Source organism: Oryza brachyantha, chromosome 1, assembly GCF_000231095.2.
Source record: "Oryza brachyantha chromosome 1, ObraRS2, whole genome shotgun sequence".
Taxonomy (NCBI): domain Eukaryota; kingdom Viridiplantae; phylum Streptophyta; class Magnoliopsida; order Poales; family Poaceae; genus Oryza; species Oryza brachyantha.
The window spans coordinates 8315407-8385651 of NC_023163.2; the positions used below are offsets into that span (position 1 = coordinate 8315407).

The window sequence follows — 70245 nt, forward strand, 5'->3', positions numbered from 1 at the left end:
ACCAAGGAAGTGGAACAAGAGAGAGTTAATTCATAAATAGGGACGTGGGGAAGGATGAAAGGAAAAACAAGAAAATAGGTAGGCGGAAGTGCTAGATGCATGTTTTTTAAATTACAGTGTAAAAAAGCGTATTATTTAGCATGACGTTAAAGTTTTACTCAGATATTTTTATCACCCACTAGTGCTTATACAATGGGAATGCTTGTAAGAGAATGTCACATGGAGTATATTTTTATCCATATCCTCGGTGACTATACTATAAGTATTCTATACTAAATATGTTTTTGTTGGTGGTGGTGAATGTTAGACCCCCTAAGTCTCAAAGGGTGGATTATTGGAGTAGACTATAATTATTTTATTTAATTGCGTGTTAGTCAGGATAACTCGAGACTTTTGGCTCTAATAACCATGTTAAGTTGCATACATGCACCAACCGGTTGCACCTAAAAATCTAATCTAATAAGAAAAGACGGACAATTCACTTTATACACTCTAACAATAAATGACACCGCCTTCACCTACAACTATCTTCTTAAGTCATTGAGCTTTATTTTGACGAGAGTAGCATGACAAATTGTAAGTTGTATATTAAAACAATAATAAAAGGATTTATAGGATATAAGATATCAAATTCCAAAAGGGATATAAAGTTTTCTAACTAACAGTTGAAATGGTAATTATATGGTTATTTCTTTTAACCCTATTTCCCTTTAGAACTTTAGATAGATTTCGTTATCATGTCGCGCCATCGACATCCCATGATCTGTCATTCTGATTAACGTGGAGAGGCTGCTCTAGAGTGTCCAATTAGTATATTTATATATCACATATAATAGAGTAAACAATTAATTATTATTCCCTTGCATTATTACACTGTCGCGACGAGTGGAACTTAACATGGAAATTAACGAGCCACCCAACCATCAATCTGAGCCGTGGGTGCGATCGATGGATAGAGTGTACGTTGGACACTAGCACACAAGAGCCTCACGTACGCACGCCGGCGGCGGCCGGCGGCCATCAAACCGTCGGGTAGAATGGCGAGGTGGCGAGGCCACAGGTGCCCTGCGGCCACCACACGTCCTTGGCGAGGTAGACGTAGCCCTGGTCGCCCCAGTCGTTGCTCCACGAGTTCTTGGCGATCCAGTACTTGTCGCCGCCGATGTTCTCGCAGTAGCCGACGATGGTGACGGCGTGGTTCACCGCCGACGCGTCGGCGGAGCAGGGCCCCTTGTAGACGCCGCCCTTGTAGAACATGAAGTCGCGCGCGCTGGCGTCGATGTACGCCGTCACCGGCTGCCGCGCCACCGCCAGCGCCAGCTGCTGCTCGTCGTTGGGCGGCACGGCGCTGAAGCCCGACAGCGACGCCGAGTGGCCGGACAGCAGCTTGCCCACATCGCAGGCGCCCCTGACGCTGGTGTAGGGGTAATTCTCCTCCGACGCGATGCCCCCGCGGGAGGCCACCAGGTTGAGGGCCGTGTCCGAGCGCCCGCCGCTGCACCCGTTGCTCCCGCCGTCGCAGTCCAGCATCACCTGCTCGGACAGCGACACCAGCTCGCCGGTCTTGATCTTGTGAAGGCCTTCGATCGCCGCCGCCGCCGCGAACGCCCAGCACGACGCTGCCCATTGATTCGCACCAAATCATGTCAGCAAGCTTGGGACGAGCTAACGGACATATATAAGAGCATGTCGATCTAGCTAGCTTACCGCAGTTGCCTTGGTGCTTGACGCCGGTGACGGCGCCGCTGGACCGCCAGTCGACGCAGCCCGGCTGCCACGAGTGCGGCGAGATGTGGCTGGGCGTAGGCCGGCGGAACCCGGTGGCGTTGAACCCGGTGAACTGCTGCACGAACTCGCCGGAGGTGAGGTCGCCGAACCTGTTCATGCCGACGAAGGAGTCGGTGATGGTCTGCGGCGCGAACGCGCCGACGCCGGAGCTGATGTCGGTCTGGCTGCGGAAGGCGCCGATGAAGTTGGTGTTGTCCTTCCACACCTGGTACCGCTTCTCCTGCTCCTCCGGGCACGAGTAGTGCTTGGCGTACTTGGCCCTCCACTGCGAGAACAGGAACCTCAGCTCATGGTCGGACTTCTCGCACGACGGCGGGTGCGCCGCCGCTGGTAGCAGTAGGACCTGCAAGAGGCAAGTGATGGAGAAGAGAAGCCCGAGGTAGCAAGCCGGCTTGCAAGAAGCCATATTTCAGGTTAATTAGTTTATGTTATCTCGTGTACTTAGTGCATGCAATGATGCAACTGAGCTTATGCTTTATCTGTTCTTGTATGTCACATGCATCAGAGCAAAGGTTTATATAGACCTCTAGATCACCATGTACTAATGCATGCAGGGTTGTTAATTAGTAGGATAATGACTTGGCACTTGGGAGTGGTTGTGTGTATAGATGTTAAGTGTGTGTGTGAGATGAGGATAGACAGTTGGTCGGTAGGAAGTATGTTTCAATCAATGTAGGACTATATGCTGATTATTTGTTGTACTAAGAAGAACGATCTGTGTGTTGGTATCCGTCAGTGTTACCTTTTCGAGCTAGTTTGATCCCCTTCTTAGAATAAATGGCATGGTTTCTTGGTTGGAAAAAGTGATCTCTTTCACCCTTTTCTCTCTCCATTTTTTCTGGATTTTTCCTATGGATATCCTTGTACTGATTGAACAGCTCATTCAATATAAAATCCTACTGAAGGATTCAACAACTACCATTTAGTTAATTAGGTTTGTAATGTATAACGAACTGAAGGATGAACATGTGTTCAGAATATGTTATGGATTGACTAGAGAGTCCAGAGCATATATCGTTTAATTCACACGAAACTATGTGCTAGCTCGAGGCTTAGGGATACGAAAACAGGTTACCAGAATCTGTTTTATCTCGACAGTAGCATTTCCACCGTGTGTGACTTGGACTAAGTTCTCAATTGTCATCGTAATATTACTACCCCTCTTGCTTTCTATAAGGCATATTTAAATTTTCAAAAAGTCTCTCAGATTAAATTTTGGGGTTGTCTATTTATAAGTTGTCTGATCTTGTGCTGAGTTTTAGTAACATTTGGACGGCTAGGATTGCTCCAAGATTCATGCACTGAGCATTTTTTCTATTCTTGATGAGGTACCATAAGATAGTTTTCAATGTAAAATTTAGTACCTTCTAGTATCCAAGGTATTAAGATATACCAAATTTTACCTAAAAAATAGTGGTAATTCATGTTACCTTCTTAAGGATGGTAAAATTGCTCTCATGCACGAGTTATAAATCTTATCTCGTCTCATCCCAAACCAGATCGATCAACTGCTCCATTAATTGTATGCACGTCGCACCACCGCACTCCGCCGTCCATTGCCTCAAACGCCGCCGCCCGCCGGCGCCGGTGAAGCCCTGCATGCCCTCTCAGGCTAGCTCCTTCGACACCTGTTTACCCTGTTGTAGGGTAGAGGCCTTTGAATCTCAATCCAATTACCAGAGTCACCTGATGCATAGCAAGGCTGTTGATTTCAATTTTTTTTTCTTTTCCCCATTATGTTTTTGTACAAATATATTCTCAACGGATGTAAATTAAATTGGTATTCTGTGAAAACACTTTTAAAATATGAATCTATTGGTGTAACTTTTATATGCTAACTATACTTTTCCTTATGACTAACTAGCTAATCAAAGATTCAAAATCTACATATCAGGTATGGCTTTTTAAAATCACAATATGCCTTATAAAAATTCAATTCAATGGAGTAGGTAATTAATCGACATTATCAATTTTAATTTGCCCTACTAAAAATATATACTCCCTCCCTCCGTAGTTTAAAAGATTATATAGTTGACTTTTTGAAGCATTCATTTTAGTTAAAAACTTTACGTAACTATTAATTATTTTGTTATGATTAGATTTATTATTAAATATACCTTAACTACAACTTAACTTTTCACATATTTGCAAAAAAAAATTAAAATAAGTTATATGGTCAAACATATATAAAAAATTCATATAATTGTGTGCATCAACGCAGGGCCAGCATGAATTGATCTGCCTGTACGTGCAAGTGTATATTAGCACTTAACCTCCATCTTGCCACTACGGAAGTACTGAAGTAGGTTCCATTTGGTATTTGTTATTTTCTTAATATGGTATAACTACCTGTAAATGAAGCATCTTTTTTTGGGCAGTCGCAAGCCAAACATACGTAGTACACGTGAGCGTAGTAGTATTATTAATTCCACCTGGTCGCATATAGTACGTACGTTTCACTACCATCTTCTGTTACGTTGTTCCCATCATCAACTAGTCGAACAACCATATACACACGCCGAAAGTATTTTCATTGCTCGATGGGATATTTATGTTATCTAAATTATTAGCAAAAAAATTTAAAAAAATTAATTAGAAATATTAATATAAGATATATCACTACACCAACACTTAATTTTAAATTCGATTATTTAAACTTGTGACAAAAATAACAAATTCATTTAACCAAGAATATGCGTGTACTGGTTTCAATTTAATTTATTATTTTATTGTAACTTGTGAAAGTTGAATTTAAACTTTCATATTTGTGAATTAATATTATATCATATTACTCCAGCTTATTAATTGTTTTAAAGTTTTTGATGATTATCTAGGTGACGTACATGAAAGGAGTGGATGTCAAACCGAGGTGTGAAAATCAATCTCCTTTACAGCTGGGATTATTATTTGGCCGATGACTGACCTGCAACGAAGTCGATGGACTACGTAAGCATTTCGACTTAAATTGCTAATTGCTACGTACCAAACCCCGTAGATATATTAATTCAAACTACAGTTGTCGACGACGATGTCAACGTTTGTCTACAACAAAGTATAGCTGCCAGAGTTGCTACCTGGTCAGGCTTGTGTAACTAATCAAACGATTAGAACAATTGCATTAATTATTTGCTAGCTACCGAGATCGATCGATGATTCGAAAGTTGAAACCATTCATACGAAAGTCAATCATATGCATATGTCCTTGAACGATAGAGCATATGCGCTTGTCTGATAGAGCATATGTGTCCTTGAACGATTTGGTCTTCTCGTGCCCTTTTTTGTCATCAAATGCAAACCTACTCGACTGATCGTTATCCAATGGACTAAGTAATGCAACTTAATTACTTATGTAATGCAAGCAGAGTGTGCAGTGCTTATGTATTCCCAACATTTAGAGACAAAAGCATCGAGCGTACGTCTGCGTGTGTGACAGTGTAACTAATAGTGAAAAGGACTTGCAGATTTGCTGCAAATTAAGAATGCTGAGCTAGCTGAAGAAGAGAAACTGTGGACGACTAGTCTCATGATATGATCAGGCTGGCCAGACGAGACTAGCTCGATCTTGTGCTTTAATTTCATCTTGATCAAGCATATAATTCACTTCAGGGATAAGCTAGCTAGGTCGTTGGAACGTACATGTCAAAGAATCAATATGTTTATGAAGTGTTGCCAGTATTATCATTAGATACTTAAACATCATGGTCGGATCTCTGCCTGCAGCCTGGTCAAGTTCGAATCAAACTTCTTCGTCCATGCGGACGTTTCATTTCCCATCTATAACAACTACTGATCGATACGCTTGTGTAAACAATTCAGACCAGCAACAAAACTAACTTCTAGCTAACAACTGCAAGTACAAGCTGACACTGAAATACACACCTTGTCGATACTAACCTACTCAGATCGATCACTGTCGTTGCAGGTAGTAGCTAGCCATTCCTAACACAAAACCCCATGCTCCATCGGAAGCTTATATAAAGCCCGGTTCTTTCGCAACACTTCATCACAATCTCGATACACACACCAGCAGCAGCTAGCTTAATTAGAGGGATATTAAACTTGACCAAGGGAAATACAGTTAATGTTAGGTGTGTAGATCGGTCGAATTAAGTGATAAAAAGTTAAAACTAATTAACCGTCGATGGCTAGCGGTGCAGTCCTCCTGGTGGTGTGCACGTTGTTGGCATTGCAGGCAATGGCGGCGGACGCCAACTCCAACGTCACCGACGACGGCGTGACGATGCAGGTGTTCGAGGAGTGGATGGCCAAGTTCGGCAAGGCGTACCCGTGCCACGGCGAGAAGGAGCACCGCTTCGCCGTCTTCCGCGAGAACGTCCACTTCATCCGGAGCTACAAGCCGGAGGTGAGCTACGACACCGCCCTGCGCATCAACCAGTTCGCCGACCTCACCAACGAGGAGTTCGTGGCGACGTACACCGGCGCCAAGCCGCCGCACCCGAAGCAGGCGGCCCGGTCCGTGGATCCCATCTGGATGCCCAGCTGCATCGACTGGAGGTTCAGGGGCGCCGTCACCGGCGTCAAGGATCAGGGCGCCTGCAGTAAGTTGCTCGCCGCCGGCCCGCGCTCTCTTGCTCGATCGATCACCGTCGTGACCGCGCGGCTGCCGGTTTTCTTGCGTGCGTGCGTTGCAGAATCTTGCTGGGCGTTCGCGGCTGTGGCGGCGATCGAGGGGCTGGCCCAGATCAGGACGGGGCAGCTGACGCCGCTGTCGGAGCAGGAGCTGGTGGACTGCGACACCGACAGCAACGGGTGCGGCGGCGGGCACACGGACCGCGCGTTCGACCTCGTCGTCGCCAAGCGCGGCATCACGGCGGAGAGCGAGTACCGGTACGAGGGGTTCCAGGGCAAGTGCCGCGTGGACGACTTGCTGTTCAACCACGCGGCGCGCATCCGCGGGTACGGCGCCGTGCCGCCCAACGACGAGCGGCAGCTGGCGATGGCCGTGGCGCGGCAGCCCGTGGCGGTGTACATCGACGCGAGCGGGCCGGCGTTCCAGTTCTACGGCTCCGGCGTGTTCCCGGGCCCCTGCGGGACGGCGGAGTCGAACCACGCCGTGACGCTGGTGGGCTACTGCCAGGTCGATGCGACGGGGAAGAAGTACTGGGTGGCCAAGAACTCGTGGGGCAAGACCTGGGGCCAGCAGGGGTACATCCTGCTCGAGAAGGACGTCGCGAATCCGCATGGCACCTGCGGCCTCGCCGTCTCGCCACTCTACCCCACCGTCTAGCCGCTGATCACCTCACCACGTACGGTCGCCGGCCGGCCGGCTCGCCGGCGTCCTTCCTCTTCGTATCTCCTTTCGTTAATTACAAGTACCGAATTACGCGTGGAATAATGAATAAGTATCGAATTACGAGGGATTAATGCATGGATGCTTCTGTTTGCTTCGTGTGATGATCTATGTGCACGGAGGCTGAATTTCTACTCGTGATTTTTTTTATACGATCATCATCTTCTTCCACGAGCTAATTATTGCCTGAGCTAAAATGACAGCACAATTAAGACCTATTTGGGGGCTAACTCTAGTGCATTTTACTTGCAGTGGAATTTAGTCCACACAGTTGATCTATTTTTATCGAACGACTGTGATTAAATTATACTACCAACAACATTACATGCAATAGAAATTTGAAAGGATAATATCATCCTTGCCAAAAAAACGAAATTAGAAAATAGTCTAATCAATTAATTAACAAAGTATTAAAATATATTTTTAAATCAACGGATGAGATTAGTTTTAACCGGTAAAATACACCGAAGAGAAACTGTGGAGGGTTTTAAGACTCTGACAAACAACAGACGAAAAGACGGCTAGCGAGAGTATGGAAAAGCTGATTTTTATACTTCTAGCCTTTATTTCATTTTCTACATATTATAACTACAAAGTCTCAAAATCTAACTGTTGTTTGGTGAGCTTCTGATCGCTATAAATTATGTGAGAAACTGCAGCTACCGGAACCTCAACTAAACAAGATCTAATACCTATTGGTATGTTGTACTAGTGTTTTAAAATTAAATATTTTAAAATAGTAATAATTAAAGTTTTTAAAGGTTTTACCGTACTTTTACGTAAAACAATAAGAATTATGAAAATAAATCCTAGTGAGTAGTACGGAAATATTCTCAAGATGAAGGAACAGATGTCGTTGGATCAGTGAAGTTAATAATCGCGATTATAAGTTCGGTCCTTGGTGTTTAAAGACCGAACACCCTGACCCAGGCCTAGGCCCAGACATGTCAGACCGTCACTTAAAGTGGGCCTCGAGAATCGATGGTGAAAATCCAATTTGGGCCGTGTGGTCAAGACGTGTCATTACTACCATCTAGGGCAACAATATGGTCCAGCTGCTGCACACATCGCAGCCGCTCGATCCCTGAACAAACTACACCGCCAACCCAAGAAACAGCGTTCAATGGAGAACATGCAGAGCCAGACTACATACATAAACCTGATTTAGATACAAGATTACATTAGCCTGCTCGAGAACTACTATAAATGCACTTGGTACACCGTGCAGTGGCATTTACGATAGAGTTTTTTTTTTACCATTCTTAAAAAAAATACCTCAATATACCATATTTTTTATATATTATACTTTGAGTTATCAAAAAATTATAATAAAATTCTTGGTATCTTTAAGGTACTTTTTAAGGACGATAAAAGTATTATTTGCAATAACCTTGATTTATTCCACTACAGCAAACATTGCCTACATAGTTAATACGCGGGGATAATATAAGAATTAAGCCACCAGTTTTTCCCCCTCACAATGGACCAGTACACGGCGTAGCAAGCCAGATGGAGTAATGCAATGCAGAAATACCTGCATTGGTTCAAAATTTCAGAAGGATCAAGCATAATCCGCTTGCATCCAAAAAAAATGCTGAAACTTTTGGAATGCAATTTTGCGCAGATGTGTAATGATGCCAGATCAGTTGACGTACCATAGCGGTGCCCATGGTGCTGCAGGGTTAAGGAACGGGTACGGCCACCTGCATGCACACGTTTCAAACTTCATAGAAATATTTTTTAAAAAGTATCTTTGAGGTAAAAAAATTTAGTAAAATTTTGGGGTATCTTAAGATACATTGTTTCTGAAAGTACTAAATTTTTATATTAAAAAATATGGTACTTTAAGATAGTTTTTTTTTTGGACTTTAAGATATTTTTCGATGATAGAAAAAAAACTCTAATAATATTGTAGTACTGTAGACAGACTGATAGTGAGAGATTGTTTGTCAAAACTGAGAAGAAGATGCACTAACTGAAAGTAATCTTGGACTTTTAACACATTCCTTTTTGCTAAATATAATCAAGAGTTGTAATTGTTGTTGATCGATCTCACCATGTCAAGCCGCAACCATGTGCGATCCATTGGATGATCACATAGGAGCATGTCCAAAGAACGAAATACGTCAGTCTGAACCATGGGAACTCCTGGGAAGGCAGCAGAGAAGAACAAAAATATGTTATTCTGAAGGAAAATGCTTGGGCAATTAGTTCGTTTATCTTGACTCTGACCATACCAGGTTGTTAAGAGTAGTCTCTATCAGCAGAAACACAATGTTGAAAGAATGAGTGCAGCCCATCACCTGCAAATTGAGGAGGATTAGTTTCAGTAATCCTAAACTTCAGAGAATGATTTAGCTGAATGTGGTGAGCAGATGAAAATATGGGTGTGATTTTTTGTCATCTTAATGGTGAAATTAGTTTCTATGGTTAGTCCTAGTCAAGTCCTTGTTTTTAAGTATTGAGGAACGCTTCGGTGCATATTACTTATAGTATAATACTGCTTGTAGAACTAATCTCGTCCATTGATTTAAAAGGGTATTTTCATGTTTTGATTAATATTAGATTTATATTTATTATTTTTTAATCACATTATGCACGGATAAAAAAAACCAGCCCACTTACTGTCATAGTAAAAAGACAATATTATCCTCTCAGAATTCTACTGCTCCTAAAATTATTGGTAGTATAATTTAATCGCAACCGTCCAACAAAATTAGATCAACGGTCTCAATTAAATTATACTACAAGTAATCTGCACCGAAGTCAGCCTCTTAAGTATTTCCTGCACATCTCCTCATGTATAAAGTGACAGGGAACACTGTTTATTAACCATCACTCACTGCATTGAGGCTGAGACGGGATGAGTACATGAAGGGCGCTATCAGAGCCCAGAAGACCACATCCGTCAGCACAACCGCGCCGCCAAGCACCTGCATGTAGAGACTCGAAACGCCGGAGATGTCATGTCATTCTGAAGCCGAAGGATCGAGCAGCAAATTAACTGCAAACCTGGTACACGATCTGCATGAATCGCCCCAGCTGGTACAGCACAGCTCGAGCTCCTCCCTTCTGATCGTCGCCATGGTTGATCTCCACAAGGCTGTTGCTCAGGACACTTTCGTCGTGGCTCTGTCTCACGGGCAGGATAGTGACACGAACACGACGGTTGTTGCTGGATGAGTAGATGAAGCATCCGTATGCAGAGAAGAGTGTGGCTATCTGCGTGAATGTTTGAAGCATGTATTTGCATTGAGTAATTGAGTCCTGAAACCTTGGAATGTTCATCGCTTTTCCTTTCTTTTTGCTGAAACAGCGGGGGGGGGGGGGGGGGGGGGGGGAAGTACCGTAAAATAGACGATCTCTAGCACGATGGTCCACCTGCGAGGATTTAATCGATGGCACGAAATCAGTCGTTGTTAGTGCTTCAGTTTTGTTGTCGAGATCGAAGTAGAAAAGATTCAGAATCTGTCGATCACACACGTACTCCGTGTAGTACATCATTATGGCGATGCCGTAGGTCACCGCGTCCCACAGCAGCACGGCGGCGAGCGCGACCACGGCGGCGGCTCTGGACGCGAGCAGTAGCCACGCGGCGGCGGCGGCCGGGTGAGCCGCGCCGCTCCACACCGCGGGGGTGGAACCGGTGAACTCGTCGTGCGGCGGTACACACGACGACGACGATGCGGCGGCCGGCGGAAGCCTGCGGCGGAGCAACGTCGCCCAGAGGGACGCGGCGACGGAGCCGGCGACGATCGCGAAGCAGAGGACGTCGCCGACGCCGAGGCCCGCCGCCATCGCTAGCTTAGTTAGCTGGGGTTGCACCGTCGATGAAGCGAGCATGGAGTGCACAAGTGACTGGCACTAGTTGTTGCTGCCTTGTTTGTGAGTGATCTGATCGAGTTTCCAATTTGACCGGCAGTTGTCGTTGATTTTCTCGGTTCGGTTCGGACCGGTCGCTGCCATTGCAGCCAACGATCCGTTGCTGACTGATGATGATGAGCAACGCGATGGAACGGTGCGCCATCTCGGGCCGTGCGTGTGCGCTGCAGCAGCCCACAGGTCCAACCCAGCAGCCATTATTGTTTATCGTGTTATGATTTGAACTGGCCCGCGCAGATTGCAGCTAGCGAAATTTCTTATAATATCAAATATAGATTCATATTATATTATAAAATATAAATATTAAAGTGACAATATAGTTTTAAACTTGGATTTAACTTAGATCAAACTTTTACATTCACTTTTTTTCTCCTTGCCCAATTCAGATTAAAAAATCTAATCCTTCCAAAAAAATCGACGTTCTTTTTTATCCAAAAATCATGTTTTTTTCTCTTTTTTTGATTCAGATTATAAAAAATGCAATCCTTCCCAAAAAAAAATCCACATTCTTTTCATCCAAAAAATCATGTTCTTTTTTATCCAAAAAATCACGTTTTTTCTCCTAAAAAACCTCCTTGTCCAATCCAGATTTAAAAAAAAATCCGCGTTCTTTTTTATATCCAAAAATCACGCTATTTTTTATCCAAAAATCAAGTTCTTTTTATTCTAAAAATCATGCTCTTTTTAATAAAAAAAATCATGTTTTCCCTTGTCCGATCCAGGTCAAAAAAAATCCACGCTCTTTTTTTATCCAAAAAATCACTTTTTTTCTCCTAAAAAACATTTTTATCTCCTTGTCCGATCCATATTAAAAAAATTCAATTCTTCCAAAAAAAATCCACATTCTATTTTTATCCAAAAAAATAATGTTCTTTTTTCTATAAAAAATCACGTATGTTTCCTTCTTGTCCGATCCATATTAAAAAAAGATCCAATCTTTCCAAAAAAATCCACGTTCAATTTTATCCAAAAAAATCAAGTTCTTTTTTCTCTAAAAAAACTCCTTCTTTTTCCTTTTTATGTGATTTATCTACACCGTTATAATCTGGACCCACCATAATCTAACGGTGCATATTTTTTCTTTTTTATCTGATTTATCTACACCGTTATAATCTGGACCCACCGTGATCTAACGGTTCATATTTTTTTTATTTTTCTTCGATTTATCTACACCGTTATAATCTGGACTCACCGTGATCAAATGGTTCATATTTTTTTCTTCAATTAACGTGGTAATTTCTAGCCGTGAGAGCGAACGTAGAGCCTTCTTTTTCTATTACTTTAGATATATAATAGATTGCTACCAAATATATTTTAGTTATAATTTACCGTTTTCGTATAAAATTTTCAAATTAGAAGGATGGTTAAAGTGTACTGAAACATGGATGGTGCCACTAAAACGTGGTCGTAATATTGTCATAGTCTGACTATGGTTGCCTGCTTGCCTGTTTGGTGAGGGGTTAGAAATTCACAAAAAAATCACCATGCTTTCGCGCGATCCTTTTATTCTGGTTGCATTGTTACGGTTAAAATTGACTTCGTTAGAATGTTTGCTGTAATTTACCAGGCGTATACCCGCGGCTCTTCATGCATATTTTATTAGCAATTTTACGATTTTAAGAAATTACTGTAAGTTATTGTATTTTCCATAATAAAATTTAGTGTCTTCGGGTATTCCATATAAATTATAATTAGCTAAAGATATTTTTTTAAAAATAGTAATACTGTCCATATTTTACATTGCAGCCATACAACTTCAGGTCAGCCTTGTCCACTTCCGAGTTATACTTGTGAGTTGTGACGATCAAGTACGCAGGTAAACAACATTATAAGCTGCACCATAAATTATTCCTTATCACTATGATCAACATATGATGAGTTGAAACGAGCCAATCAAAGTCAATGGCTCAAAAGCGCCGTCGCGCGGTCGCGGAAACTCCCCACCCTTGCGTTGTGGTCAAACAACGCGGCTCCCGCTGTTTTGCGGTCATACCGTTACCGTGCAAAAGCAGAGACTTCTCCCTCCGGCTACTCTGCTCCCTGATTTTCCTGTCGGAATTGCATGAAATCCGCTACAGAAACTACGGACTTTTGGCTTTTGCTTAGATCACTTATAAGCTAAAGTTTAAATTTTTAAACTTTTATTCCGATTTGATTTTAAGGTTTTTCCATCCTTGATTTTTAGTTTGGCTTTTTTCCTTTGAAAAGCCAAAAGATGACCCAAAACAAGACTAAAAAATCAATACGACAAGCAATCTAGTTAAGAGCAATTTGGTACTCTACTCTCTAGTACGAGTATTTTTTTTATTCTTGAGAAGATAGCATGAGATACCGCTGTTTTCTAAATTTAGTATTTTTTAAGTACATTTCTAAGAATGATAAAATTGTTATACTACCTAAGGTATCAAGGGTACTAAGAAGAGATACTAAAATTTACATAGAAAAAATAAATAATACTTCTAGTAGCTGAGAAGGACAGTAATATTACTCCTAATTAAAACTCTAATCAAGTAGTCCTATTTAAGTAAACTGTCAACATATATGGAAACGAACATGGCTATTCAGTAACTGCAAATAACAAGATGACAATTTCTGTACTGCAAATTTTCACTAAAGGGCAGGGTAACAATACATGAACGGGTGAACCCGATGAATATATATGTACATCAAAGATGGCGCCAAAAGAAGAAACGACTTGCTACAAAATTGCTGGCTGTGTAAGAACAGCCATCAGGGTATTTACAGAGCAGGAGCAAAAAACCTGCCCATCATCATCATCATCATCATCATCATCTACTCATCAGGTTCCAGCCATTTCTTCAGGTTGCAGAGGGCCTCCGAAGACAGGCTCTTGCAACATCTAACCCTCCTGATCGGCGCCTGCTCTGAAGACGGTGAGCCACCCCCGAGCTCAGACCCAAAGCAAACGACGATCACAGTAAGGTTGTCAAAGGTTTGGAGCCTCTTCGCCTCCATGGCGAGCTCCCTCGCGCACCTCTCAGGGTCATCGTGTCGTCGGAGCCCCTTGCGGACTATGGTCACCGCGTGCTGGCTGGTCATGACGTCCCATATGCCGTCGCAACCTATAATGAGGAATTCATCGTCCTCAGTAAGTGTGGCTTGCTGGAACTCCGGCTCGGCGATGAGAGGTGACCGCGAGCCCTGAGGCATTTTCATGTCCCAATCCCCCAATGCCCTGGTCACAGACAGTACTCCATTGAGGTAGCCATCTTCAATGTACCCTCCACACTCAGCAATCCTTTGGTGCTCTGCGTCGTATGTTGGCCTGTGATCGCGAGACATCTCCACAGCTACACCTTTCCTACATAGGACTGCACGGCAATCCCCGGCGTTCGCAACCAACAACTTCCTGCAGATATGATGGAAACAAAAGATGAGCATACATACAAGACTATTGGACGATGATCTGCAGCCTGCAGAGATATGTATTGCATGGTTGCCTTACCTTCCAAATATCAAAGCTGTAAGAGCTGTTGTTCCTGAAGATCGGCTGATGGCCAAATCATCGGCAAGAGCAAGGTCAGCACTCAAGAATGCTTGACGGATTGAGTTCTCTACTAACTCTGAAAATGTTTCATCTTCTTCTAATGCCTGTGGGAACCCAGAATCCTCAAATAAGAGCCTTATAGCATGCCTTTTCATGTAGGCTGCTGCATCTGGACCCCCATGGCCATCAAAAACCTAAATTACAACAGCGCAATCAGTTTAATTGGTGTTACTGTGTACAGAGAATATGGTAAATACCGGCTTCTTAGCCTCTTACATACCCCATAGAAGGCATTCGGTGCTGGGCACATCAACAGTGAGCCAAGATGACCAGAAAGATCATCAATTCGGATGTGTTCATCTTCCATGTACCGCCTAGGTCCAATATCAGCAAAACTACCAGATCGAATGTTGGGGGAAAATTGTAATGATTCCACAGGTGCCTTAACCATCTGCATTAAGCACAAAAGATGAATTAATTACGATGCCGCTAATCCAAGGCGAACAACATGCCCTCTTTTGTGCTTAATGCAAGTCTACAACAGCGACATCCTGCAATATACCTCGTGAGAAACGTTTCCACCTTCTAATTCAATAGTAGTTGAGTTGCCCACCATCAAATGACCAATCATTCAAATAGTTTTCATTTTTTTAGAAGTGTTCCATCAAAATTGTAAATTGCTCGATTAATCAGAAAAACGTAGCCGCATAAACATTTCAATACTGAACTGATGAAGTATGGACTCAAGATGTGCAAATTTCAATTCCAAAGTAAAAGTCATCGCAATACTAGAACAGAACATGGTATTTCATCCATGCTGCCTATTTTGCAGGATTAATTTTTTAATTGAGTACTCAAAATTATTTCATCCATGTTGCCACTATCAGAAGTCTAAATTATACCGAGATTAAAAGACAAGGAAAGAAGTTTTTTTAAAAAACTCGTATGCAAGAAATTTCTTGAATTAGCCACAAGGACACTCAAAATTGGATTATACGAAAATAAAGCACCAACTCTACTCTAGCCATGGCGAACTATCAAACTGAAGAAGAAAAATAGACAAAGCTCTTTTTTAGAAGAGAACTCACCAGTTCAGGCGCTTCGACGACGGCGGCTTCCGAGCCAACCACCGGCGGCATCTCCTCCACCGGCGACGGTGACACCGACACCTCCTCGCCCCCCTTGACGGAGCACCGGCGGCGGAGCGACGACTCTAACAGCGGCACCACCTGATGCATCACCTCCGTTCCGGCCACCATCTCCGCTGCCTCCAATCCGCTCAACAACCCGTTCTTCCCCCACCCCGCAACCTCTCACCCTTCCCCCACCAGCCAAGAACTCCCGATCCAACCAGACCACACCGCTCGAATCCAAGCTTCAAAAAACACCTCACGATCGGCTGGATCAATCAATCAATCAATCACTCGCACGCAAAGAACTCTCTCTCCAGAAAAAGGATTTGACCTTTTCCACGAACACGCGACTCGACGGAGGATGCAGGAACACCAGCACGGAACACTTCTCTGATCCGAAGAAAGAAAGGAAAGAAAGAAAGAAACGGCGGAGATAAAAGAGAGGCCGGTTCTCCATCGACGCGCGCGCACCGGCGGCAGCCGGTCGGTGGCGGGCGGAGGTGACCGGCAGGTGGCCGTGAAGGAGGACCCCGGCGGCGGGTGGCCACGCGCGGCGCGGTGGGTGACCGGCGCGTGCCGGTCTGGTCCTTTTGCCGACCTTGTGTTGTGTGTGCTTAGGCTTACGCGATGGGTGATGCGTGCACTGATTTCACACCTTTCGCGTGTGATCTGTGGAGACCGGAGAGGCGGAGACCGTTGGTTTTGTGAAAAAGGAAAAAAAAAAACGATTAGGAGTTCCCGTTTTGTGGTATAGAAATTAATTTTAGTTGTATGGTTATTACTCGTGATTAGTCTAAAGTGCAAAACTTTTTTTTTCTTCTTCCAAAGGGAATTACAGTGGCAGATATTAATTACGGTATCTTATTTTTCTTATATATATATATACATACATATAAGAGTATATATTAACCAAGAAAGCCTAATATAATTTATTTTCACATTTCTCGCGTCTATAAAATGGTGCTTGCTTTATTTCGTAAACCGGTTATTTCTAGTGATTGTCGATTATCGAAAAAAAAGTACTTAGAAAATAACTAGTCACATTGACTAGGAAATACTAGTGGAGAGGAAATTTTCCCCCTAACTTTCCAGAGTTGGTAACTACCTGTCGATCAGCTAATTAAGCATCCTGTAAATACCTCTATTGCTTTTTCTGCGTTCTTCAGTTCTTGCTTTTAAACAACTCCAACAAGAGGGTAAAAAAATATGTAAAATAACAGCAATTGTTGTAGGGCCAAGAAAGTCATGTACAGAAGAGGCACCTATGCACGCTCTCAGAAGGCAATGGTGAGGTTCAATTTGGTTTGGTAGCCTTGCCAATTCATTGGTACCAATGTACATAAAAATTTTCTCTAACATTTTCTTTCATACGTTGAAGTATGCTTCGTTCTATCTTTAAGTAACATAGAGAAGAAACTTTTTAAAACGACGATGCATGTACCTATATTTTTTATGTTTGATGTTGTTAATTTTTAGATTTATATTTTAATTATTATTTATTTTGTTATACTTTTATCACTAAAAATTCAATTTTTTCATATTTTTTAGCATAACGGCCAGGATTGGTAGAATTTCCAAATAAGCATGACCCACCTAAATACACCATCTAGTTTTCAAATAAATGACATCAGCTACTATTCATTTAATAAATTTGACTTTTTTGAATAATATGATGTATATTGATATGATATATTAATGATATATGATATATAAATATACAGCAAGATAACTTTTACTAATCATCAATCGATCATTTAAAGACGGAAGGAGTAATAGGTTAGGAAATCCACCAAATTGTATATAACAATTCAATCTTCCCACCTCGTTCTATCCTAACCCTCCGGTACTTATTTTCATTTCACGATTTCACCCAACGTACCCCCATCATCTGAAGCCTACCCACCTCGTTCTATCCTAACCCTCCGGTACTTATTTTCATTTCACGATTTCACCCAACGTACTCCCATCATCTGAAGCCTACCCACCTCGTTCTATCCTAACCCTCCGGTACTTATTTTCATTTCATGATTTCACCCAACGTACCCCCATCATCTGAAGCCTACTACGGGCTGTTACACGCAGGAGAGAGTGCTAAGCAGTCTAATCAGTTCACGTAAATCAAGGAAAATTATTAGTATATGATTAATTAAGTATTAGCTATTAAAAACTTAAAAAATAGATTAATATGATTTTTTAAAACAACTTTCGTATAAATTTTTTTAGCAAAATGTACACTGTTTAGTAGTTTGGAAAATATGCGCGTGAAAAAAAAAGGAAAGTTATACTCAACAGTGTCTGGCGAACTCGTCCTACAAGGTTCCTCTCTGACCTTTCAAGTCCTTGTCACGTTAAATGTTTAGACACTAATTAGAAGAAGTGCTAAATATAGACGGTTAATAAAACTCATCTTATAGTCTGAACTATTTCGTAAGACGAATTTATTGAGACTAATTAGTCTATGATTAACGAATGTGATGCTATAGTAAATATTTGCTACTCGTGGCTTAATTAGGCTCAAAAATTTATGTAATAAAATAGTCTTTATTTATATAATTAATTTTATTATCAGTCTATATTTAATACTTCTAATTAACATGTTTAAACATGACAAAAGAAAAAAAAAGTGTCCAGACCGGAAAGGATCCAAGCGAAGGCATCAGCTTTCACCGGCGAAGAGAAAAAACGAGAGGCCCCCTTTTGCACTCCGTGCAGGGCAGGCCAGCTCCCGTTCCCAACCAGCCTCCCTGACGGCCACGGGGACAGTGGGCACGGCGCGTACGCGTAACCTGCACGCCACCACCCGGCCCTCCTCCTTTCGGTTTCCCTACGCGGGGGCGGCATCGAGTCAACGCGGGGGCGGCGTATTCCCGTCGTGTCCCGTGGGGCGCCGCGGCAGCCCACGCGCCCCCGCCCCGCGGAAACCCAAAACCACCACTGCTTCCCCCTCCGCATCGCCCTGATCTCCCGTGTGCGCATCCATCCGCATGTATGTATCGTGGGCGCCCCTCCCTGGCCGCCACCACGGGAAAAAAAGGGCACCAGAACGAAACAAGTGCACCGCGCAGCCGGCTGCGGCCGCGGCCCCGGCCTCGGCCCGTATACGTGTGTGCGTGTTCGTGTACGTGGCGCCGGCCGCGCTTCGAGAAAGCGTACGCGTGGCCGCCGGGCAGGGACAGGACCAGTGGAGGTAGAGCAGGGCCATCGCGCGTCGTCGGCGCCGAGCCCCCTCACACCGGCACGCACATCGCGCTCTGCTCCTGTACTACGTAGTACGTACGGAGTACTACGGTGTGTGTACTACAGTAATACCGGCCACAGAAAAATCTGCCGTCGCTTCGCTCGAACATGGTTTTTTATCACCAAGATGGCCAGCGAAGCATGCAATGCAATGGGACCAAACAAATCTGGTGGCACTACTAGTATCACACGCATATATTATACTTATATTTCATTGGACTAGATTTTAGTTAGCGCGAGCCGAACTAATCCATCGATCTTAGGAGTTGTTTAGTTGACAAAAATTTTATGAAAGATGTCACATCGAATATTTGATCGGATTTTGGAAAACGTTTTTAGACACGAATAGAAAAACAAATTTCAGATTTCGCCGGGAAACTGCGAAACGAATCTTTTGAGTCTAATTAATCTATCATTAGCATACATTAGTTACTGTAGCACTTATGACTAATTATGTTCTAACTAGGCTCAAAAGATTCGTCTGACGATTTTTCCGTAACTGTGTAATTAGTTTTAATGTTTATGTATATTTAATACTTTATTTAGGTGTTTAAAAATTTAATATGATGTTTTTAGAAAAAAAAATATTGGACACAAGGCCTTAGTACAACGGAGTCATGCCCTCGTGGACCATAGCAGCCGAACTAATCCACAGGCAAGTTGAATGTGGTTACGTCACGCTGACGTACTCATATCCGTTTTATCGTTCTCCTTCCCTGTACTGACTCTGAGAACTAATATCATCTCCATGTTTACTGATCGCTTCGTTTCTTAGTATGGATCTTTGATTTTTAATTAATACTACCTTCCTCACTAAATATGGTACTAAATGATGTTGATAAAACCATTCGTCTTATTTAAAAAATTACATAATTATTAATTATTTTTATATCATTTTATTTATCATGAAGTATACTCTTATGCATATATATATATATATATATATATAGCTTGACATATTTTTTAAAAAAAATGAATAAGACGAATGATCAAATGTATATAAAAAATCAACGGCGTCAAACATTTAGATACGGAGGGAGCAGTTAAAATTTAAAATTTTTGATTTAGCACTATATTTAGTTATATTTTTAGTGAAAATAGGTATCTTGTTTGCTCTCCCTAAATTCTCTTTCACTTCAGGGAACACCGAACACTTATTACTTCCCCTGACGCCAAGCTAAATAGGACTACTATGGCCGCGTATTAGGCATTAAGAACGATGATGGTTAGTTATCAGAGTAGAAACATAGTAAATATTAGATATATTTATTTATTTTATTGAAAATATTTCTACATTTTCTACAAAACTGATTAAATTTAAAGATATTTAACTTACCGATAACCTAAAATAAGTTATAATATAGAACTGACGGGGAGTTAACTAGCGAGAAGGCACCGGCATCCGAATTAGGGAATCAACTGAGCAGCAAAAATATCAACACATGAATACACAGCTACCACTAGGGCTGCATTATTGAGGGCATGATACTACTGTCAAATGCTTCCTTACTTTTGGAATAACAATGAGATCTGCTTTTCCGTTGAGAAAAATATCTCGTGAAAAGAACGTCCCCGGCATCTCTAGTTCGTTTCGACAACTTTAAAAGGCGTTTTTAAAATATTTTTTCCGGGGTCCTTAAGAAAGATTATGTGATACTATGTCGGAATAGAATCAGATATTGTGATTGATCCTTTTGTGCCTCTGTGGTTGGTTATCAGGCATGTTTTTTCCTTTTTGCTCCGTTTTGCTGACAGGTTGCAACTTGGCCGGATGCAATCCCTGTCGAACAATGTATTGTGAAAAGGCACATCAACGACATCTCCCCCGGTCTAATTTTCTCCATTTTTTTTCTGTATGGAAAAGCGATTTCATTTTTTTACACATTTCCAGATAAGATTATCCAAACTGACTCAGATATTATGATTGATCTCTCTCAACTGTTGCGATGGTGTATCCAACTAATTAGTGTTCTGTTTAGGAGTAAATAATTACACTGTTTAGCGGGTACGAGTACCTGCGTGTCCACTCTTGATGTGAAGCATGCATACTGTTCATCCCATAGAAAGTTGTTTAAAAAATCATATTAATCTATTTTATATTTTTAATAATTAATAATTTATTAATCATGTATTAATCTATTATTGTGTTTTCCGTGTTATCCTTGTCGGCACAAAACGAAAGCGGCCTAAGAGGATAGGGTCATCTTATCCCGCTGGCTGAACAGTGTTATGATATTGATTAAATTCAACGTGTCCGTTTTAAGATGGATGTGTTTAGATCTCTAGTCACAGTTATCGGGGGCGTCCCGGGCCGTGGGAGACCGTATAGGCCCCAAAAATCGTACTATATGTAATTTTAGGTTTTTAATTAGAAATCAGTCAAAGTTATCTTAAAAAATAATAAGTATATGTAACAATTTAGTTATTCAAGGTTTTCTTCCACGAGAAAATAAAAGTTCGATCTAAATTCTAAATTTCCTTAAGTAACATGAGTGTTTTTCCAATACCACCATTGCATAAACGTCATTAGTTTTTTTACTTGATATTAGGTCTCTATTTAGTGCTCTGAAGTAGGTCTCATATTTTATGGGATGCTGCTACAGTTGTACACTACATTACGAAACAATGATTTAAAACAGATAAAATGCTATGTCATTATCACTCGCTGTGATTTATTACGATCCTATGCTATTATTCTCAATGTAGTACGATCCTATGTTATTATTCTCACTGTTATTTAGGATTATTGAGCAATGTTAGAGGACGTGAACAGTGCTATCACTTTAAGGGACTTTTTAACGTTCGATTTGTAAAGAACAAATGAGATTTAACTGTTACACTATTCGATGCTCGATAGACAGTAAAATTACGCAGTACCATCTCGGCTGCTACAGAACCAAATACTGTAGCTCCAGACTCGTTTTACTGTTCATATTTTAGTTAGAGGATTCGGTACTTTCTTCCAAGTCCGCTCTCAAAGTAATTCCAATGCTCCGACTAGGACAGATGACGTGAACAAGTATAAAACATAATATGGCTAAGGGGGTGTGCAGTTTCTAAAATAATTTTGTAAAAATATTATATCGATTTACGATCATACATTTAAAATATTAAATGTAATCTAATTATAAAAAAATTCCAGATTTCGCCTAAAAACCATGAGACAAATCTTTTGAGTCTAATTAATCCATCATTAGCACATATTGGTTACGGTAGAACTTAAGACTAATCATGTACTAATTAGGTTTAAAATTTCGTCACACGATTTTTTCGATAACTGTGTAATTTGTTTTAATGTTCATGTATATGTAATACTTTATTTAGGTGTCTAAAGATTTGATATGATATTTTTGGAAAAAGTTTTTGGGAACTAAACAAGGCCTAAAATGAGGGGAAAAAAGAAACTGAATCTTCCATATACTACTTAGCATGACATCCAAAGATATTATTAGGAAAAAAATTATAAATATGTATATTTAATTATTAGTGTATGACTTATTAGTGCTTGTAGTATTAGAAGAGTTTGTTGTATTTCAAGTAGTCATTTTTCAACTTCAACTTTCTCGTTTTATATGGTGTTTATTTTTTTCAAAAGTTTATGTAGGAAAGTTGATTTAAAAAATATATCGCTATCTCCAATTTGATAATTCTTATAGTCAAACTTTTAAAAACTTTGGTTATTAAAGTTTGAATAAAACTTATATATACATATTCTTAACTATGTAAAAGTTAAGACTAGAAAATAAACATTGATTAAAAAAACCTTAAAATCAACTTTAAATATAAATGTAAGATTAAAAATTTAAAATTTTGGTATAAACATAAAGAAAAGAGGAATCAATATATTTAGATTATGTAGTGCATAAAGAATTGGCTTGGATCCCATATTGCCATGCATCGGCGAATCCACCGCTTGGTGACACCGGATGATCACCCCGTGGACGCAGTTCTGATAAACGGCAAACAAAATTTTATAGCAATACTTTATATAATAAAATTTGTCCACGATCTGCAATTTTTCTGGATACACTGTACACTGCAAGAGGATCTTATCTCTTCTACCACCACAACCAGCCAATTTGGATGCAAAGGAGTTACAACGCTTCACGAAACTGAACGTGTGCCGTCTCATTTCCTCAGTTCGCAGGAATAAATTATCACCTTCGTCTGATTTCGCTCTTATCCTTGTCTTTTACAGTGCATCCATCCAGAAAGGAAAAAAAACACACAAAAAAGGAAGCCTTCAATAGTGCCTCAAGCTTTTTAGAAATTGAGAAGGAAAGAACAGTCGTACTTTTCTAAACGCTCTTTCGGGTAAAGAACTTTGTCCATCCAATGATTAAGACGACGAGAACTAGATAGAGATGAGTCAAAAGAAAGGGAAAAAATGGGATTACGTTTATAAAAGTATACAAAGGATTTGCATTTGTCAAGCACTGAGCAACATCCGTTCCAGAAGCTCACAACCAATGCCAGAGTTTTAGACAGATTATTATACAACTGCGACTGAAACTGCAAGCATCAACTTAACTGATAAACCACATGGCACATGGAAGAACTAGCTTCGATGGGCAAATAAATGCGTCCGAGTTCTTAGCTTGCTGTGAGTTGGATGAGTGGCATTGCCCTTTCCTTTTCAAAGGGGAAAGATCCTACATGCAAAATGTAATAGAGAGCAATGCAAGCATTCAATTGAAATCAAACAGGCAGCGTCTTGCCTCCAGTGTGCGCCACTTGTTTAGGAATAGCACTATCAGGGTTAATAATGTGAGTCAGAACAATACAAATGCACGTAATGCCAGAACTACCGTTTGTGTTTCTGGTACAGTATGCTGGTACCTCAAAGAATGACTGGCAACAAGTTAACCAAGTAAATATACTGAATATACAAATAATCGATGTAACATAGCATACATACTTCCTAAACATAGCCAAAATTTATATTAGCAGGGTCTGTGTATTGCTCCTGAAATGTTCGCTAAACTACTAATGAGCAGAACCCTGTATCATCGATGTAAGTGATGGATGTACCCGAGCAGTTTTCATCGACCGCGCAACACTTCTTCCTTCTGAATATTCCTCGCCAAGAGGCCATCTTGGACGTAGGTCGTACTGTAACAGTAAAAATACTAAACAATAGCAAACTATATACCAACTATAAATATATTTTAAGGAGATATGAGAGAAGAGAGAGAAAATGAGCTATAGATTTGTAGCCAGCTGCAGCACGGACTCCAAGATATAATGTAAGTATGACAGGTAGAACATGGTAGTATATGTTTTGTAAGTAACTATTGTATGAATTGGCTATTAGATTAACTATAGATAAATTGGAGCCAGTAGTTGGCTATACTATTGAACTTGCTTGCTGTGCTTAATAGTGAACTTGGTTTGGTTCAACTCATCAGCTGAGCATATTTATTTGTCTCATTACCTGCATATCATCAGGTTCATCAACAGCAGGAGGGTCATCAAATCTGCCTGCAATGAAGTGCTCAAGACCAGTCCAAGCAATCATGACACCTGCAGCAGATGTTATTACTGTCAGAATTATGGGGAACTGCTTAAGAAAAACCATCAGAATTAGGAGGAATCAGTTGAGCAAATCAAAAGGACAACAAATAAACAGTATAACAGCAACTTAGGCATATCCATAAAAATAAATAAATAATGTACAGTATAGATTTAGGGGAAAAAATGAAGATATGCAATGAAATACTGGTATAATACTGATTCACTATTCACATGGTCATGCAAACAAAATTTTTACCATTGTCAGTACACAGTCTTGGGGGAGGGCATACAAGCTGGAGGTCATTCTTCTCAGCAATATGATTTAGAGAAGTTCTGACATACTGGTTTGATGCAACGCCTCCTGAAACAACCTTTAATAATTGAGTCAATAACACATTACACACTTGATGAACTAATGTAAGTATTCTAAAATCAATCAACATCAAGATATCTGAATTACAAAGTATTTAATAGAAGAGTCCATCTTCAATGCCCACTCAACTGCTCGTTGGCATCTTTCTTCCAAATGTAAAACAGCAACACGCTGAAAAGGTAAAAATCATAAAAAAAAAACTACCAAAATCTTCATGAACAATGAAGATACATTGCCTATAGTGTAAAACCTGAAAAGAGGCAGCAATGTTCGCCCTTAGTTGCCTATCTTCTTCTGTCGCAGATGAAATAGGAATCTCATCTGCAGGTCTACCATTGCACAAAAACAACAAAAGAGTTACAAGACCAATAATCACAACCAATTAAATTGCCTTGTCTGTTTCAGATAATAATGATAAATCTTCCTCGCAAACATTCTACACCCTTGTTACAATGAATTCCATGGGGAAGAATGTAAACCTGTTCTAAGAACCAGTTCTCTATCAAACTGTAACCTCTTGTTATTATTTGGTAAACATTACCATTCCACTTGTCTGTTTTTATTTGATCTAGGCCAATTATAGCACAGGTTACTGCATATGCGCTACAGTGTAATGCCTATGTAAAGGATGAGGACCTTGCATGTTTAAGGCAGATTTACTTAACTTGTAGAAACAGTTGAAATAGTTTCATGTTAATTTCCTAGTAGTTGAAATAAATAAATTTCAGTAAAATCAATTTTACACGTTACTTAAAGTTAAAGTCAAAGAGACACTAATTATTTGACACACCAGCAGATATATTTATATTATGATAAATAACATGGCACAATAACTAAAACTGAAAGGGATAATACAGCCATACATGTTTCTGGATTCAATAGCCAGTCGAACTTGAGTCTTCAGACCAGCATAAGAGAAATTGCAATCTTTGTGTTGGCGCATTGGAACCTTGAAGTTTACAAAAGAAAAGGCAAGCGAACGTCATGTTGACCTACCAGTCATCATAAGTGGATAAAACAACATATCAACCCAGCAGTTCCAAAAAAAAAAATCAACATCTGAAAACTTACTCTAAACTCAACAGCATTTGGATCACCTTCTAGGGCAAGTTGTTCAAGAGCAGGACCGCCACCTTTCCGCATATCAAGACCCAACCATCTCGCTGACTTGTCATAAGCCTCACCAATTGCATCATCTATTGTAGTTCCCAGTTGAACATACTGACCAAGTCCATGAGCAAGAACGAGAAGATTGTGTCCTCCTGAACATATTAGCTGGTTAGGTAGCTAAACACCATAAAAGAAAATTCACCAAACAATGTCTTTGAGAGAATTCTTTATATGTAAAATTGACCGGTTTCCTTATATACCACTTGAAATTGGCTATTCCCGTTCATGCCACTGTTTCAAATGTGGCCACCCCATGATATCACTACTCTCAATGAATTTTTAGTTGACCGTAAAGTCAACGAAAAAGACAAATTTGCCTTTAGAGAAAAATTAATATGTGATTATCAAAATTTTATTTCTCATAGGTTGTACCCAACAACTCTACTAATAATAAATTGTTTCATATATAGCTGCTATAATTTACCTAATTGCTAGCTATTGTTGCATAGCACAATTTATTACTAATAATTAATAAAGCTGTTGGATATAACCTATGAGATAAAATTTTGATAGTCACATGTGATTTTTTCCTTCAGGTCAAATGCGTCTTTTTAGTTGACTTAACGGTCAACTAACAGTACATTGACGGTAGTGGCATAATGAGGTGTACAAATTTTTAAAATAATGGCATGGGGGGTAAGAGTCAATTTCAAGTGGCATACAAGAAAAACGGTCTAACTTCAGTGGTATAAAAAGAATTCTCACAATGTTTTTCTAGTGTGAATATCAACATGAGCATATCTGCTTTATTAGGGTTCAAATATATTAGTTTGAATAGGGTTCAAATCCTAGACTAAGCACTGGTGTCCATCAACTTTAGGAGTACACCCATGTCTGGTGAGAAAGCGCATGGTCATGCTTAGCGAGCTTTGGGTGCCTCAGATGATTTTGAAGTAAAATTAGAACTAGATTGCAAAAACCTGCATAACAAACAACATAGTGGCACTACTTCCAAAACCATGTGATTGATGATGTATTGAAAACAAGAAATATAAATAAAGTTATAGAAGTTCCGACAGAATTTCTGCCATACATAGTCTACCAAATAACACAATTAAAAAAACGGCCTTAGTGTTACTATAGACTACAACTCAACAAAAATTAATAGTGCCATAGAATATTGAGATAAAACAATTAAATTAGTAATACCTGATATTAGGAGAGCCAAAAATGGGAAATCAAGGTCCTTGTTCACTAACCTGTCATGGAAAAAACTACATTAATCCAACTGCATTGAATAATAATTTAAGGTTAGGTGGTTATGATAGTTTTTTAAGGATTATATAATCACTTCAGAATAAACATGATAACCTTTGGCTTAGGCTCTTAACATTTCTAGTAAAGAATCTTAGGTAATAGTAATTTAAATTTCATGGCTTGCATTTCATTACAATACATTCATTTTCGCAAACACATAGCACTGAAAATTATATTATAGACATAACTATTATTCTGTGGTTTTACAAAGTGATGGATATTGATTAAATGTCTGGAAGTGATGTCAGTAGAGAAATAAATAGTTCACTTTTTTGTTCCAAATTTGCTAGTTTACCAGCTTAGTGGACATTGCAATAGAATAATAGAAAGTAAGAAGGCAAAAGTTCATAACATATTACTAGTTGTGCTCTAGAACTAAATCCACCAAAGAATAACAAAACATAAAATTCTAACAGATCGACATTAAAAGGCATTCCATCATTTGTGCTAAAGAAAAATCTCAAAATCGTTTGATGATGAGATGATAAAGAAACTTATTATTCACTAATAGAGAATGCTATCTTCAGTACTCATACATGAAAACCAAGATTGGATACCTGGAAACTAATGCATGTGCCTCCATATGATGAACTCCAACAATAGGCAGGCGGAATGCTTTTGCTATTTGTCGAGCTTTGTGAACCCCAACTGCATTTTACATGGTTCATTAAATAGCCTTTAAAAAGACATGTAGAAAGAGAGACTCAGAGAGATATTTGCAAATATCATTTGAACACTCAATCATTCTACGGTTGGCATTGCAAGTGACTGCACAAGGAAAAGAATTACAAACAACATCTAAAAGGCAATCAATTTAATGATTGAAAACACACTGCACCTAAAATACTCAGTGGACTAATGAAGAGAATGTGGGCTGGAGGGGAGCATGATTGAAAGATGAAAACAAGATTTTCTAACAAACTGAAAATTTAAAAGCATGCCAGCATATAAGAATATAACGGTAAACAACATTTAATCCTTTTCATCTTGATCAAGAGGAAACATTTTTAAAAAAAGATACCTCTGAGGCATAAACTAAGTCCTGGTCCTACAGTAACAGCCACTGCAGAAAGGTCACTTTCTGACACGTTTGCATCATCGAGTGCTTTCTGGACAACCTGCAAGGCAATGACATATGTGAAGTTAACAACCTCTTATTACGATGAATGTTAACAGAAAAAAAAAAACCCTCACCACTTCTGAACTGAACTCTGAAAATCAAACCTGATCAATCGCAAGAGCATGAGCTTCCTCGGCCATCTTAGGAGAGACGCCTCCCCACTTCACGAGTAAATCTTCCTTCCAAATGTCGCAAACACACAACAATACAATCAGCAACACGAAAATATAACAAGATTACATGACCAATAAACAAAAAACGAAGTGGGGCTGCAGAGGAAGCAGGGCACGGTGTCTTACTTGGGAAGACACCACTTGGCTAAGGATCTCTCCGTCGCCTCTAACCTGCAAAACCAACACGTCAACAGAGAGCCCGCCACGCACTGAGCACAAATCCTACAGCACAACTACAAAGAGGTCTGCCATGGAGGGCAAAGGGCCGGGGTGGTGAGCCACGCGTACCACGGCGGCGGCGGTGTCGTCGCAGCTGGTCTCGATGCCGAGCATGAGGAGGTCAGCGCGGGAGCCGCTGGCTGCTGCGGCGGCGGTGGAGGGCATCGTAGCGAGGGAGGAGCGGAAGGTGGGAGACCGTACCGGCAGCGAGGGGCCGGGGGCGAGGACGCGTCGGAGAAGGGGAGCGGGGGCGCGGAAGGGTTTGGGCGGGGCTCGCCGGAGGAGGAGGAGCGCGGCGGCGCGGGAGGCCGGCGGCGATAAGGTGGGGAGAAGAGTGGCCGCCATTCCACCGTGGCTCGCTGGCCTCTCTCCGCTTCGGCCTTGGATTTTCGAAACGGAAGGGTGGCTACTTAGCCCACGAGAGGGCAGGTTAGACTGGGCCTTAGGCCTGCCAAGTTGCAGCATGTAATTGGGCCTAATTTCGGGTGATATTTGGCCCATGTAGCTGAGTTTACATCAAACTTTGGGCCGAAATTGTCCGCACGTTTAGGCCCAAGGGAAATGCGCCTTTATGGGGTAAGGGCACTTATGGGCCGAATTGACGAGAGTGAAATCTCGTGCATGCATTGCGAGCCGAATTTGCCCCACTTCTGGGTTGAATTCGCTTGATCTTTGGGCTAAATTTACGGATACTTTTGGGCCCATTTTAGGCTGAATTGACACAAATACTGGGCTGAAATCTCGGGGACCCTATGGCGCGAATATTTGTTTTCCCTGACCCCACGTGCAGGTAAAAGTTCATTATACGTCCCCTTATTTTTATATGTGTAGACTTATTAGCACGTATATTAATCTAGGCAAGTCTAAAAATTCTTATAATGTGGAATTGATAAGATAATTAATAATTATATAAATTTTTTGAATAAGACAAATGGTTAAACATAGACAAAAAAGTCAACGATGTTAAATTAAAAACAGAGAAAATATAGTTGTAAGCCAATCTATTATATATTATATTTATAAAGTAATAGCAAAATGAGCCACCATGTTCTCTCTCATGGGCTAGAAAATCTCACATTAATCGAGAGAAAATAAAAAAAAGGAGTTTTTAGGAGAAAAAAGAACGTGATTTTTGGATAAAAATAGAACGTGGATTTTTTTTAAGGATTAGATTTTTTTTTTGAAAGGATTGGATTTCTTTAAATCTGGATCGGACAAGAAGAAAAAAACATTATTTTGGATTAAAAAGAATGTGATTTTTGGATAAAAAAGAACGTGGAAAACTCATGGTTTTTTGGGTCAAGATGTCAAAGGAAAATAATAGAAAAAAAGAAAAGATAGTTTAGGAGAAAAATAATGTGATTTTTTGGATTAAAAAAGTGTTTGGATTTATTTTGGAATCAAAAAAGATAAGATAATGATTTTTTTGGATCGGACAAGAAAAGGAAAAAATAAGTTTTTTTTTCATCGAACGTCTAAGGAAAGTAAGAGATAAAAAAAATATCTTTTTGGAGTCGGACAAGGAAAGAGAAAAAATCAGATTTTTTTTTAATCGGAGCTGCTGCCGTCCTAGGGAAGGAAAGGAATCGGTTTTTATTTGAGCGGTTGAAGGAAAATAAGAGATAAAAAAGAAAAGAGACTATTTTTTGAAAAAGGAGAAGAAAAGAAAAAATATCAGGTTTTTTTTAATCGGGGCTGTTGCCGTCCGATTCCTACGAGGATATCGTCTTAGATTAAACTAAAATTTCTCATATGCCTAAAAATATTTAATTTATTTTATAGTGAACGCTATGTTATTTGAAACATGTTATAGACAATCATAAATAATTAATAATATATGAAAGACATGTGATTGAAGAAGACGGAGGAAAGAAGAGATATTATGCCATAATTTGTACAATTTTGATCTATTGTAGTAGTATTCTTAGATTTGTTATGTTATTAAGATAATATAAAAGGAGTCACTGTTTTAATTTGCATGGAGCATCAAATGTAAAAGTTTGATCTAAGTTAGGTCTAAGATTAAAACTATATTGCCACTTTAATATTTATATTTTACAATATAATATGAAACTATATTTGATGTTACATAAGAAATTTCATAACGAAGTTAACCGCGTAGTCTGCACGTGCCACAATGATAGTTTTAAATATTAAGACTTAAATTTAAAATTGATATTGAGGTTTTTCATTGTGGTTTATTTTCTAACCTTTGTTTTTACATCACTCGAAACAAACGCATATAAAAGTTTTGGGGTTTACGCATAAATTGTTTTTGATGGTTATACATAATTTCAGTGAAACAATAAGGCGTGAATGCGCACCATCGTTCGTGCATCAAGAAATCTGGAAATCTCGTCCATTACAGTACAGGACGGAAAGAAAAAAACACACATGTATCCAGGAAGTTCAAAGAAGGAAGAACTTCGGAATGTCGGCATGCAGATAATCAAGATCAACCGTCCCAGCAACATTGGAGAACATATGAATTGCAGACTGCATCGTCGGACGAGTTGATGGATTGGGACGCAGGCACTGTAGAGCAGCTAGGATCAGTCCAAATACCTCTCTTGCAACTTCACCTTCTGGAAGTGGGAGTCTGGGGTCCAACAAATCCTTCATCGGTGTGCGTTTCTTGCTAGGGCATGAGATCGACAAAACAAAATCTCCTGGGTGAGATCCCATCAACAGCTCAAGAACTACCACTCCGAAGCTATAAACATCGCATTTCTCTGTCACCCTCGTAGTGTATGCAAGCTCTGAAGTATCAGGAGTTCAGTCAGACTAAAATGTACTGAATATTAATCTATATTGACATTGTGGTAGCTTCTTCGATGCATATTAAGTAGAGTAGAGCATACTTTTAAGTAAGATTATGATGCAGCTTGATGGAACAAGAAAAAATTATGAGAAAAACAAAAGAATCAAAACAGTATGTTCCACACCATAAAATTTGATTACCTGGTGCAAGATATCCTTTTGTTCCAGCCAGCCTTGTGTTGTTTGATCCATCAGCACCCAGTATTTTAGCTATGCCAAAGTCCGACAAACAAGCCCTGAACTCCAGATCCAGCAGAATGTTATTGGCTGTTACATCTCGATGGACTATAGGATCTGAACAATCGTGATGCAAGTAAGATAGGGCATGAGCCACATCCTGAGCAATACATAACCTTTGCATCCAATCCAACTTGCTTGCACTTCTGTAGGACTTGAGCACTGATGACAAGCTTCCTCCGTTCATGTACTCGTAGACAATAAACTTATCCCGTTCAGTCGAACAGTAACCAAAGATTTTCACAATGTTCCTGTGGCGTATTTGCAACATGGCCTCTATTTCACGATAGAACATTTGCTCATTTATCAAGTGGTCATCCTCTGTTATATGTATCTTCTTGACTGCGAATATTTCGCTAGCTGAAAATTTAGCTACATAGACAGAGCCATGACCACCTGCTCCAATGCAATATTTTTCGCTAAAGTTCTCTGTTACTTCAATAATTCTCTCGTATGCATTTCCCCCATCATAATTCCAGATAGAGAACACATTTCCCTGCTGCAAATCTCCCGGCACATCGTGCATCTTGTACTTCTTTCTTCTGCATAGAATCCAGAGGCTTATAAGCAGAACTGCAAGAACAAGAAAAGGAGTAAGATAAATTTCAAGAAATTACATTTTCTAATGTAAAAATCTATTAGTGAACCACATTTCTAAGAAATATTTTCACACAAACCCACAGTTTTAGTTGTTAAGAAAACTGCACTTTTGCTCAACAAATTATCATGGAACACATAAGCAGCAGGTTGGAGATACAGAAGAAAAACTCAAACCAATTTACCAATGTGTATCATATGCAAAGGCCATAACCCACCGAACAGTAAGAGCCACACCCCAATCACGACACTAACAACAATGGCAACCTCCCCCTTATTCTTTGATGATTGATGTCCAGCTGCATCATGGGACACCATTGGATTTCGCTCACATGGTGGTAGAGGCAACCCACACAAACCAGAGTTGTTCTCATACTGGCTTCGTGGGAACATGGAGAGGGCCCAATTATTCGGGATTGAACCGTTGAGCCTATTGTTCGACAGGTTAATCTCCAACAGCATCAACAGCTTTGAGAACGAGGTGGGTATTGGCCCTTCCAGCTTGTTGTGTGACAGGTCGAGCACCATGAGAACCCTGGCACCATCAAGCTCCTTTGGGATCATGCCGTACAGCTGGTTGTGGCCAAGGTTCAAGATCACGAGGTAGTGCATGTTCCCAAGCTCCATGGGGATCGTCGAGTTGAGTTGATTAAAGGACAAGTCCAGGAATACCATAGAGAACTCGATGGTTTGGATGTCCGTGTTCCCAATGTTCTTAGGATGGAAGTTGCAAGATTTCGTACTCGGCATCCGGTTCAGGTCATCAGACCGGATGCCAGTGAGAGGTATCAAGCTCCCGGTGCCGTGGCATTGGGAAATACTCATCTCGTCATTGCGCAGATACCAAAGGTTTTGTGCTAGTGTCGAAGTGAACATTGTTTTGGTGGCCATCCCGGATTGCTCTGCCAGCGTTGGTGGTATAGCGCCTTCCAGCTTGTTACTATTGAGGTCCAGCCAAACAAGGCTCTTGCAATCACCTAGCTCAGGCGGCACTGGCCCCGAGAAGGAGTTGTTCCCAAGCCTCAGGATTTCAAGCTTGTCGAGTTGGCCCAGCCACATAGGTATTGGCCCGGACAGCTGATTGCTGGCCAAAGACAAAATCTTTAGTTCGATGCAATTTGCCAAACCTGGAGGGATGCTGCCAGCGAGGGCATTGTAATCAACGATAAGATTCTCCAGGCTGCGGATGGCAGCCAGAGAGGCTGGTATCTCACCCGTCAGCATATTTTGCCACAGAACCAGGTCACGGAGGCCATTGATTTTGCCTAGGGATGAGGGGATCTCCCCTTGGATGTAGTTCAGGCTGAGGTCAAGTGATACAAGCCTGGTGCAGCTAGAGATGGTCTCTGGGATGCTGCCAGTGAGATAGTTGTTCTGCAGGTAGAGTACCTGGAGGAGCTTGCTACTGGCATTCAAGGAGCAAAGGGCAGCAGGGATGACCCCAGTCAACATGTTGGAGCTAAGATCAATTACCTCGAGCTCCGGGAGTGCAGCGAGTGCATCTGGGATGCTGCTGTTGAAGTAGTTAAAGGAAAATGTGACTGTCTTGAGCCTGGCAAGTTTGGAGAGCACATTGCTTGGAATTTCACCGGAGAAGTTGTTTCTTGATAGGTCGAGTGCCGTTAGCGACAAGAGGTGCGTAACGTCCGGCAGGAACTCACCTTCAAGGCTGTTGGAGCTAAGGTTTAGCGTACTCAATCTGCTGCATCCGGACAGGACCCCTGCCGCCACGGCGCCAGACATGGCATTGCCGGATAGGTCGAGGTGCTCAAGTCCGGAGCAGTCGGTGAACACTGGGACTTCACCGGAGATGCGGTTCCCGGCAAGACTTAGCTGCCGGATTCTACCAGCACCGGCATGGATCATCCACTTGAGGTCATCTTCACCAGCGACACGGCTGTCTGAAAGGTCAAGAACCTCGAGCCTGGAAAGCCCCATGCCTGCGCCTGCGCCCTCTTGCCCATCGACGTTCAGAACACCGACTCTGGCAGCCGAAAGATTCAGCACCCTCAGACCACTGCACAGACTGGCCAGTTCATCCACGTCAGCCACAGAGCCAGCGAGCCCTCCATTGCCGGACAGGTCCAGCAGGCGCAGCTTCAGCCCGCAGGCGATGCCCTTGGCCGACGAGAGGACGCCGGAGACGTTGCCGTCATGGATCGTGACCTCCTCGACGGTTCTGAGCTGCAGCAGGGTGCTCGCCACAGCACTGAAGTTGACATGGAGGCTGACACCGGCAAAGGATATGGACGTGAGCTGGCCGTCCCTGCCGCAGCCCGCGCCGGGGAACCTGCATGCGCCATCGCTGCCGCTCCAGCCGGCGAGCGTCGTCTTGCTTGGCACGGCGATCCTGAACTGCTCCAGCAGCTGCAAGTCATCCAGGACACCTGCAGCATCCGACACAAAGATCAGCACAAAGAGCCATAGCAAATAGGAGTGCATGGTGGGCATTGTGAGACTCAATAATGGCGAACACATGAAGACTCAAACGCTGTGTTTCGTGTGAGAGGCAAAGAGAGTGATATATATATAGGTGACACGGTCGCTGGAGGCTTGTCTGATTCCTGCACCGCAGCGTCCGGATCTTGTACCCTAGTACTGGTGCTAACTGCTAAGTTTAGTACGTATAATTAACTCGACTTTATGGTATAGCAATATGTGCTTAAACAAGTAGAGAGTCAGTGGTAAGTTTTCCTAGTGGCAATTGGATATGGTGGTGTATGCATGTTGACTTGTGAGAGCACGCTGGCAATCTAGTGCCAATATGACGTGATACTACTACGACCATCTACTGCTCACCGAGGAGACCGAGCTTGTTTGTCCACAAGTACTGATAATTAAGTTGGTTACAACTCTCTGACTGAAGAATTAACTTTCAGCTAAGCAAAACGAAGAAGTTCATCTCAAAGTTCATAAAACTGACAAGAACTTCCTAAACTCATATGCAGAAACTCAGCAATCAACCTTACTATTTAATCTATAATCGACTGATTTCTCCTAGGTGATATAACTTGTAGAAGTTGAATTTAAACTTGTATGTTTGTGGAGTTATATAACTTATATTAATTTATCTTATCAATTTTTTATATTTTTTATGACTATTTAAATAATATGCAAGCAACGAATAGACCCATGTGCTAAAAAATTGCTTTGTCTCCTATGGTTCGACTAAAGCTGGTAACATTTACTTACTTACTTGCAGGCCATGTGTTGGCTGGTTGACTCGAGAAATTAGCAAAGGCTGCCATCACTTGGTTTTTTTTCTGAAAAAAAGTCAAATGACATGTTTACAAACAAAATATAATTTATAAATAAAACATTTATATACGTGTTTTTAGCGACTAAAAAGTAAAAAGTAAAATAAACTATAATGAAAAACTTCAAAATCAACTCTAAATTAAAGATTAAAATTTTTTTTGGCTTACAAGCATAAGCAAAAACAAAAGGAGAAAAGTGAATCTGTGATACCCCTCTACGCCGCATTACTTAATAGTCAACGAGGCATACCATTTCTTCATCATGTTTCTTTTGGTTCTGAAGTGAAAGAATCGAATTCTTTTTATTTTTGGAGATGACAAGAATCGAATATCCAATATTAGTTTTAAGAAAATAATTCTAGAGCTTGAAAGAGAGAATTCTAGGGCTCTAGGGCTCCATTGTTTCGCAGTTGCAACTGCTTATAAGCCAAATTTTGAATTTTGGAATGTAATTTTGAACTAGATTTTGTGGTTTTTTTATCATAGTTTGTTTTACACCTTTTGCTTTTAAGTCGTTATGGACACGTATATAAAAGTTTTACCTACAAATCATTTTTCGTTTGTAAAAACGCGTTTTCGCTTATTCCTCCAAAAAGCGACACGATGGGTGCCCTAAACCCACACACATATATATAGCAAGAGCAATTATATAGTCCTTGAGAAGATACCACAGAAGGTACAACTTTTTTCTATATAAGTTTTAGTATTTCTTGGTATCTTAGGTAATAGAAGATACCAAATTTTATATTAAAACTTTTGGTACCTATACCTGGTCAAGATGGTAAAATTACTCATATAGCAAACAGCAAAGGATACCGATCGAATGTACATTTGTAACAAGAAACTATAAGCGAGCAGAAAGAAGAATAGAGCAGTCTAGCTTCATGCAAGCAAATGATCGAGCACCTTAGATGCAATGAGCTAAGTTCGCACCTGCCCACCGCGTGGTGGCTGCTGGGAACAAGCGAAGATCCGTGGGCGTAAGAGAAAGATGCCAGCCACGAGCTGAAGGAGGCTGAACAGGGTTGCCGAGGAGGAGAAAATCTGGGGACGGTGGATCGGCATGAGCTTTGCCAGCCTCCATTCCTGCTTCCTGCGAGGGTGCGACGGCAAAGAATTTTTTTTTGAAGCCCCGTCAGGGTGTGTATATATTAAAGAAGGGGAAAAATTTACAAGATCTAGGTGGATCGGAGAAGAGGTAAGGGGGAGGGAAGCAACTTTCGGCGGAGTTGCCGGTAAGGTCAGACAGCTACGTTATAGGAGTTGTGGTGCCTTCCTGACTGTTTGTTGAGGGCGCGGGCAGGCTCCTTGCTCCAGCTAAGGCCCATAGACTTGCTTCATCTGCAATACAGTCCACCAGTGCCGCCTCTGCCTTTTCCTCCTTCCTGAAGACTATTGTTCCGTTCTCTCCAGATCTCCCATACTGTTAGGATGAAGAAAGTCCTCAGACCGTATGTAGTGTCTTTGGATGTGCTCCTGGTAAGAGTTGCCTACCATTCCTTGAGGTTGTGAGTGTCGTCACCATTTGGTGGATGGTGTCCACCTCGCAGGCGCGCTAGAGCTACCGACCAGACCCTCCGGACGTACGGGCAATCCTTGAAGAGATGCTCAGCTGTCTCTAGGTTACGATAGCAGAGCTGGCAGAAGTACTCATTTGGCCATTGTCGCTGCTGAAGTCGATCCGCAGTCCAGATACGGTTTTGGATAAGTAGCCAGGTGAAGAATTTGCACTTCGTTGGTGCCCAACACTTCCGGATATGTGCCAAGGCGAAAGGTATCGAGCCTATGAACTGCATTCGGTAGGCTGATTTTGCAGTGTACTCCCCTGAGCTCGTCCAGTTCCATTTTATTGTGTCCTCCATGCCAGGTGCTAGGACTATGTTTCGATCCTGTAAGCAGGAGAAGACTGTGATGAATTTTGCAATTAGTGGTTGTGTTAGGTTGTGCCTTATGTCATCAATCCATCTGTCATCTTCTAGGGCTTCACTAACCGTCATGTTCTTCCTCTTGCTATGTTTATAAAGGTTTGGCACCAATTTCTTAAGGGAGGTGGCGGATGCCCATGTCGATCCCCAAAAGCTCGCCTTCCTACCATCCCCCAGTGTCACTATGGTTGATGCTGCGAATATTTCTTCATCCTTTTCATCGCATGGCGTTTGGGTTCCTGTCCATGGTTTTGTCGGAGCAACCCATTCATACCACAACCAACATAGCCTCAGCGCAATGCCCATCTTCTGAATGTCCGGGATTCCGAGTCCTCCATACCTCGTGGGTCTACACACCCTTTGCCAGTTAACTTTGCACTTGCCTCCATATAGTTGCTCATTCCCTGCCCACGGGAATTTTCGGCGAGCCTTATCTATTTCCTGCGTGATTTGTTTTGGGATCTTGAGGACAGTCATGGCATAGGTCGGCATAGAGCTGATCTTGAGGACAGTCATGGCATAGGTCGGCATAGAGCTAAGGACAGATAGTACGAGGGTTATTTGCCCTCCCGTGGATAGCAGTTTTTGTTTCCACCCCGCCAGTCTGGACTTGATTCTGTCAATAAGGTATTGAAGGTGCACCTTTCTGATTTTCCGTATTGTGAGCGGCAAGCCTAGGTAGGTCATTGGGAAATTAGCCCTTAGTCCTGTGAAGGGGTGGAGAACCTCATCTAGGTCAATGCTTGTGCAGCTGATGGCTGTCACTGAGCTCTTGTTGAGGTTGACTTGGAGTCCTGTGGCTTCACCGAAAAGCTGCAGAATGCGGATCATGTTGCTCGCATCGTGGTGGGTAGGCTTTATGAATATTGCCGCATCGTCTGCATAGAGTGATACTTTGAACTTCGCAGCTCGGTCCCCTAGGTCACTGAGAAGGCCCTCAGCGGTCGCAATCTCTAGAAGCCGCTGTAGTGGGTCCATCGCTAGGATGAATAAGTATGGTGATAGGGGGTCCCCCTGGCGTAGTCCTCTACGGTGGTTTATACTTGTGCCCTGGGTGCCATTGTGCTTTACCGCTGAGGAGGATGTTGAGAGGATGAGGGAGATCCAATCCCTCCACTTTGCGCTAAACCCCATATTCTACAGTAGGCTTAATAGATACTCCCACGAGACCGAATCGAAAGCCTTTGCAATGTTCAGCTTGAAGAACAATGTTGGTTTCCTAGTTGCATGCATCCTCTTCACCAGGTTTTGCACATACAAGAAGTTATCATGTATGCACCGTTTCCTGATGAATGCGCTCTGGGAGTGTGAGATGAGCCGATCGATATGTCGGGTCAATCTCAACGCTAGTACTTTGGAGACTAACTTTGCGAGGGAGTGAATTAGACTGATTGGCCTGAAGTCGCTTAAGAACGTGGGATTCTCTTTCTTTGGTAGGAGGATTATGTTCGCCCTATTGATACCTCAGAACTGTCTTTCCACCGAGAGGGAGTGGAAGGCCGACATCATTTCCATGATGTCATCCTTGATTATCCCCCAGCAGGAGCAATAAAAGGTTCCAGTGAACCCATCAGGCCCCGGTGCCTTTTCCGCCGGCATCGTTTGAACTGCTGCCCATACTTCCTGTTCAGTGAACTGCGCGTCGAGGTCAGGTGCGTTGTCCACTTGTGAGAGGTTGAGGGTCTGCCAATTTATGGTGCATGTCCTCTGCACTTTTCTTCCCATCATGTTTGAGAAGTGGGCATGCACAGCTACTTCCTTGTCTTCTTGGCTCACGAGAGTGACATCTCCTTGTTGTAAGGAGTGGATGTGGTTTTTTCGCGCCCTGGAGTTGACACGGGCATGGAAAAATTTTGTGTTGGCGTCACCTTCCTTGAGCCATGTTATTCTTGAACGTTGTCGTGTTCTTGCTTTTTCCACGGCGGCTAGTCCCAAGACTCGGAGCTTAAGGTCTCTCCTGATGCGCCCCTCTTCCACGGCGAGTTGTCTGTGTTCTTGAGCGATGTCAAAGCGCAATATCAACTCATTCGCTATGTGAAGTTGTAGCCGGCTGTCACTTAAAATCCCGTTGCTCCAAGATTTCAGGGCTGCTGCCGTGGCCTTGAGCTTCTGATTGAGTCTTTCGATTGGTTGGACCATTTCAATCGGTTTGGACCAAGCTTCTTGCACGACCTCTAGGTAGCCAGGCAAACGGGGCCAAAAATTTTTGAAACGGAAGGACCGTTTAGGCCGGTTTGGCTGAACTTGGGACAGTAGGAGGGGATAGTGATATGAGCAGGAGGAAGAGAGCGCCTGGAGGGTGTACGAGGATAGGATGATGTCTCCCTCAGTGTTATAGAAAAGGCGGTCTAGCTTCTCCAAGGTCGTGGTACTTCTCTCATTGCTCTAGGTATAGAGCCTATTTTGCAATCTGATTTCGCGCAGTCCACACTGGTTAATGGCCACACGAAATTGACCCATGAGCCTGCGGTCTATGTTCATGTTATTCTTATCCCTGATCTCATAAATTAGGTTGAAATCACCCATTATGATCCATGGTGCATTTGTTGCTTGTGCTATGTCTTTGAGTTCCTGGAGGAATAAAGGTTTTTGCCCGTCATCAGTAGGACCATAGACTATTGTCAGCATGAAGGAAGTGTTGGACTCCCGGTGATTGAACGTTGCTGAGACGGTGAAGGAGCATATGTCTGGCCCAGATCCTTGCACAATGTCCTCATCCCAGAATAAGGCTACTCCACCACGTGTTCCGTTCGCCGGAAGGAAGTGGTGATTGCCAAGCTTTGCTCCCCCTATCTCTCTTGCTAGTCTATGATCTATGTTGGCTAACTTGGTCTCTTGCAGGCACAGGATGGTTGCTTGCTGGGTTCGCACAACTTCATGTACTGCCTCTCCTTTTGTTTTGCTAAGTTATTTAGGCCCCTAACGTTCTAGCATAGGACTTTGACGTTATTCATCATAGTTAGACACAGCAACCGGACGTTTTCGACCATGCACCCTTCGTGAGAAGTGGTTGCTGGCCTTACTTATGGCTGGGCGTGCCGAAACCACAATCATCGCAGCACTGCCGTGGGTGTACATGCGGTGTGAAATTTGACTCGACGCCGGCACCACAACCAATGGCTTGCTGCCAGAAGTGGCTCTTGGACCTATAAGGGGAAGGTGAAACTGTGGAGCTGTAGCAGTTTACCAAGAGACTCCCATGAAAACATTCTTGAAATCTACGCCGAGATACAATTCGCTCAACATGGAGCATGCAAACCAAACATGCATCAGTGCCCACCTAGAACTAGCTTGTAGGACGCACAACGTGAAGCGCTTTGGCTGAAGCTGCGCTAGTCGCTTAGGGAGAACTAAAAACCTGGGTGCCACTTCACACTTGACACGTTTAATCTCCGAGTTTTACTCTCATCCTTATTTTTATACCTGGAGGTATCGGTAACTCGCGGTACCATTGGAAATAAAATTTGTCCTTTGAGGGAACTATTTCCTTATTAAATATAGTTCCATTGCGAAGTATGAGTATGTAACTATTTTTTATAAAAATATAGTTTCGTTGCGAAGTACGGACATATAACTAGTATTTCTAAAAATTTAGATAGTATTTTATTGTCGCATTAATAGATTTCGGCTTTGGATCGGGCGTCCGTTCAAATGCGAGAAAAAACTGAGAAAAGAAGGAATAAGTTCACCAGAGGTCCCTGAACTTAGACCCGAGTTTGTTTTTCATCCCTTAACCGGAATAATACCAGAAATGTATACCTCTAAAGTCGCAAAATCCATTCAAAAAAGGTCCTACAGCAGTATTGACTTATTTTTTTATTGGTTTGCTGATGTGGTGTATGATGGTCCCACATGTCATGTTATTTTATTTTTTTCTCTTTCCTTTATTTTCTTTTTCCCTTCTCTCCCATCACTCTCGTGCTCTCATCTGTCCCTTCTTTCTCTCTTCTCTTCTATGTCGGCGCATGTTGGCATGTGGCCGCGGGCTAGAGGCGGCTGGCGACGGAGCCGAGCGGGGGCGACGGTGGCCGCGGCTTGCGGCGGAGCCGGGCAAAGTCGGCGGGGCCGAAGATCACCTCGTCGGGGCTGCAGCACTGTGACTGGATGTCCCTCATCGTCGCCTTGAAGTCCTCGCTCCGGTACGTCGTCGCCGTCATTGCCGTCAGCCCGCCCTTGGTCGTGAACTGTCGGCTGCTGTAGATGAACTGCAGTGCCTTCCCCTTCTCCACCGGAAACTCCGTGTATAAAAACCGACAAGATCATCACCATCACCACCCGCCATTAGTAATTGCCCAACAAGATTGACGACGACCTTTCACGAATTGACCACACTGATCGATCAACATTTTCAACAACCCATCGGTCGATCAAGATCAAGCACTGTGTTCTTGTACGTGTGGTACGTAGGAAAAGGAAAATTCTTGCGCCAAGATGAGAAAAAAAGGGGAGGCGGGCTATCTATGGAGGACGGCGACGCCGGGGAGGCGGAGCACCAGCGATCGGAATCTGGACAGCCTTTGCTTTTTTCTTGCGGTTTAGTGCGGCGAAAGAGAAAACAACGAATGAGCGAGCCGCATGCGGCTAGGCTCGTCGGCGATGGCGTACCTGTTCCTGAAAGCGTAGGAGATCCAGTATATCTGCATGACTACATCGTCGACTTGACGAGCTCCTCGTTGAACAGCAGGTACTTGCGCAGTTGCGCTTCCCCCTGCGTCGTGCCGGAGCTGCACTGGTGGCCATCCGTCGAGCGCCACCGGCATGCGTCGATCAACCATGGTCAGCTCTTGAGGTAAAAGAACAGCAAGCGACGACAACGACGATCGAGCAGAAGCCAGAAAGCTACTAACCTCAAGGAAATGAAGGTGGCCGGCTTGACAGTGAGGACGGGGGAGGTGTCGCCGTCTGCGATGCGCTCAATGTAGCGCTCGAGGTCGACGTGGGTGGCGAGCGGCACGCATGCCTGGAAGCTGTCCGGGTCGGTGCGGCCGGCGAGGCCCAGCCCCTAGAGTTACTCGACGCCAGCGTTCTCGGCGAGGATCCGCCGCAGCGTCTTCCGCTGCACATCTCGCCGCACTTGCTCCCTCCTCTCTCCCCACATCCAAATCAATCCAAAGAAGAGAAATGAAGGAAATAGAAAAAAAAGAAGAAAATCTGATACGTGGGATCCACTGATGCCACGTCAGCAAAGCCAGGTAAAAAATGAGTCAATACTGCCGAGGGACCTTTTTTAAATGGGTTATACGAATATACGGATACATATTTCTAGTATTTCGGTTAAGAGAGAAAAAACACTCGCTCGAAAGTTTAGAGACCTCTAATGAACTTTTTCCAGAAAAGAACGCCATCTAGTCGAGTCGAGGGGCCTTCGGTGGGCCGAGAGACGTAACAAGTGCGTACTTGGGCTGTGTTGAATCCGTGTCGGGCCAGAAATTCATAAGCCGGAGCCGGCCCGGGCTGCGCCGCGACAGGGCTAGAGCGAGATCTTGAGCGGCCTTCCGTTCCCGAATCCCCGATACGGGAGAGAAAGGGGGAGGAGACGAGAGGGGAGTCGAACTAGGGTTAGTGGCGAGAGCGGTGGCCGGCGGGGGCGAATTCGCCTCCATCCATCGCCTAGATCGAATCCCGCCTCCTCCCTAGGTCTCCCCCCCCCCCGATCTTGTTCGCCGCGGCGGCGCAGCTGCCCTAGCCGCCGTCGCTGACGTCCGTCCGCTCGGCCTCCTTCGCTCCAGGGTTTCCAGATCCACAGCCTTCAGGGCCCCCGCCCTGCCGCTGCTGTACGACGCTCCCTCCTCCCGGCTGGATTTCCATCGCCGAAGCGATTCGCTGGTATAACTCTCTCTCTCTAGTTGGTTAGTTGTTCGGACAGAGCGATTCGTCGGTGTCTCCGCCGGTGGCTGCCTTTGCGTTGCTTTGAATTGGAATTACCATCGAGGTTCTGTCTGTATAGGGTATGAGGCGAATTACCATCGAGTCAACCAACATCACTTCCAACTTGTGAAGCTAGAGGACGCTAATCCATGCCATTCTTTATAGTGTATTTTTGTTTGTATTTCTAGGTTTAGGTTTTGCGTTATGTATTTTTGTTCGGTAGGGTGTGGGCGGTGGAATTACACACATTTCTTTATAGTGAATAATCCTAAAAACATATTCGAGCTTTGGCGAAGTCATTCATGTTAATACATGTCAAATCTAATGTGAGGATGCATGGATGCTATGCTCAAGTCTGAAAAACATATACTTGGCTACATGAGATCAATGAACATATCTGCAAAAGGGTACACTTTTCTATACAGAAAATCATACATATAACATGTCTACAACTCTACCTAAAACAAGTAGCAGAAGATCTTACAAAGTGAGGTTGATGTGCAAAACATTGTTCTATCTCCTTTTTAAGAAATACATATGATACTTTGCCTAAAACCCTCAACCTTGGTGTACAATTTGTTGATGATCAAAAGTATGAATTCTAATTAGTAGTTGTTAATTAAGTTATGCTTTGTAAGTTAAGGAAGTTAAATTACTGATATAGTACCTCCCTTAAACCAAAGTGATTGTGGATGAAAAGGCCCCAGCTTTATAAATGTTCTTTGTAGTACTTATGTATGTATACCCAACTATCAAGATTCATTGCTCAAAACTTCGGAAGATACAGTGTTTGTAGGTCATGATCCTAAAATGATTGGTCCTAACTATTAGTGCATAGGTAATAGGTTGTGCTTGCTGAAATGTTTGCTGTTGCAGGTGAATTTTGTATAGCGCTGTCAGAAAGGATCTTGGTCCATAGGAGTAAACAGAAGCTAGAAAACTTGTTGGCCATTATGACATCGGTGGGCCTAGTAGGTCCTTCATCAGGTTTTCCTGAAACAAGTACTAGTGGAGCCACTGATCGTCTGACAGATGATATCAGCGAGATGAGCATAAGAGATAAGGTGATTTTATTCTGGACATTAATCACAATATTAGTCATCCTTATGATGCTACCATCCTATCTGACTCATATTTGAATATATATCAGGAAGTTGAAGCTGTGGTGGTCAATGGCAATAGTATGGACATAGGTCATACTATTGTGACAACTGTTGGTGGAAGAAATGGGCAACCAAAGCAGGTACTAACATAGCATTGCTATACTGTGGCTACTAGTTATGTTTGTGGTATTTCTTCATGTTGCAATAGTAGAGTTTATGTGGCAGACACTGCCCATATTATTAAAAGATTGTTGTCATGTTGTGTGTCATTATTTATCTGTTTCTGAAATTTTGTGATCTCTATGAAGGAATACCCAAATATTATAGTACCTTTCTTTATTGCATTGCAGACAATTAGTTACATCGCAGAGCGTGTTGTGGGGCGTGGTTCATTTGGAGTTGTCTTCCAGGTGGGTCATTGGTATATACCATGCTATTAATACCATTTCTGTTTAGATATTATAAATTATCTTTGACAGGCTAAGTGTCTAGAAACTGGTGAGAGAGTTGCTGTAAAGAAAGTTCTCCAAGATGCGAGGTACAAGAACCGGGAGCTGCAAACAATGCAAGTTCTTGATCACCCAAATGTTGCATGCTTGAAGCATTACTTTTGCTCAACTACTGCAAAGGAAGAGCTATACCTCAATTTGGTGCTTGAATATGTGCCAGAAACTGTTCATCGTGTTATTAGACATTACAATAAGATGAGCCAACGCATGCCGTTGATCTATGTTAAACTTTACATGTACCAGGTAAAGGTTGCAGGTACCTTGCAACACTAGCTATGCACTGTTGTTTTGATAATGATTTTAACTAAAAACTGTTCATTGTCAATTCTGTTCTGTCAGATTTGTAGAGCTTTGGCATACATTCATAACTGTGTAGGAGTATGCCACAGAGATATAAAGCCACAGAATATACTGGTATGTATTATGGTTAACTGATTATCATTTGTCTGAGTGCTTAATGCTTACTAGCAACCTTTTCTCTATAGAGGATAATTCCAGCTTAATGAGATCTGACATAAGATATTCCTGAATAGGTGAATCCACATTCTCATCAGTTGAAATTGTGTGACTTTGGCAGCGCAAAAGTTTTGGTATGATTCTTCAATACCATTTATAGTATCTTCTCTCATATATCTTTTAGAAGCCAACTGAAATTCTTAATTGTACCTTACTACCTTCCCATGTCCATAGGTGAAAGGAGAACCAAATATTTCATATATCTGTTCTAGGTACTACAGAGCTCCAGAACTCATATTTGGGGCTACAGAGTACACAACAGCTATTGATGTGTGGTCTGCTGGCTGTGTTCTTGCTGAACTACTTCTAGGGCAGGTAAGTGGTCAGCCGAATTGTTATCATACATCACCCAATTTTTTAAAGCAACTTCTGACTTATTTGTTGTTGGATAGCCTGTTTTTCCTGGTGACAGTGGTGTTGACCAGCTTGTTGAAATTATCAAGGTAACGTCGAATTTAGTTTAGTAGAATACACTTTATGTAGTTTCCCCTTTTTCGTTTAGCTCATGCAGGAGACATACTGTACTTCATTCAGGTACTGGGTACTCCAACAAGGGAAGAAATTAAACATATGAACCCAAACTATACTGAGTTTAAGTTCCCACAAATCAAAGCTCATCCCTGGCACAAGGTAGGAGCCTTCACATCTTAAATTTTTCATCTTATTTTCAAAGTTAATGTACCTGTTTTACTATTTATAATGTGGAATCTAATTATGCATATTTTCACCAGATCTTTCATAAAAGAATGCCATCTGAAGCTGTAGATCTCGTGTCTCGGCTTCTGCAGTACTCGCCACACCTCCGGTGCACTGCAGTAAGTATTAATACATACATTAGGAAATTACTTGTGTACATACTGTCTACGTACTTATTTCACTTATTCCCTTTTTTTTCTCGCACCAGTTGGAGGTGTTAATTCATCCATTCTTTGATGAATTACGGGATCCAAATGCTCGCTTACCAAATGGCCGTACCCTTCCCCCACTCTTCAATTTCAAGCCACGTGGTAAATTCATATATTAATCTCAGGCAGTCTAAACACCCTGACATGCTATATCCTGAATTGCTAACTACTGAACTTGAACAGAGCTGAAAGGAGCATCAATGGAATTTCTGGTGAAGTTGGTTCCACAGCATGCTAAGAAGCAATGCGCCTTCTTAGGATTATGAGCAAAACAGTTCACAGACTAAACGGGTATACGGCCGGTCTACTTGGTTCCGTAGAACAGCATGGCCTGCAGTATTATTGAAATGGGCCCTAAATTTTGTTCTACGTGTACCCTATCTTTGGCATGCCTTCTGCCATCATATATTATGTAAAGCAGATAAAGGCATGGAGTGGGTTATCCATTGGGGCTTGTATATTGGTCTGCCCTTGACTTGAGAACTTCTCTCGTGCTGTATCAAGCAAGAAAGAAACACGCATGTATGTTTGAGCCCTATTTCGTACCCCAACTTCTCTATTAGTTTTCAGCAACCATCAGATTTAATTCAGTTTGTAGGGTTAAACAGAAAGGTCTTTGTGTAAGTTGAAGACTTATATCTGTTCTGATACAAGCTATTCAATTGTATTTGATCATTCTTTTGTATTAACTCTCTGATAAACTTAATGAGTTTATGCTATTTTTATGTATGTGACATAGTTGTGTGCCACTTTCAAAACACCTAACCACTATGTTCAGTGGTTAAATGTTTTGGACTCTGTGCGCCTCAGTAATTCAAGGCGTTTTTTGTTCCCCTGATTTCTATTTGCGTGATTGCAAGCAAATGGTTAAATTTTTAGACACATGCACCTCAATAATTCGAGTTCTTTTTACCCTGGTTTCTATTAGCTTGAATGCTTGATTACTAGGATAGGATGAGCATTCCAAAGTTAAATTTATGTCTCGTTCTTGTTAACAATCATGGTACGAATAGATTGTTTCATGAATGACTTAAACCGAATTTTTTATGGAGGTTAGCTTTTTGAGAGGAAAAACGAAACAATGCAGTTGCAAACGAAAAATAACGGATAAATAAAAATTTTATATACGTGTTTTTGTCTTTTTGGTGATTTTAAAGTAATGGCTGAAAATAAATTATGATAAAAAACTCTATATTTAAGATTAAAAATTTAAATTATAGTTTATAAGTATAGGTAGAAAAAAAAGACCAGGGTGAGTGCCTATAGGCCCTATACGACCAGATTCAATTATGAATTGCTCATTTTTTAGTTAGAACTATAATAGAGCGTTTTATAACATTGTGCCTGTTTTTTTAAGAGTATAATGGATGCATCATGCATGTCACCCACTCATCACACTACGCATGCATCATGCTGAAGTTTTCTGTACGGATGATTAGATTTATGTCCAGTACTTTCTTTGTCAAAAATATTTATTATTTAAAATAAAATTGGGTTAAAATTTTAAAATTCTGACAATTAATAGTTTTTAAAATGCTTAGTTTAAATATAAAATAAATAATATACATAGATTTTTCTTGAAAATTACTATCATAATATTATAAACTTATTAGATTTTATTAATTTATTCTAACATAAAATTAGTTGTCTGAGTTTTAAAATATTATCAAATATATTATTCTAAAGGACAAATATTTTTGAGAGGAGCCTCCATTTATTTTATAATATAAGACTTTATAATTTTATCTGGATTCCTATGTATACTATGACTTTATAGCTTTTATATTGATATGGATACTAGACACGTACACCCAGGGCAACACTTGAAACTATATGAAACGAGGGATTAGAGTAGATAACTTGCATTTTCTTTCGTCATCCGAGCAGCAGCCTTTTGCTTTGTTCCGGAAATCAATCCACCCAAGGCGTGCAGCTTGACAATTCCCGTTTCTAACAAATCCAACAAAGGGTGCTCCTTTTTGTTTTGCTACCAACCGAGTACTCCATTAGTTTAACACTTCCGTATCAAGAACTGCTTGTACTAAATTAAGTGGAATCCTTTTCTCCCTAATCCTGCCAAGTGTTCCAAGAACAGATATCTGATTTTACAACTGATTGTGCTGTCTTGTAGTGAGAAGAGAGAGAAAGAATAGTTGGTTCAGTTCAGATTGTCACTTTGTCAGGGGAAGCCAAGGGTTTCTTTGCTTTTTTTTGTTCACTGTTTCAATGAAAGTGTAATAGCTCAATGTACAGCATGCTCTTTATATTTTGCTACCTTCGTCACAAATATAACTACTTCTAGACTAAGAATTCAAACAAAAACTATTCCAGAGACATGCCGAGAAGTTCTTATATTTTAAATTTTAAGATGGAGGTAGTACCATCCAATTTCATCAGTCTGAATGAATGTCTGATACTCCAGTTTCAGGCTTTTACCTTTTCTTTTGAGATGTATTCCTAGTCAATTTTGCAGTGAGCCTACTACCCCCCACCTAGGCAAACACCCAACAATTTTACTGATATGATGGCTGGTCGGCCAGGCACCAAGTGAGTCGCGAAGACAGAATGCTGTTCTTGTTTATGCAAACACAAAAAAACGACTGTCTTAAACTAGTATTAACCAACAGGATCAAGCTGCAATGATAGATGCTAGCTAGCCAAGCTAGGCAGTAGAATATTACTGCTACCTTGTAATCTCTAGCAGCTAGGCACCGACCCCTGAGCTGAGCCCTGAGTGCTGCACTCAAAACACCGGCTACATCAATGGCAGATTATAGTTAAAAACCAAATGGATCATATGGACCACGGCAGCACAACCCAGAATCTAGTGGCCGGAATTAGTTGCCGCAATGAAAAACCGAGCAATCAACTTTTTGGCCAGCGCACGAATGTACACCATGTACTTGCAGGCAGCTAGCTACTGGTAGAGCAAGTTCAATAATATAGCCAAATATTAGTTCCAATTCATTTATAGTCAATCTAATAGTCAATTCGTATAATAGTTATGTACAAAATATTAATGCATGGTCCCACATGTCATGTACACACTGTGTCTTGGAGCCTGTGCTATAGCTGGCTACAAATTAGTAGTCTACTTCTCTTCTCTCTTATCTCTTTAAAATATGTTTTTTTAAAATATGCTTATAGCTGAGTTATAGTCTGCTACTACTGTACCTGCTCGTAGCAGTTATCTCTGAAGCTTTTTGGCGTGCCTCCAAAGGCGATCGCCACCGGCGCTCCCCTCTCGATCGGGTTAATAATAATGCAGTTGTAAAGCGCCACCCCTAGTGGTGGCCTTATCACGATTAATTGCAGTAGATCATGGTCTTGCAAAAGAAAATTTTGTAGTAGATCGGCACTGCACTAGCTCTGACACCCCCTTTCGCAGTCGCAGCTGCAATGTCTGACCTGACCGCGAAGGACGCACGCATGCATCTGGCTCGGCCAATCCGGTGGTGAGATTCACGTCCGTTTCACTGCTTGATTTGGATTAAACAAGTCGAGGGGGGGAGGGAGTGGAGGTCGAAAAGGTTTGTGCCCGAATTCGATCGATCGCAGAACGCACGCACGCCCGCGAAAGCGATACGCCGATACGTAGTACGTGCGTGCTGCTGCTAGCGGATTAGCTGATCGATCACTGATCCATATGCATCGATCGCATGCGTCGGCGTCGCGCGCGTGTTACATCCGGAAACGTGCGCCGCGAACAGCAACACGACGACGGCGCTGCACGCTGGCCGGCGACGTACACGCGCGTGCAAGCTTTGATCTCCACGTACGGCTGATCAGTGAGTGAGTGCAACCTTTGATCCTACTCCTACTACGCACACTAGTGCTGCTGGTGTCACTTCCTTCCAAGTAGGCAAGTAGTACCAGGAGTAGTAGAACTCGTCTTGGACTGGTCATGCATCTGGTACGTTGCGGGGGGTGTGGCATGGCCGGCCAGCGATCGATCGCGCGGGCTCCCGGTCGGTCGCCGCCATTAGAAAAATGGCCGGCCTTCGGCGCGGAATGGCGAAGAGAGCAGCTAGCCACACAAGAAGCCTCTGATGAGGCCTCCACTACCGCCACCGCCCCCCCGCTCAGCTCCACCACCACCACCACGCACCCATCTCCTCCTCTCCGACGCGCGGCCATGCACGATCCCTCTCTTTCGCGCGCTCGCGCCACCTATAAATCCCCGCGCCCGCGCTCCCCACCCATCTCCAAGCCTCCAAGCGCAACAACTTCCAACCGTCTCTAGCTTTTACCTTACCCCTCTCGATCCTCTCTCGACTAGCTAGCTAGCGAGCTAGATCGCGTCTCGTCGTCCGTCCTAGATCACAGCGACAGCGACCTGGGAATATATACTGCGCGGGCGGTACGTAGTGATCGATCGATCCGTCCAAGATTCACAATTCAGCTCGGAGCTGCACGTACGCGCGATTGATCATGGAGCTCGCCGCCGGTAGGACGACAGCCGCCATTGCGGTGCTTCTTGCGCTCGCCGTCGCCTCGAGCTTCCTTGGTGCAGATGGCGCCCGCCACCACCACGCCAAGCACGCCAAGCGCAACTCCGCGCGCCCGCCGTCGCAGGCTCCGGGCCCGGCGGCGAGGCACGCGCCGGGGCCATCGAGGCACCACGGCGCTCCGGCACCTCACCCGTCTCGGGGCTCTCCCCCGGCCCCGCCGGCGAACCCGCCCTCGTCCGACGACCCAATGCCGGGCGGGCCGTCCGCCGCGCCCGCGGGCGCGGCCACTGTGTACGACGTCGTCAAGGACTTCGGAGCCGCCGGCGACGGCGTGACCGACGACACCGACGCGCTCAAGACCGCCTGGGACACCGCGTGCCAGGACGACGGGGCGGGCGTCGTGCTGGCCGCCGCCGGCCACTCGTTCCTGGTACGCAACACCGTGTTCACCGGCCCGTGCCAGGGCAGCGTCACGCTGCAGGTCGACGGGACGATCGTCGCGCCGAGCGACCCGGCGACGTGGCCGGCGAACAACAGGCGCAACTGGCTCATCTTCTACCGTGCCGACGGCGTGTCGCTCGTCGGCTCCGGGCTCATCGACGGCAAGGGCCAGAAATGGTGGGATCTCCCCTGCAAACCTCACAAGGTACTAATTAATCAGCAGTTGACTGCGCAATTTGCATCCGATGATGCATCTACTACACTTGCAATATTGGATCACATCAATCTATCTGAAGCTAAAAAGCTTCCATTTTTTTTCTTGTTTTTTTCTTCAGGGTGGAAACACTCACGGACCATGTGACAGCCCAGTGGTGAGTGGCCTAACGCAACGACTTTTAACCGTATTAACTGCCTGGTTTATTAGTGGCCTAGTGTAATTAGTGCTAATGATGATGATGATACGTGGTGCAGGCGATGAGGTTTTTCACGAGCAACAACGTGACGGTGCAAGGGCTGAGGGTGCAGAACAGCCCGGAGTTCCACTTCCGGTTCGACAGCTGCCGCGGCGTGCGCGTCGACGGGCTGTCCATCAGCTCGCCGGCGCTGAGCCCCAACACCGACGGGATCCACGTGGAGAACACCCAGGACGTGCTGATCACCAACACCGTCGTCTCCAACGGCGACGACTGCGTCTCCATCGGCGCCGGCACGCTCAACGTGCACATCGAGAACGTCACCTGCGGGCCGGGCCACGGCATCAGCATCGGCAGCCTCGGCAAGGCCGGGACGCGGGCGTGCGTGGGGAACGTCACCGTGCGGAACGCGGTGATCCGGCACTCCGACAACGGCGTCCGGATCAAGACGTGGCAGGGCGGCTCCGGCTCGGTGTCGGCGGTGGCGTTCGAGAACGTGCGGATGGACGCGGTGCGCAACCCGATCATCATCGACCAGTACTACTGCCTCTCCAAGAGCTGCGAGAACGAGACCACCGCCGTGCTCGTCGACGGCGTCTCCTACGCCGGCATCAGGGGCACCTACGACGCGCGCAGCCCGCCCATCCACTTCGGCTGCAGCGACGCCGTGCCCTGCACCAACATCACGCTCTCCGACGTCGAGCTGCTGCCGGCCTCCGGCGACACTGTCGACGACCCCTTCTGCTGGAACGTCTACGGCAACGCCGCCACGCCCACCGTGCCGCCGGTGGCGTGCCTCATGGGCGGCGTGCCCAGGAACTACGAGGAGAGCAGCAACCACAAGTGTTACTGATGATGACGATGATGATGATGCCTGCATGCATGGTTTGAGATAGACATATATCATCCCCTACAGTGACTAGCTTGCTTAATTAGATGAAAAGAATTTACAAAAAAAAGAAGAGAGAGAGAGAGATAGAGTGATAAAGTAATTAAACTAGTGCAGATAAAATTAAAAGGAAGCCTAATTAAAGCTAGCATGGAGTTAAAGGATTAATTACTAGTGTATATAGAAAGATGAAAAATGTAACAGTAAGATGTGATTTGTGAGCGAATTACTGAAATACAGTATATATCTAGAATGGTTTGTTTTGCTGCAATGGATCAAGCAATGTTGAATTTGAACTTGAAAATTTGTGAGATGGTAGGTGCTCATTTATGTACGTCTGTCTTCAGTTTGTTTATGCATATTATGATCGAAGTGATTTCAAATTCAAAGCTATATTTCAAGAATAATTTTATGCATATTTTTTATTTGCGTTCTCACGACCGTAAAATGAGTTAATGTGACAGAGAAAACCCTTAAATTTTAAATCCAGAATCAAATTCTAAAATTCAGGAGCAGGGTTGTACTATCTTTTCTTCAGACTTTCAACAGCTATTTAATTTGTCACTAATTAAAGGAGTGGGAAGCGTATGCGTGCGCAATGCGTCGCTAATTAATCAAACGCTCTCAGATTATGGCAAGTTGCAATAATGTGAGATGGCCTCAAAGTTCAATCAAAAAAAGGTACGTACAACGTACTACAAAGCTAGCTGCCATTAAGTATGCGGCAGAAAACAAAGAACACAAAGCTAAAGAAAAACTTTCAGGGCCCTCTACACAGATGCACGCCAAAATAGCTTTTTTCTGTCTTAATAATGCCATCCACACAAGGCAGGCAGGCAGAGAATAATTTGATCGATGCATGACACTTAGCTAGTGGACGGCTTAAAAAGGGTGCAGCCAACAGTAAATCAACTGTTTCTCCAAACATAAACCTTGTTTTTTACTACCATCAAGTGCGTCAGAGGCGCATCTGATTTGCACGTACGTAGTACAAAAATTATTTAGTTTCTTTGTTGTGGAGAGATGGGCCAAGAAACAAAGCATCACCTAACCAACTAAGAAATACCTGCTCAAACATGTTCTTTGCAGCAAAAAAGGGGAAAAATAAAGCTAGCGGTGGATAGTGTTTTTGTGGGCGCAAATTAAAGCGAGAGAGAGAGAGAGAAGATCAGAATTGAAGCTATGCCAATAGTCTCCGATGAGTCATGGCCAGTAACAGTTGGGGCAGGCCAAAACTAGAGGCGAGCAGAGGAGGAAGAAGAAGAAGTTGCATTTTTCAAGCCATCGATCTTTGCCATGGCTTGCATCCATCGATCGATCCATGATTGGCTCCACAATTAGGTTGGGTTCTGGCTGGAAATGCTAAGCTAGCTAGGGTCGTGTGCACGAGCGGGCACAGTTGAAGCTACTAGCAAAATATAATCGCGCTGAATTAAGTGGGATCAGGAAATGATCGAGGTGATCCTGCACCTGCAGTGAGCTAGCTCTAGCTAGCTAGCGAGATGGGTTCAGAGTTTGTTCCTCCACGTACGTAGAGAACAGCAGTGTATGTGTATCGGATCAGAAAGAGATACCCAGATCATTACGGAGCACTGATAAATTGGGTAGCACAGGACGTACGTGGTAGTGCACCACTGAGGTGACAATTCGCAGTTTATGCTTGTGGCGTACCTGCAATTATCAGTTCATCACTGACAAAAGCAGCTGGCCATGCATGATGAGCCCCGGCCCCTGCTGCTGCTGCCGGCAATTCATCTGTGGTCTGTCAATTAGATTGCCTACGTGTGGTTATAAATCAACATATACAGATCGATCGATATGCACTACTGGAAGCTTGAATTGATTAATGATTCGATGAACTCCATCCGGTGATTGGTACACTTGCCGCATGCCGGGAAATCACCTGACGCCAGCGTACGTAACAACCGGCCGGTTTTACATGTATGTCAGTGCAAGCACACGATCTACGAACCACTAGCAACGACACTGGCTACGACAGCGCCCAGACACACCCATCAGCTCGGCAAGAAAGATACTGAAGCAGACAATACAGATTTACAGTAAGCATCAAGCAGCACAGCTGTGTGCTATATATATATATATATATATATATATATATATATATATATATGTTTTACATACGTATCTGAATTTATTAGTACACGTATGAATCTAAATAAAGTTAGAAAATCTTATAATACGGAACGGAGCGAATAACTCTATGTTCACACAATAGTGTTCTCACTCCATGTGGTTTCATGGAATGTTCTAGAATCTTCCGTGAAACCACCCGATGCCAGGTTTGGCAGCAGCGCGAGTACGTATGTGATCAGACGTAGCTGCAGACATGCGTACATCGACATGGATGGATGAGGGAGCTAGCTAGTCGCTCGGTCGGTCGGTCAGCGCACTAGCTAGCGCGCGCGGCGCCCCTGGGAGGAGCCCCGTCGCCGAGGCAATCTCCGACCGCCACTCGCAATATTCCCCCCCACCCAACCGCATGCACATGTCTGATGGGTCTAACTGTGTACAGCATGTATATGTATGGCTCGCTCGAGGACGTCGCACTCACCTGTAATCTTTGTATATGGCCTTTTGGAAGGAATAATTTTATAGATAGGTCGTTCGTCGAGACCTATCTATAAATATGTTAGCCTTAGGTCAACACTTTGTATAATGTTTTAGCGCCAACTATGATGGTATCGATTTCTCGCACTTGTATGTGATTTACAACTATAATATACTCTCTCCGTTTTATATTATAAGATTTTTCTGAGTTTGTCTAGATTCATCTATGTATCAATATATATGTTTTTGCATATGTGTCTAGATTCATTAGTACACGTATAAATCTCGACAAGACTAAAAAGTCTTATAGTGTGGAATAATAGAGTGAATAACAACTGAGGTGGTAGTATTAATGCTAACCTCTACAAGAGGTTAGCACCGGGCTTATCAGTGCCAATCGCTAAACGCTAAATTAGTCATGGGATTGCATATTGCTATAAAAATAGATATAACTCAAAATGACAGCCACTAATGTAACTGGAGGCCTAAAAAATCAATTTAATTTATAGACAGTACCCAATAGGCGTGTCATGGAAATCAATTTTAATAGACGTACCTAGCTCAAAATAACCCTTATGTGAAAATTATTTTTTGTCACAAGAAATGAAACTAAAAACAAAAGTGATACAGGGTTCGTAGAGGATGGCAACGTCGATGGCCTACATGTTTTTTGTTATTATAATGTTTGCAATATAATTTATTAAATTTTTAATATATGTTTAGCTTATTCCGTTATGATGTACTAGTAGATGTATAGATTGAGAATGATGGAATGATATAAATGTCAAAGTAGTTTTAAGGGTTATTTGTCCGTAAAAGTGCAAAAGGTGCGTGTCAATGAGATTAGTGATGGTACTCGTGCTAATTAGGTTAGGTGAGACAACGGGCGAGGCCCTCTTGGCCATGCTATCAACTATATCCATATCCATGGTATGGATCCTAAGGTTTTAGCGCCAACATCGAGCGTTTTATGTGAGTGAGAATGGTGATAGTGCCGATCTTTGGTCCAATTTTGATTTTTTTAGTCTATTTGTAAAATAATTTTTTTAAGGGGACTGAAGAGAAAAATTATATCTATGACTAAGCAGGGACTGATTTCTCGGTGAAATTGATCTAGTTGATATCTCACAATATTTCGCTATCTCAGACCCTCTGGAGATATTACCATCCCGACAAAAAAGTTTCGCTCTTATCTTTTCGCTTTTGCTTCTGCTTATAAGCTAGCCAACATTTGAATTTTTAACATTAAATTTGAAGTTAATTTTAGGTTTTTTATTGTAGTTTCTTTTTTAGCTTTGGCTTTTAGATCACTAAGAACAAATATATAAAAAATTATTCATAAATTATAAATATGCTGTTTGACGTTCAATAATCCCCAAGAGCTCAATCAAATGTCTCGAATTCAAAGTGCTTCTAACTCTAACAAAATTTGATAATGAAAATCAATTTCTGTCAGGGAGATTTTGCCCAATATAGCGAAACCTTAGCTATGGATCCCTGAGAGCAACTAACCGTGGCTACACGTACACAAGCACATCTATCGACATATTTGGCAACTTCTTGGGAGTTTAGAGGATAAAGTTGATAGAGGGATTGATTAAGGGAGTTTCCTCTTTATTTCCAGTCCCTTGTTTGGAAGTAGATACATAGGACAGATTGATTTTGTCGTACTTAATGGGGAAATTCTCTCCTAATTACCACGCTCCCAAAGTATTGAAAATGTAAGAATTTGCTCCTAAACTGCCCCTCCTAATCTCTTCCAAAACTTCCACACCCACTCGATCACCAACCAACAAAATTAACAATATTTTTGCTATAGATCAAACATTTAATTTTTATTATTCCGTCAAACACGCGGACCCAATTAACAAACCATATCCCTCAAATATCATTCCCTTCTTAGTAGTTCCCTCCAGCCAAACTCCAGCCTCGTTTCATGTCTGCCATCTAAATGGTTATTAAAAAATTAAAATATTTAAACATATATATATATATATATATATATATTAATGAGCAATATATTACTATCCAAACAAGCGATATCAAATTTGATTTATACAAGTTGCAGCAAAAAAAAAAGTAAATATGAATTTGAATATACACTATAGTAAATATAGTTTAGTTTGTTCTATAATAAGTTAAATTGCGACATACATATACGTTTGTGGAATAATATATCACATATGAATACAATTATTTTTTTATTTTTCACAGCTATTTAAATGACGTGCAAAAACGAGCGGGCTTTAATTCCCATGAGATTAAAATTCATTTCCCAGTTTTACACCGATCTACCAGCAGAGTCATACGTACACCCAGCTCCACGTATATATGCTCGCCAGCATGCGCGCCTCGATCAATGATGTCCCGGCCCGGGGTGATTCGATATCGGCTGGCCGACCTCACCCCTGTCCGCCGGCCGCGCGCGCGCTGCATGTCGTGCTCTTCTCTTCGGCGCGCAGTTGGGCCGGCGCACGCGGCCAGACAGGGGCGGTGGTGGCGAGGTCAATCGCTGGGTGGAAAAGCGCAAGCAAGCAAGGCCATGGCCGGCCGCCCGGCGTGGAGAGGAAAAAGCGAACGAGCGCAAGCGCGCGAGAGAGAGAGACCCATATAAAAAGCACGCACACACTCGCGTACGTCGCCGTCGCCACCACCCCTCGCCACTACCGCGGCCACTACCGTAGCCCACCCACGGCTGCCTGCCTCCCTCTCCCCCTCTCCCATAGGCCATAGCCAGCCAGCCACCTTAGCCTCCTCCTCTCCCCAGTTGAATATGCATATATATATATATATTTCCACTGCCGCCGCCGAGTCTTCGCATGCGGCCGGCTGCGCTGCACCTACACGCAGCTGCTGCAGACATTCATGGGCGTGCGATGCGATGATCGATGCCCAGTTGCATTGCATGCATGTGCCATATATTGCTTTCTGTCGGTCTCGATGTAGTATATGCCAGCGAGCGAGCGTGCATGCATTTTTCTCGGCAATTTGCACGGAGGTGTAAGGTCCATCGAGAGCTAGCTGATGATCCGTCGATCGATCGACGACTGATGGTCGGCCGATCGATCTCCCGTGGTTGAGTGTTCTTCCATCCACTTAATTACCTATATATCTTAAACCCTGTTTCTTATCTTTTGTTAATACGTACGTACGTACGACACTACTAGATAATGATTTTTATGGTTTCTAGGGCTAGCTTAATTACCTAGTTTTAGTTAGGGGCGTAGGTTAACTTGCTCGATCGCTTTGGGGCTCAGCCTAGCTATAGCTTCCGTTTGCAGTATAAAAACCATATGTAATGTAACACATGCAGTCATGCACGGTTGGCCGTCGTTTTTGTTGCTCTTTCTCGCTAATGCATTTTTTTACCAGGCTTAATTTCTACTTTCGCCCTTTTTATATGCTTTCTTTAATTTGGTCCCCTCTATTGGGTATGCCACGATGGTTCCTGAATCCTCTCTGCTCCCGGCTTTTCTCTTGTTTTTTTTTTCATTCAACGTACCCTGCCCCCCCCCCCCCCCCCCTCTCTCTCTCTCTGGGTAGAAACTGACCCAACATTTCTTTTTGATTTTGCTAGTTGGGCTAGCTGGTCGGCCTGTGGCAAAAAGGGACATCCATTTGATGATCTATAAGATCTAGGTAGGCATAATTCACACAACAAAATGCAACCTAGCTATACACCTTTTGCCCTTGTTTTTACAGAGGCAGAATATACATGCAGCCATCTCTTGAGCCGTGACGCAATATATATTAATTTTTAAGAATTTCTATGTAGACAACATCGTTAGAGTTATATATAGATTGTCATCGTCAAATAAGGCAAAATTAATACTAACTCCATTCTAAAATAAGATTTTTTTATCACATCTTTCTGTTACAAAATGAGCTTATTTTAAAGAGTATTTTTCACCATCCTTAAAGAGGTACCACTGTTTTGTATGTAAAATTTGGTACCTTTCTAGTATCTAAGGTACCAAGAGGTACCAAATTTTACATAGAAAACATTATTACCTCCTGGTACCTTCTCAAGGATGGTAAAATTGCTCTATTTTAAAATAATCATTACATCAAAATCAAGCAATTTTACCATCTTTGAGAAGGTACCAGGAGATACCACTGTTTTCTATATAAAATTTGATACCTCTTGGTACCTTAGATACTAGAAGGTACCAAATTTTATATAGAAAACAGTAGTACCTCGTGATACCTCATCAAAGATGGAAAAAAATGCTCATTAGAATCTATGAAAGTGGGAAACATATGCATTGGGACTATGTAAAGTAGGTAGCAATTGCATTAAGATTTGATAAAGTGAAGTGTATTCTAGTATTTAAGTTTTTTATTGATACGTGTGTGGGATGGATGGAAAATGAATTTATTTTGGTATTGAGGGAGTGCTAGGGACTTACCTATGTAATTTTCAACAATTTTATTTGCTCATGTTATTCCTTTTTTCAACCGCCAGCTCCAAATTGAACGTTCTAGGTGACATCCACTTCCCATCTTGTCCTTATCCTCACATAATGCTTACACAAATATGCTCGAGCTCTGCTTCACTACTGCCAGTCCACCACTTTGTCGTCTTGCCAACATCGCCTAATCACTCCAACGAGGTGCTCCCGCCACATGCCGCTACGTACCTAACCACTCTATTGAGGTGCGCTAGCCCTACACCTTCTCCTTTGTCTCGGGAAACTCCTGCCTTATATCCGCTAGCGCCACCCTCTGCTCACCATCATTCCTTTTTTTCTTTGTCACGGACCCTACCCACCACGCGCTACGTACCCTACAACTTCAGTAGCACCATCAATGCCTCCCCTAGGTTTATTTGGCCACTCCCCGATCTTCGCCTCCCTAGCCTTCATCTAAGGCAAGGAACTAACCCATGATTACGTACTAGTCAGGGTTGTCCCTAGTCTCATGGTTGCAGGGTCCTCGGAGATGCTAGAATCATCAGAGTTGGAGGATAATGGGCTCATGCATGAATCATAACATGGATTGAACAACCCAAATTCGTAAGATTCCAATCCCTTTTCTCTTCCAAACATTTCAATCCTTTTTCTCTTGCAAACGCCATTTAGCAATTCCATTAATTCTACTTATATATAATACATCTATTAATAAGGTACATACCTACTAATTAATTATAAAGATATATGCATATTTGATTTCCAAGAATTAACCAGGATCCTTTAGATCGGAGACTCCACTCTATTGCCTAAAGAAACTTCACCTTATAGTTTAGTTTGAAATGAACTAGCTGGAGTCCTTTCACCCCAGATCAATCCATGTAATTCTTGTCGATTTAGACAAGGGTTTTCTCAAACTTTTAATAACTTTTAAATATTTAGTTTGAACATAATAGGACAATATGTATAGATGAGTCATAAATAGTACTTTAATGAAAATAAATATTTATTTTTATACAATTTAATAGAAAATCATAGTGAAATAGATTAGAAGACTATGTCGTTGTCCAAAATGATAATAATTATCAAACAAGAGAGAGTACTATTTTAGATTGAAATGCATTGTCGAGTGTCGACTGCATGATACCCCTCCCTCTAAAAAAAAAGACTATTTTAGCTCATTTTACATGTACCTATACAAAGTTACAAAGACTAAAATGTTTTATACTTTTTCAAACCCCTATGCATTAGACCCATACTTTTTAAAATTGCAATGCATTTGTCTTCTATTTTACTCCCTCCGTCTCATATTATATGAGATTTTGACTTCCTGTTGATAATGTTTGACCACTCGTCTTATTCAAAAAAATTAAAAGTATTATTTATTGTGTTTATTATTAAAAGTAGTTTAAGTATTACTTATAGATTTTTATATTTACACTAAATTTTTGAATAAGACGAATGATTAAAAATTTTAAGTGAATAGTTGAAATCCCATATAATACGGAAGTACTAAACTCTAATATAATAGTTGTTTAAAAATGAAGTAAGGAGTATTCATCGAGCAAATAAGATGAGCTAGAACTAAAGTCTTTTCGAGGGAGCTAGGAGCCTAGGACTACTTAAGATTGACTGACCGGTTCCTACCCTGGAATCCATTAATCCTCCTCGTTTTATTTTAAGCAGATTCATAGTACAGCCCATGCATATGTACTTATATGTCTTGAAAAGTATTTCATCAATGCTGTCGCTTTATAGCCGCCAGCCGGAGGTTTGTGCACGTCATCATATAAAGAGATATTTTATATGCTACAGTAGTGTACGAACGGTAATATTGTAAGATCGGCATTTTTCTCGATGAGGATATGTGTCGTGTCAATTTGGTACATGTATTTATATCTGCTAATGGATTTGGATCCAATCCAAACCCACTTCAATCCATTCTTTTACTAGCTAGTCTACCAAATCAACCCACCCCAATTATTTTTTATTAGGGTCCAATCCAAACCAATCCAACTTTAAGTTTAGTCTAACCCGCAACAAACCATTTAGTTAAAATGGATCCAACTCACTTTAGTAGAATGGATGCGCCCATTTGGTATTTATAAACTCGGACCTAAAATTTTAAAACTCGTGTTCACACAATAAAAATTTATCAAATTTGATTGAAATTTGATGGGATGATTTATCATGCGTAAGAGCAACTTTGTGCAAATTTTGGTCAATTTCTACATGTGGGTCCCATGTATTTCTATTCTCTTATCCATTAGCTACCCAATTAAAGGATCCATTTGCCCTCCACAGATTAAATCCATTTAAAACCTAAAATCACCTAACCAAACCCAGTCCATACCAATCCATCTGTCTCTATAACCCAACCCAATCCATTTAAAGTAACAATCCATTTGTATCCAACTAAAGACAATTCAAATTAAAACCCGACCCATTTAATCCATTTCCATCCAACCCATTAGCAGGCCAACATGCATTGCCTTGGCATTTTTGATTGAATAATTAACTTGTTTAGCTAGTTAGCTTGGTTTCTGCAACCTGTGTTTATTAGGGATTATGGTTGAAATTAAGTTTATGACCATTATTTATGGGTATGACGAATGAATTGATACCATACAATTGTTGTTAATTTACTATGTTTGGTTTAATCAACTTGTGTCGTTCTATCTAATTAATCTCATGCTCTCCCTCTGTCTCAAAATAAAAGTATTTTGAAGATTTGAATTTATGCAAAATATAAGCATTTCTCACACTACACACACATCAATCACTTCACATTCAATTTCTTTTTCTATTTTATCCCCACCTGCACCTATGCCCCAACTCATTCACCATTTATTAAAGGCCACAATGTTCTTTTCTTCTTGAGCTTAATCCTTGCTAAATAATCTAGAAATGATTATATTTTTGGGATTGAGGTAGTATTAAACTTAGAGGTATGACAAATTACATTATTATACTCATTAATTAAATCCAAATCTTTTGTTTTTCAAAACAAGCATAGGGATTCGTCATGAGTAATACTACTACTAGTAGCTTGTATGGTTGCACTAATGTATAAGGGGTAGAAAGTGAAAGCGACCTCCAAAAATTCTTCGAAATGTGACAATAATGATAAGTTTTTGACAGAAAATAAACTGAATGCTAGAATGGCAAACCAGTTGGAACGCAGGAGTAGTTAATTTTAAAAAATATTTAAAGATATATTAATGAATAAAGTATTTGCATAAAATGTATCATTTAGGAGTTTGGAAAGTGTATGAGAATGATCCGTAGATTAAAATCTATCGTGGAAGTTGATCCAAGCTACGTACATTTCACATATATTAGGGCATAAGGGTATGTATGCTCGACAGTTGCTGAAGTCAGTGACCACACGCTAGTATTATGTATATATGTGAAATTTCTATTATGTATTACTCCAACTTCTAAATTAATTCTTCGTTATTTCTCTTCATTGAAAACTCTGAGTTGGTGTAGCTAAGGGTTAAACCGTACGTGCTCATGAAAGGCGATGCTTGCTCACAAATAAAGGGGTGACAGAGATTATAGCTAGTAGTATTCGAATAGTTGGGACTTGGGAATGAGCAGCCACTTTCCAGAACTAAATTTTGAAATATACATTTTTCTCACAATTTTTTAGTATACTACGTCCATTTCAAAATATAAATATTTTTAGTTTGTTTCGCATAGACTAACAAGATATCAAAAAAATTCTCTTTTAATCATCTCAGTGGACATTTTTTAAATTTTAAATTGATTAGATTTCTTTTCTAGATATCTGATTGGCTCCTAAATAATTGGTGTGTCATGAGAATCAATGTAGAAATATTTATACTGCGGTACAAATTTAAATCCTAAAAGCCTTGTATATTCAAACGGAGGAAGCACCACTTAAAAAAATTTTTTAAAAAAACATCGGTGTCCTGGCTGCCACAGCCAGTCGCGATACCCCCTAAATCACTACAGCCAGTGGCGACAAGCTGGTTGGTCACCAGTGTGGTCAGCACATGTTGGGTTGAGAATGGGGTGTCACGGTACTCACAGCTAGTGATTGAAAGTGTATCTAGGCTCCTAATTTGTTTTGTTAATTAATAACAATCAAATGATGAGGACTAATGACGTATGTGAGAATGTGAAGGTATAAATAGTCCTCATGAAAAAGATGTTGTTGCGCCGCTCACGTGAAAAGAGAAGTAAAGTTGGTATATTCGTGTTGGCGTGTGTATTTACCTTGAATTTGAGTTAACTAGGAATGTCGTACTATAAAGAGGGGTGTGCAAATGAAATCTAGGAATGAATCCGGTGCTCGGAAATATTTTTGAAGTGGATCTTTTGCTATCTTTTTGAAGTTGTGCTGGAATTTATGGAAGTTCCAAAGGTACTGTCGGAACTTCCGAAGGGGCCAGAATCGGTTCTGTAAGATTCACGGAAGTTCCAAAGAAGACTTTCGAAAGTTCCGAAGGAGCCAGAATCGGTTTTGTAAGATTCACGGAAGTTCCGAAGGTCTTGACGGGAACTTCCGTTGACTTGAGTTTTCACAGTTGACTTTGAATTTTCTAAGTGTTGGAGGCTGCTATTTTGAATTGACCGGAAGTTCCGAAGGAGACCTCTGGAAGTTCCGAAGAAGGAATCTTTTGCCCCCAACGGGTAGAAATTGAGAGGGGGGTATAAATAACCCCCCAACCCCTCAAGCTAGGGTTGTTACTTCACATGTTCATCTCTATGCCCTTGGCTTGCTTTTCTTGAGATTCACTTTGAGCCTTGCTTTCTCACTTCCTCCTCTCCACGGATCTAAGTGATTTGGATTTTGTGTGTGTGAAAGTTGGTTCTTTTGAGTTGGTTTGAGTGCTTAGTGTTGACTTCGTGAGAAATTTCGTGAGCACTAGATTCATCCCAAGATCTTTTTGCTAGCCTGTTACTCTTGGTGGTTGAGGACACCTAGACGGCTAGGCGTCGTTCATCGAGCCACCGAAGCTCTTGTGGTGCACCGGGAAAAGGTTTGTGAAGGTTGGATCTCACCTCCGAAAGGGAAGAGATACCTCGAGTGAGGGGGAGTGCACGAGTGCAACCCCGAGGAAAGGGTTGTGGAACCCGGCTCAAGTTTGAGCTCCTCAACGGAGAGTATAATCCCCTCAAAAATTAGAACTTCGGTAAAAAGTCTCCGTCTACACTTGTGGTGAAATCTCTAACTTGTTATTTAAGCTTTGCTTTTGGTTTTCGCGCGTACTCTAGTTGCTGTTTGTGCAAAGCTTGGAGGTGGTTTGCTTATTTGAGGTTTGGTTGGCTAGATCTACTCCTTTCCCGTTCTAGATCTGGTGCTGTCGGAAGTTCTGAAGATCAACGGAACTTCCGAAGGCCGGAAGTTCCGAAGCCACTGACCGGAACTTTCGAAAGTCTCAGCTTCCGCTTTTTAGATTTATTTTTTAAATCGCCTATTCAACCCCCCTCTAGGCCTTGATATACTCTTTCAATTGGTATCAGAGCCTAATCTCCTTATTAGGCTTAACCGCTTGGAGAGATCACATCGGGAGAGAGGAAGGGTGATGATGTGATTATTCCTCATGGCCGAAGCGGTGATTACTCCGCCGTTGGGCATGAATACTCTACATCTACATCCTATTCCTCTTATAGCGGAAGAGCACCGTACTTCAATGATACGGAGTATGCCGCTTGGAAGCATAGGATGAAGATGCACTTAATGTCTATTAACCCATCTATTTGGAGGATAGTCGAAAATGGCTATGTTTTACAGAATCCAACCGTGCCCACCGAAGAAGATGACAAGAATGAGCATAAGAATGCTCAAGACACCAATGCATTGCTTAGTGCATTGAGTTCAAGTGAGTTCAACCAGGTCGATGGAATCGAGAGCGCCAAGAAAATTTGGGACACCCTCCGCAATGTCCATGAAGGCACCGACGGGGTGCGTGAATCCAAGGTAGAAATTTTGAAGGGACAATTGGAGAGGTTCATGTTGAAGCCAGAGGAGACCCCAAGTGAGATGTACGACCGGTTGAACAAGATCGTCAACGAGATCAAGGGACTTGGGTGTAAGGACAAGACGGATAGTTATGTTGTGAAGAAGATGCTTCAGACCATCACACCAAGGAACTCAACCTTGGTAACTCTCATACGTGAGCGTGCCGAGTTCAACACCTTGACACCTCATGACGTGCTTGGGTGAATCCTCGCTCATGACTTGATGGAGAAAGAATCCAAGGATGCTTGCAACTTCATCTCTCAAAGCTCAACACTGAAGAAACAAGACATAGCCTTGAAAGCCGTCAAGGAGGCCGAGGTTGATGAAGAGTGTACTTCTCAAGCCGAGGATGACAAGGCATTGTTCGTCCGGCGGCTTGGGAAGTATATGAGGAGAAGCGGCTTCTTCAAGGGAGGCGCCTCCAAGTCAAGCTTCGGTAAGTCAAGGGGAAGTCACCCATCACGCAAGTGTTTCGAGTGTGGTGAAACCGGGCACTTCATCGCCGAGTGCCCTAAGCTCGATGACGACAAGAAGAAGAAGAAGAAGAAGAAGAAGAAGGAGAGGCACTTCAAGAAGAACAAGGGCAAGCATGGGAAGAAGGAAGAAAGGGGGCAAGCTCATATCGGTGATGAGTGGACCTCTGACTCTAAGGGCAACTCAAGCTCAAGTGATGAAGATGGAATGGCAATCGTCGCCATCAAGTCTTCACCACCACCGCCACCAACCCTCTTCAACTATGATAGCGACAATGACGCTCCTCTTTTTCTTATGGCAAAAGAGCACAAGGTATCACCTTCCTCAAAATTATTTAGTCATGACTTGATTGATGAAATTTGTGGGAGTGATGATGATAAGGTTGAAGATGAGTTGGTCGATGAGCTAAGCAAGGAGTCATTGCCAACCATGTATGAATTGCTTGATACTATTGAGGGTTAAGAGTCCCTTCTCGAGAAACAAGAGGATATGCTCATTCGTGAGAAAGAGTGTAAGCTTGAACTCAAGAGTGAACTCACTAAGGAGAGAAAAAGATATGAGACACTTGTGCGTCTTTACAAAGACACCAAGGACTCATGCTCACTACTTGAGGAGTCAAATGCAAAACTTCTAGAGAAGGTGGAAAGCTTGGAAAAGGCATACCACTCTCTAGAGGATAAACTTAACACACTCAACAAGTGTTCTCCCTCCCTTAGTGAGATATCTAAAAACTCAAAGGAGTCAAGCAATGAACCATGTGTTAAATGCAAGGACCATGACCTTGATGCTTGCACCTCAAACGCCAAGGCCGTGAAAGCCTTGACCACTCAAAATGAGAAGCTCATGGGGTTACTCAACAACGGGCTTCTCAAGTGCCACATGGGTGTAAGGCCCTAAAGGAGTATCTCGGGTACCAACGTGACAACCACAACTGTGAAGGCCTTGGATACATTCCTCTACCTAAGGGAAGAGTTGATAGGAGTGTGATGATCAAGAAGATCAAAGGGCTTGACAACTTTGTCAAGGTCAAAAGTATCCTCCCTATTACTCATATGCCTCATTGTTCATTTGACACATCTTATGTTCTTAGGAGGAATGCCAATGGTCGTGTTGTGGCTCGCTATGTTGGTCCTCGGGGCAAACATATTTCTATCAAGAGAGCTATTTGGGTGCCAAAAGTACTTATCACTAACATGAAAGGACCCATGCAAGTATGGGTACCTAAAGCAAGAAGTTGAACTCTTGTAGAAATATGTCTCCGGTGAAAGGAGTCGGGTGATCGATAGTGGTTGCACCAACCACATGACCGGAGAAAAGTCGATGTTCTCATCTCTTGATGAAAATGGATCCTCTCAAGAGAACATCGTCTTTGGAGACAATGGTAAGGGAAAGGTCGTTGGATTGGGTAAGATTGCAATCTCCAATGACCTCTCTATCTCAAATGTTCTTTTAGTAAAATCTCTAAATTACAATCTTCTTTCCGTTTCTCAATTATGCAAGTTTGGATATAATTGTCTATTTACCGATGTGGATGTGACCGTTTTTAGAAGGAATGATTCCTCCGTGGCTTTTAGAGGTGTTCTCAAGGGCCAGCTTTATCTTGTTGACTTCTCTTCGAAAGAAGCGAACCTTGAGACATGTTTAGTGGCCAAGTTCAACATGGGGTGGTTATGGCATCGGAGGCTAGCCCATGTTGGATTGAGAAATCTTCACAAACTTTTAAAAGGGGATCACATTGAAGGACTAACAAATGTACATTTTGAGAAAGATAGGATGTGTAGTGCATGTCAAGCCGGGAAACAAGTTAGAGCGCGACACCCTGTTAAGAATGTGATGACCACCACAAGACCTTTGGAGGTTCTACACATAGACCTCTTCGGGCCGATTGCTTACATAAGCATCGAAGGTAACAAATATGGTCTTGTAGTGGTAGATGATTTTTCACGTTACACTTGGATTTTCTTTTTACATGACAAGAGTGAGACACAAGAAATATTCAAGAAGTTTGCAAGAAGAGCCCAAAATGAGTTTGATTTCAAGATCAAGCAAATCCGAAGTGACAATGGTGGTGAATTTAAAAACACCAACATCGAAGAATATCTTGATCAAGAAGGCATCAAGCATGGGTTCTCCGCTCCCTACTCCCCACAACAAAATGGTGTAGTAGAGCGGAAGAATAGAACATTTATAGAGATGACGAGGACCATGTTAGATGAGTACAAGACGTCGGATCGGTTTTGGGCCGAAGCCGTCAACACTGCATGTCACGCCATCAACCGGTTGTATCTCCATCGCCTTCTAAAGAAGACTTCCTATGAGCTTCTTACCGGCAACAAACCGAACATCTCATACTTTCGAGTCTTCGGTAGTAAGTGTTTTATTCTTAACAAGAAGGCAAGAGCATCCAAATTTGCACCTAAAGTGGATAAGGAGTTCTTGCTTGGCTACACGTCAAATTCGTGTGCATACCATGTTTTCAACAAGACCTCCGGTGTTGTTGAGATCGCGCATGATGTGACGTTTGACGAAACTAATGACTCCCAAAAGGAGCAAGTTGATTCTCATGTGCTAGATGAAGAAGAAATACCCTACGAAACTATACGGAGGATGGCTATTGGGGATGTACGTCCTCAAGTGTCAAATAGAGATGACCCTTCTTCATCAACACATGTTGAGCCATCAACATCACAAGTGCAAGAACCGCCGTCACCAACAATCCATGAGCAAGATGAAGAAAGCCGTGAAGATGTACCACAAGTACCACATCCAAGAGTTCATCAAAGCATCCATCGTGACCACCCCACCGACAACATTCTTGGTGATATAAATAAAGGGGTAATAACTCGATCTCGTGTCGCAAATTTTTGTGAACATTACTCGTTTGTTTCCTCTATTAAGCCACTTAGGGTGGAAGAGGCACTTGAAGACGCCGATTGGGTGATGACCATGCAAGAAGAACTCAACAACTTCATGTGCAATCAAGTGTGGTCGCTAGTAGAACGACCACAACAAAACGTGATTGGTACAAAATGTCTTCCGCAACAAACAAGATGAAAACGGCGTTGTTACAAGAAACAAGGCAAGGTTAGTGGCGCAAGGTTTCACACAAATCGAGGGACTTGATTTTGGTGAAACTTCGCGCCGGTTACTAGACTTGAGTCAATTCGGATATTACTTGCTTATGCAACTAACCATGACTTCAAGCTATACCAAATGGATGTGAAGAGTGCCTTTCTTAATGGGCCTATTAATGAGTTGGTATATGTAGAACAACAGCCAGGCTTTGAAGACCCCAAGTACCCAAATCCCGTGTACAAGCTTCACAAGGCGCTCTATGGGCTTAAGCAAGCTCCTAGAGCATGGTATGAATGCCTTCGTGATTTTCTTGTGAAAAATGGCTTCGAAATAGGCAAAGCCGACACCACTCTCTTTACTAAAAGACATGGGAAAGATTTATTTGTGTGCCAAATATATATCGATGACATTATATTTGGTTCTACTAACCAAGCTTTTAGTGATGAGTTTAGTAGGATGATGACTAAGCGCTTTGAGATGTCCATGATGGGCGAATTGAAGTTCTTTCTCGGTCTTCAAATCAAGCAATTAAAGGAGGGAATATTCATTTGACAAACCAAATATGCTAAGGACATGCTTAAGAAGTTTGACATGGAGAATGCCAAACCGGCCCGTACACCCATGCCTTCAAATGGGCATCTTGACCTCAACGAGCAAGGTAAAGACGTCGACCAAAAGGTATACCGTTCCATCATTGGATCCTTGCTTTATCTTTGTGCATCTAGGCCGGATATTATGCTTAGCATATGTATATGTGCAAGATTTCAAGCCGCTCCCAAGGAATGTCAGCTTGTGGCCGTTAAGAGAATCCTTAAATATATAGTTCATACACCTAATCTTGGTCTTTGGTATCCTAAGGGAGCACGGTTTAATCTTATTAGTTATTCCGATGCGGATTATGCCGGGTGCAAGGTGGATAGGAAGAGCACATCGGGAACTTGCCAATTCTTGGGTAGGTCTCTTGTTTCTTGGTCTTCCAAGAAGCAAAACTCCGTCGCCCTATCCACCGCCGAGGCGGAATACGTTTCGGTGGGGAGTTGTTGTGCTCAATTGCTTTGGATAAAGCAAACTTTGCAAGACTATGGCCTAAATGTGAGCAAAGTGCCCC

General features: G+C 42.2%; 7 protein-coding genes across 7 annotated transcripts; 3 read left to right on the forward strand and 4 right to left on the reverse strand.

The window, feature by feature from the left end:
* Nucleotides 1-807: 807 nt before the first annotated feature.
* On the reverse strand, nucleotides 808-2194 carry LOC102714601 (ervatamin-B-like). The gene is made up of 2 exons (XM_040520041.1): nucleotides 1708-2194; nucleotides 808-1619 (listed from the first exon to the last, which is right to left on the reverse strand). The coding sequence occupies exons 1-2, from the start codon at nucleotides 2192-2194 to the stop codon at nucleotides 1021-1023; spliced, it is 1086 nt and encodes a 361-aa protein (XP_040375975.1). The 3' UTR covers nucleotides 808-1020.
* Nucleotides 2195-5814: 3620 nt separating this feature from the next.
* On the forward strand, nucleotides 5815-7169 carry LOC102720832 (ervatamin-B-like). The gene is made up of 2 exons (XM_006644028.3): nucleotides 5815-6347; nucleotides 6441-7169. Exons 1-2 carry the CDS (start codon nucleotides 5930-5932, stop codon nucleotides 7034-7036), a joined length of 1014 nt encoding a protein of 337 aa, XP_006644091.3. The 5' UTR covers nucleotides 5815-5929; the 3' UTR covers nucleotides 7037-7169.
* A 1358-nt stretch (nucleotides 7170-8527) lies between these two features.
* LOC102714876 lies at nucleotides 8528-10897 on the reverse strand. The gene is made up of 8 exons (XM_040519855.1): nucleotides 10587-10897; nucleotides 10447-10480; nucleotides 10112-10321; nucleotides 9943-10032; nucleotides 9337-9402; nucleotides 9156-9247; nucleotides 8755-8802; nucleotides 8528-8633 (listed from the first exon to the last, which is right to left on the reverse strand). Exons 1-8 carry the CDS (start codon nucleotides 10895-10897, stop codon nucleotides 8528-8530), a joined length of 957 nt encoding a protein of 318 aa, XP_040375789.1.
* A 2668-nt stretch (nucleotides 10898-13565) lies between these two features.
* Nucleotides 13566-16032, reverse strand: LOC102721115 (probable protein phosphatase 2C 2). The gene is made up of 4 exons (XM_006644029.3): nucleotides 15578-16032; nucleotides 14770-14940; nucleotides 14448-14683; nucleotides 13566-14351 (listed from the first exon to the last, which is right to left on the reverse strand). The coding sequence occupies exons 1-4, from the start codon at nucleotides 15746-15748 to the stop codon at nucleotides 13775-13777; spliced, it is 1155 nt and encodes a 384-aa protein (XP_006644092.1). The 5' UTR covers nucleotides 15749-16032; the 3' UTR covers nucleotides 13566-13774.
* Nucleotides 16033-23570: 7538 nt separating this feature from the next.
* On the reverse strand, nucleotides 23571-29054 carry LOC102721400 (probable tRNA N6-adenosine threonylcarbamoyltransferase, mitochondrial). Its single transcript, XM_006644030.3, has 13 exons — nucleotides 28755-29054; nucleotides 28593-28637; nucleotides 28398-28472; nucleotides 28195-28291; nucleotides 27731-27821; nucleotides 27066-27115; nucleotides 25818-26008; nucleotides 25610-25695; nucleotides 24997-25075; nucleotides 24834-24917; nucleotides 24630-24744; nucleotides 24294-24382; nucleotides 23571-23971 (listed from the first exon to the last, which is right to left on the reverse strand). Exons 1-13 carry the CDS (start codon nucleotides 29028-29030, stop codon nucleotides 23846-23848), a joined length of 1404 nt encoding a protein of 467 aa, XP_006644093.1. The 5' UTR covers nucleotides 29031-29054; the 3' UTR covers nucleotides 23571-23845.
* A 13970-nt stretch (nucleotides 29055-43024) lies between these two features.
* On the forward strand, nucleotides 43025-47187 carry LOC102721871 (glycogen synthase kinase-3 homolog MsK-1-like). Its single transcript, XM_006644032.3, has 13 exons — nucleotides 43025-43347; nucleotides 44266-44453; nucleotides 44540-44632; nucleotides 44843-44902; nucleotides 44972-45244; nucleotides 45341-45415; nucleotides 45535-45591; nucleotides 45692-45832; nucleotides 45910-45960; nucleotides 46052-46147; nucleotides 46249-46332; nucleotides 46422-46524; nucleotides 46606-47187. The coding sequence occupies exons 2-13, from the start codon at nucleotides 44343-44345 to the stop codon at nucleotides 46686-46688; spliced, it is 1227 nt and encodes a 408-aa protein (XP_006644095.1). The 5' UTR covers nucleotides 43025-43347; nucleotides 44266-44342; the 3' UTR covers nucleotides 46689-47187.
* Nucleotides 47188-50643: 3456 nt separating this feature from the next.
* Nucleotides 50644-52980, forward strand: LOC102715716 (polygalacturonase At1g48100-like). The gene is made up of 3 exons (XM_006645729.3): nucleotides 50644-51519; nucleotides 51650-51685; nucleotides 51786-52980. Exons 1-3 carry the CDS (start codon nucleotides 50854-50856, stop codon nucleotides 52578-52580), a joined length of 1497 nt encoding a protein of 498 aa, XP_006645792.2. The 5' UTR covers nucleotides 50644-50853; the 3' UTR covers nucleotides 52581-52980.
* Nucleotides 52981-70245: the final 17265 nt, after the last annotated feature.

Bases quoted from the DNA above. Each gene is read 5' to 3' on its own strand.
- LOC102714601 (XM_040520041.1), bottom strand. From the start codon at position 2,194: ATGGCTTCTTGCAAGCCGGCTTGCTACCTCGGGCTTCTCTTCTCCATC. The intron at 1,620-1,707 runs GTAAGCTAGCTA...ATCAATGGGCAG, and splicing joins CAAGCACCAAGGCAACTGCG to CGTCGTGCTGGGCGTTCGCG.
- LOC102720832 (XM_006644028.3), top strand. From the start codon at position 5,930: ATGGCTAGCGGTGCAGTCCTCCTGGTGGTGTGCACGTTGTTGGCATTG. The intron at 6,348-6,440 runs GTAAGTTGCTCG...CGTGCGTTGCAG, and splicing joins CAAGGATCAGGGCGCCTGCA to AATCTTGCTGGGCGTTCGCG.
- LOC102714876 (XM_040519855.1), bottom strand. From the start codon at position 10,897: ATGGCGGCGGGCCTCGGCGTCGGCGACGTCCTCTGCTTCGCGATCGTC. The intron at 10,322-10,446 runs GTACTTCCCCCC...ACATTCACGCAG, and splicing joins TAGAGATCGTCTATTTTACG to ATAGCCACACTCTTCTCTGC. The intron at 9,403-9,942 runs GTGAGTGATGGT...CTCAATTTGCAG, and splicing joins CCCGTCTCAGCCTCAATGCA to GTGATGGGCTGCACTCATTC.
- LOC102721115 (XM_006644029.3), bottom strand. From the start codon at position 15,748: ATGGTGGCCGGAACGGAGGTGATGCATCAGGTGGTGCCGCTGTTAGAG. The intron at 14,684-14,769 runs GTATGTAAGAGG...GTTGTAATTTAG, and splicing joins CACCGAATGCCTTCTATGGG to GTTTTTGATGGCCATGGGGG. The intron at 14,352-14,447 runs GTAAGGCAACCA...TCATATCTGCAG, and splicing joins ACAGCTTTGATATTTGGAAG to GAAGTTGTTGGTTGCGAACG.
- LOC102721400 (XM_006644030.3), bottom strand. From the start codon at position 29,030: ATGGCGGCCACTCTTCTCCCCACCTTATCGCCGCCGGCCTCCCGCGCC. The intron at 27,822-28,194 runs GTATCTTTTTTT...TGTAAAATGCAG, and splicing joins ACTTAGTTTATGCCTCAGAG to TTGGGGTTCACAAAGCTCGA. The intron at 24,918-24,996 runs GTTTTACACTAT...TTACCTTTTCAG, and splicing joins ACATTGCTGCCTCTTTTCAG to CGTGTTGCTGTTTTACATTT.
- LOC102721871 (XM_006644032.3), top strand. From the start codon at position 44,343: ATGACATCGGTGGGCCTAGTAGGTCCTTCATCAGGTTTTCCTGAAACA. The intron at 45,961-46,051 runs GTAACGTCGAAT...TACTTCATTCAG, and splicing joins AGCTTGTTGAAATTATCAAG to GTACTGGGTACTCCAACAAG. The intron at 46,525-46,605 runs GTAAATTCATAT...GAACTTGAACAG, and splicing joins CTTCAATTTCAAGCCACGTG to AGCTGAAAGGAGCATCAATG.
- LOC102715716 (XM_006645729.3), top strand. From the start codon at position 50,854: ATGGAGCTCGCCGCCGGTAGGACGACAGCCGCCATTGCGGTGCTTCTT. The intron at 51,520-51,649 runs GTACTAATTAAT...TTTTTTCTTCAG, and splicing joins TCCCCTGCAAACCTCACAAG to GGTGGAAACACTCACGGACC. The intron at 51,686-51,785 runs GTGAGTGGCCTA...TACGTGGTGCAG, and splicing joins GACCATGTGACAGCCCAGTG to GCGATGAGGTTTTTCACGAG.